Genomic DNA, 72,089 nt, shown 5'->3' with positions numbered 1-72,089 from the left:
AAAGAAAACACTCAGAGCCAAAATCCTTGGGTTGATCTTTTTAGAAAAATATTTGATCAAACAAAAAATAATCTATTTACATTTTTTCTAAAAAAATTGATTTAATTTGGTTTTTTTTAAAACTTTTTTACAAAATTCTTATCAAATAAAATACATACAAAACATATTTAATTTTATTTGTTTGGATATTGGGTAATGACTTTTAAATAGGTTAGAGCAAATACTCAACATTAGAGATTTATTTAAACTCGAATATGAACAACCGCTAAATCAATTTAAATTAGGACAAAATTTAGATACAATTTTTTTAGTGTGATTCTTATTATTTTTCAATGATAAATTAATTAGACTGATTTATCATGATAAATTCAGTTCTATCTGTCTTTCCCTTTTATAGCATGCAAGTTCTTGATTTAGTAGTGGTTGAAAATGAGTTTAATATAATTGATAGTGTTAACTTCGTTATTTTGCCTAACAGATATGAACTAATGAATTTTTTTTAAATTCAAAAAATCACAAAATATATCGGATTTTCCAAAAATTCGGTAGTGTTAACTTCGTGTTTTTTTATAGGCTTATCCAATATGAACTACCGGATTTTTAAATTTACTACCGGATTTTTTAAATTTTGCTACTTTATTTAGAGTAATTTTTTTGACCAAATATTAGTTTGAGATGCAATAAATAATGACAAGGGTGTTTTGGATATTATGAAAAGTCGAGGGTGTCAAATAAGAGTGGGGGATGCCAAGACAAAATCTCCAATATCATGAAATATATTGGGCCTTTAATCTTTAAAGCCCATTATATTCTTTTCAAATCGTTAGTAGAGTTCTTACATTGCTTGCAATATCATTGGAAATAATTAGGGATTTTTTCCTACCACCGATTAGTTATATCTGGCACCCCCTCTCTCTTATTTTTGTACTAACCAAATTATCATTCTCATTATTCATCTCTTATGGGCCTCTTTGTTTTGTTTTTTTTTTAAAAATCATTTTTAGTGTTATATAATTTTGTGAAAAAAAAATTTATAAAGAAAAGTTTCAAATGAAAATTTAGTTTAAATAGTTATTCTTAAAATGTTATTTTAGATATTTTATTTTTTTATTTAAATTTTTTTTAGATATCAAAATTTCAAAAATCACTTAATTTTGAAACTATTTCAAATAGATTTTTATAAAATCATTTTTCAAAATATCACTTTTTGAAAAAATTGTGATCTTGACTATGTTTTGGTTTTCAATAATGTTTATTTATGTTATAGGATGTAAAAAGTAATTTTTCAATTTAGAAAAAACGAATATAAAAAAACTGTAATATTTTAAAAAACGGTTTTGTAAAATCTATTTTAAAAAATACAAAAAAAATTATTTTTTTAAAACTGAAACAAACTACCCATAATTGATAAAAAAAATTCATCCTAAAAGAAGCTCACATATGTGAAATTACATTGCAACACTATCGAAAAACGTAAAGGTTAGTAAGTGAAATCAAATTTCTTTGTTTCACCTTGTACCATCTAATAAAACTTTTTGCAATTATTTTGGGAAAATACTCATCTCACCCACCCCTAAGGATGCACCCCACACCCAAAATAATACCAACCCTCATATTTTAGCCCGACACCTTGTTTTTGCTGCAATTATTTTCAATCTACTTTAAAAGTTCTTTTTAAAAATTTACATAAAAATGTATAGATTATCCAATTTATTTTATTTTTGTTTATAAAAATAATTTATATATAAATGCTTTTAATCTAAATGCAAACTTTACGCTATAATCATGCGGAATTTGGATTGGTGTACCAGGTTCGGATTGAAGATTTACGAATGGTGATGGTTCGAAGATCTTGCCAGATCTCATCTTCTGATGTGCAAATCTATTGAAGAAATATGTTTTATGTTTCATAGTAGAATTTCATATTGTATTTAATATGGATCTTCTCGTATCTTTGGCTTTCTTCTTGTATCTTTGGCTTTTTTATGTACTAAATATCAATTTTAACGTTTCATACATAATATACTAGTCAGTTATGTATGGGATGTTACAAATGGTATCAGAGCCAGACCTCTCCCAGTACGATGTGGTTCGAGGACGAACCATGTGGAAGCGGGTGTGCATGTAACACCCGAGGACAAAGAAGGCGATGGGTGGTTGCACCGCATGTAACACCTAAGGCAGAAGAGGGCAAGGGTGGTCGCCACATCAGAATGAGAGGGATCATGAGGCCATGCAGGTATGAGACTACATGATGGAAGGAAAACTTATAAGGATTGATGGGTACTACCTATACCAACAAGATGTATCTTCTTTTCGGTAGCCCGTTCCATAAAAACTTCATAGTTAAGCGTGCTTAACTTGGAGCAATATTGGGATGAGTGACTTTCTGGGAAGTTTTCCAAAAAGCGTGCGAGTGAGGTCAAAAGCATGCTGAAAAGACTCGTGTTGGTTTGTGGGGTTAGACGCTTTCCAGGAAACTTCCCATAACCACGAGTTAACACTTTTTAGAAATTTTTTAATTTATTCCCTTATAATTAACATTATACCTCTACAATTTTAAAAAAAATCAATTTTACCCTTTAATATTTTTAAACATTTTATCATTTGATTTTTTATTACTTATAAAAAAACTAAAAAATTGCACCACTACGCGTGCAAACCGAAACACTTTTGAAAAGTGTTCCGGTAAAGAAATTATCATATCGAAACACTTTCTGAAAATGCTCCGATAAAGAAATTATCATACCGAAACACTTTCTGAAAGTGCTCCGATATAAAATTATTTTTGAATTTTTGAAAAACAAATATTATCCAACCGGAACATTTTTTGAAGGTGTTCTTCTGATAAAGAAATTGTCATACCATAACACTTTTTGAAAGTGTTCCAGTACGAAGACGAATATTATTTAACCGAAACACATTTTGAAAGTGTTCTGTTAAAAAAATTGTCATACTGAAACACTTTAACACTTTCAAAAAATGTTCCAATATGACAATTTCTTTACCAAAATACTTTTTGAAAGTGTTTTGGTAAAGAAATTGTCATGCCAGAACATTTTAACACTTTTAAAAAGTGTTCCGGTATGAGAATTTCTTTATCGAAATACTTTTTGAAAGTATTCCGATAGGCATGTGTTGGAGGTACAATTTTCTGATTTTTTTATAATTTATAAAAAGTAAAATGGTAAAATCGTTAAAAATATTAAAAAATAAAATTGGTTTTTAAAAAAATTGTAGGCCTATAATGCTTATTGTAAAGGTACAAAGTAACATTATTTTCCAACACCTTCCTTTTCCACTCTAGTTTGTATAAAGAAATTTGACAGAGTCCATTTAATTCCTTATTCCACTCTAGTTTGTATAAAGAAATTTGACAGAGTCCATTTAATTCCTTATTCTTTCCTTAACTTCCTTTACTAACTAGCAATCTATTAGAAAGAAAATAAAAGAAACGAAATTGAAAATGAGCTAAATTAGTGTACTACTAGGCCAATAGCAATAACAAAAGAAGTACCAATATTTTAAACTCAAAGAAAACGAGGACTACTATTGGCACCCCATTTTTAAACACACTTCATATAGCCTTTCCATATTTTATTTTCACAAAATAAGTGTATCACTAGACCTAAAGCAATATTAAAAAATTCCATATTTTATTTTCACAAAATAAGTGTATCACTAGGCCTAAAGCAATATTAAAAAATTCCAATATTTTAAACTCAAAAAAAATGAGAGAAAAAGATGGTTACTATTGACACCCCATTTTTTCGAATACACTTCATATAGTCTTTCCATATTTTTTTCTCTCACAAAATATCCATATTCATAAGTTAATTTGTTGAGCTATTGACCAACATCATGACTCATGAGGTAGTTAGCTATTTGGAAGTTTTTCTTTTTTAAATTTAAATATTGGCCAAGCCCTATATTTATTGTTTAAATAAAATTTAGGGTTAAATATATTAAGCCCCCTGCTATTATAGCGAGTTTTGCTTTGGGTCCCCTGAAGTTTTTATTTTTTACTAAAAGTCTCTTATAAAATATAAATCTTGGATTTACCACACCATTTTATCCTATTTGCTGACTGGACTTTGACTTAATTGAATATTGGCAAAAGGAGACTTGATGACTGTATATGATAATGGGCTTTTACCCTTTTATCCCACCATCACCTCTCCAACTTCCATCTCCACCACCACCACCATTACCAACTTCAATCTCACCTTAGATACAGCACCAGGTTGAACCTTATTAGAACATTACAAATCATGATCCCACTCCTCAAACCAAAGCCTAAACTCTTCCTCAGAAGGCTCAGCTAGTAAATCTTTAGCTGCAACAACTCAAACCATTTTCCTCAACCACCCCGCCGCTTCATATCTTCTTAATGCTGCGTTTTAAACATTATTTTCTCAGCCTAAAAAAATTGATACAAAAATTCCATTGATCTCTTTCAATTTCCCAGAAAATAAAAAAAACAATAACGGGAAAATGTATTTCACGCAGGCGTTTGAATCTTGAAATAACAGACAACTTTTTCTAAGCAATCTCCCAATCATTTGCTTGCCGTAGAAAAAATGTTCGCAGCATACTAGTATGTAAGGTATCCAACAGACAATCGGTGTAAGAGTTCAAGGCTCATGTGCAAGGGTGCTTCCTCTCTCTGTAGGCTATCCACATAAAAATCAATCCCAGCTACACCAAACATTACTTTCCATCCATTTTCATTTCAGCTGGCGAGCATTATAATCTGGTCTTGGCCATCCATCCCTATGTTGGATTTGTGCTAATAGCAACAACAGTACAACACCATGTTTCGATTTCTAGTTGTTGTGGCTGTAATAACAATGTTGGTGAGTTAAACGGTTACACACAGAATGGAAAAAGCAGGTGAATACACACTTGAATCAGTGAGAGAGTCTTTGACTCGACAAGAAGATACGATCATATTTAGTTTGATTGAGAGAGCAAGGTTTCTTAATCTTCAACAATTTACTAAATGCCTTCAACAATTTCTTAATCTTCTCTTTTGTCTTCAACACAGGTTCTAGAATAATTTCTTAATCTTCAACAATTTGCTAAATGCCTTCAACACAGGTTCTAGAACAATTTCCTAAATGCCTTCAACAATTTCTTAATCTTTTATTTTGTCTTTTTTATTTTAGAGCAATTCTAGAACGATCAACAGCTCTCTCAGAGGAAAACAATTTCCTAAATGCCTTTAACACAGGTTCATCCTCAGAATTGGGAAACAACAAATGATCAGTAGCAGCTCCATCCAACAAGTCCTCAGCAGTAAAAAGTTCAAGTTTGAGCTTTCTTATCCATTGTTGAATATCTTCCTTTTCTTGATTTTTCTCGACCATCAAAGAACCCTTCATTCATGGATTCAATGTTAGACTTCATCTCTTTCAACTGGTTCTCAACACCATAAATCTTTCCAAAACCACATGAACTCAATGATTTCAACATACTCAGTAAGCTTGCGATTTCACAGTAAGGAATCGTCTCATAAGAAGCCATAACACATGTGATTAGAAAGGAAGTTGCAATTGTTCTTGCAACAGAAGTTTGTGTTTGTTTTGACAAAATGATAAGGGGACACACGAAGACAAAGAAGAACAATGGGACCTGCAAAAAAAATTCAGAAATGAAGAAAATTAGGGGACACATGAACCCTAGAATCATATATTGAAGAAATTATCCCAGTCAGCAAACAATTGCCATCGTGGCCAATACTTCAAAGCCCAGTCAGCAAATGTGGTAAAAGGGTTAGGTAAATTCAGGATTTATATTTTATAAGGGGCCTTTAATAAAAAAAAATTCAGGGGGCCTAAATTAAAACACGCCATATTGACAGGGGGCTTAATATATTTAACCCTAAAATTTATAAGACATGAAGAATTTTGATAAAATTCAATAAAAAAATAATCAAACAGAGTGAAAAGTAGAAGTATTCAAAGTAACCAAAGTGGAAAGGTATTCCTATATGGTTTTTCTATTCATATTTGTCATAAGTTTCATTTATGTGTAGAATATATGAACAAAATATGTCACAAAAATTCAAACATATCACCCAAAAGATTATTTTATTATAAAATTTCACATTTACACACACAATTAATTTAGCTCATGATGAGCAAAGTAAATACAATAGAGAATGGTTCTAAGGTAAAAATTTCTAAACTGGGATAAAAAATTCTTCTGACGTGATATAGTTCATCATTGCCCAAGTCACAAATGTGCACAACTCCTCCTTTTTCTCTTTCTAGCATATATCGTGTTTTCAACATTTATCAATAATTCAGAATCTTTTTAAATTCTAGATGTGAAATTCTACTAATAGTAAGTTAGATTGATTATTTAGTTGATTTTTTTATCAAAACAAGGCGGAATTTTATAGGTAGTGTATCGACTGATGGAGGTGTTTTAGAGGAAGTGGGTCATATTAAAGAGGAAGTGAGGAGGCATTTTGAGGAGAAGTTTTCGGAATCTAAGACGGTGCGCCCTACTCTCGAAGGTCCTCTTTTTAAGTCAATTTCTTTGGTAGACAAGAGTGTTTTGGAGGATCCTTTTTCGGAGGAGGAAATCAAAGAGGCGGTGTGGGGTTGCGAAGGGACGAGAAGCCCGGGTCCGGATGGATATAATTTTTTCTTCATTAGGAAGTGATAGAGCTTTATGAAGGAGGATTTCTCATTATTTTCCAATGATTTTTATGCAGATGGGATTTTATCAAAGGCAACTATTTCCTCATTTATTACGTTGATCCCTAAGAAGGAGTGTCCCAGTAGGCTCGACGATTTCAGGCCCATATGCTTGGTGGGATGTCTCTATAAAGCTTTATCCAAGCTGCTTGCAGCTAGGCTGAAGAAGGTTTTGAACTCGGTGATTTCGGAGGTGCAGAGTGCTTTTGTTCTTGGCAGGAACCTTTTGGACGGTGTTATGGTCGCTAACGAGATAATGGATTATGCTGTCAAGGAGAAGAAGGGTTGCTTGTTGTTTAGGGTCGATTTCGAAAAGGCATACGATAGTGTTAATTGGTTATTTCTCAATTGAATGTTGAAGAAGTTGGGGTTTGGAGATCGCTGGATTTCTTGGATTGAAGCGTTAGTGTGCACGAGCTGGATGTCGGTATTAGTAAACGGAAGCCCAACGAAAGACTTCAAGGTCGGGAGAGGACTTAGACAAGGAGACCCTCTGTCGCCTTTTTTGTTTTTTTAATCGACGAAGGATTGAGTGCAATGGTTAGAAAGGCTATAGCGGTTCAGGAACCGTCTGCTTTTGTTATTGAGGGCAGGTGCGAGGTGAGTATCCTGCAGTTTGCCGACGATACTCTGCTGATAGGAAACGGCGATTGGTAACAGGTTCAGGCCTTAAAGGCCTTGTTAAGAGGTTTCGAATTGATCTCGGGACTGGGAGTTAATTTTCATAAGAGTCGTCTTATCAGTATAAATTTGAACCACCATTTTGTTTGTGTTGCGGCTAACTTTCTGAACTGCAGGGTGCAATGTAAATCTTTCGAGTTTTTGGGTTTTCATCTGGGCTTGAATCATAGAACTGTCTCTTGGTGGGAGCCGATGCTGAAGAAACTGAAGGATCGGTTAGGCTTATGGAAGGGCAAGATTCTTTCTTTGGGAGGTCGTATTTCTTTGATTAAATCCGTGCTTTCTAGTCTTGCAATCTTCCAGCTCTCTTTCTTTAAAGCTCCTTGTAGTGTTATCAAAGAGATTGAGAGAATCCAAAATAACTTTTTATGGGGAAACAGTGCTGCCAAGAGGAAGATTGTTTGGAGCAAATGGGATTATCTGTGTCGGCAGAAGGAGAATGGCGGTCTTAGGTTCAAGAGTTTTAAGGAGTTCAATGCTGCCCTGCTTTTCAAATGGAAGTGGCGTTTGTTGCAAGGAGCTGATGCGCTGTGGGCCAAAGTTTTGGAAGCAAGGTACGGTAACGTAAAGCACGCGGTTTGCTCTGTAGGGAACTTAAGCAAGTATTATTCTAGATCACCTAGGTGGGCTGACCTGTTGAGTTTTGAATGCAAGTTTTCTAATTTGGTTCTGTCAAATAACTGTGTCTTTATTTTGGGCAATGGTGTCGATATTCCGTTTTGGAGCGCGAATTGGACGAACGAGGGGAGGCTGTCGGATTTATTTCCTATGTTGTATAAGGCTAGTTCTGTGAAAGGTGGTAGCGTGAATTCGATGGGGGGCTGGTTTAGCTCTGAATGGGTATGGGGCTGTTTCAAAATCATTGTGAGCAATCGGGTTTTGTCGCAGGAGGTGCAGCAGCTGCGTGACTTAATAGCTAGTGTGATTCCTTCGACTGCTGAAGCGGATCGTATTCAGTGGGTGAGAGACAAGGAGAAAGGTTACACTACGAATTCTGGTTATTCAGATTTGTTTAGTCTGCGAGGAGTTCAGCCGGTGGAGGATTCTGTGCGTCTGTGCTTATCGGCTTGCTGGAAGGCATCGGTGCCTCATAGAACAAAGGCGTATGGATGGAGATGTGTGATTGATAGGTTGCCGGTAAAGAATTTGTTGGTTAGAAGAGGCGTTAATGTTAATAGCAGGTGTGTTTTATGTCTTGCGGGTGACGAAGATGTTTGTCACCTATTTAAAGCTTGTGTTCTTTCTAAGCAAGTGTGGACTGATATTAGTACTTGGTTGGGTTTTGAAGTGGATCTTCATGGCTCTGTTTGTGAAGGCATGCTGGTTTGGGAAAGAGATTGTAGAAAGGTGGGAATTAGCAAGGACAATGCTCACGGTATTTGGATTACGGTGTTGTGGTGCGTTTGGAGGTATCGGAACGAGATCATTTTCAACGAAAAGAGCCCTTCTATATCTGATTTGGTTTGGAATATCAAAATTAAATTGTGGAAATGGTTGAATTTAGGTAATATTTCTTTATCCAAGTGTAACTTTTATGATTTTTGTAAAAATCTGATGGGAAATCTAGGATAAGTTTCAGTTGGTAGGAAATCTTCCTTTTTCGGATTTCGGTCCCGATTTTTGTAAGCGGGTTCAAGTACCCCTAATATTCGTTTAATATTGAATCTTGCTTATAAAAAAATTTGCATTTAAACTAAACACATAAAGCTTCATTCTTTATTAATCAAAAGACATTAGTAAAAAAAAACACAAACAATAAGGTGCAATAGCCCCAAAATTCAACAAGTCATCATTGTTTAAAAATGAAGGGACTAATGTTCTCAAAAAAAATGAAGGGTCTAATAAATAATATTAATCTTATTATTAAATTAATTTATAGAATCAAATCATTAAGAATTGTATAAAATTAAAAATGTGTCATTTAATCTAAAATAAAAAATAGTATTATAGAACACAGATTATTTTATAAAGGTACTCAGTATTAAGTAGGTCTTAACTTAAGCAACCTTCCCTATCCTTCCGCATGGCATGCCCACCATAGGAAGCTGACAAGCCGACACTCCAATTGAGTTTACAAAGTCAGATTTTCTAGAAATCAACACAAGGCAATAACTCTCTCTTGACAAGTACCTCTACATAGTACAACCGATTTAGTTGAATTATGCACTAATGATGCTCACTTTGTTGAGTTAAGATATTAAAATATTGTAAGTAAAACAATAAGATAAATATATCTATTTGTGTTTGTGCGAGAGACAACGATGTAAGTACTATATATCATTATGCTTTAACTAACTGGTGAGATTATTGTGAAGTTTGACTATTTCATTTTCAAACAATTGTCAAATGTGAATCCAATCTGTTCGGTGAGATGCTCCCTCTAACTTTTGAAATTTGATCAAACAAAGATAAAGTTGATACTATATCTAGCTAATCAATCCTTATTGAGTAGATGACTATTTTGATCCATCAAATTGAAATTGTACTGTTCATATATTGATCAACTTGTTGATATAACTACAGCGATCAAAATTGGCAACTCTAAATAGATCGGTCAATCATGTCCGAAAAATGATAGAGTTCTGCCATTCATTAGGGTTAGTTCATATGTATCGTAGATAGTCTATTAAGTCCACGTAATTATAAATTATAAAAAATATATATTAATATTTATATAGTGTTATTTTAAATTAATACATTAGTTTTTCTCACCTCACTAAATTTTATCTCTATTCTATTCTGTCTCTTTTTTTTATATATTATAAATTAATATAATCACCGTTCTTTCATCTTATTATATTAACTTTTCGCTTATGTTAAATACTCGAGCATTATTTTATATGATTTAGACACATATTATATTTAAAAACACATATTGTATTTAAAATAATATAATTTTTAATTTTATTTATAATAAATATTATTGAGTTTTTATTTTAATATTTTTAAATGAAAAACCTGTTTAGAACCGGGTAGCCAAAGCCCATCTAGAGCCAGATTCAAGAAGTAATTCTCGAGTCCATATTACACATGGTCTTTTTAGCCCAACCCTAACAAGTCTAGAGTCCACCAGGGCCGACCAGTTTAGGATCGACTAACCCATTTTAACAGCTCTACATATAGCAGGTCGTTTGATGGGCAAGATTTGATATATACATGATAAGATATAAATTAGTATAATGATATGATATGATATAGATAAGATATATATATATATATATATATATATATATATATATATATATATATATATATATATATATATATATATATATATATATATATATATATATATATATATAGGGGACGATTCAAGTGAAAACACTCGGTTATTATGAGAAATGAGAACAATGAATCACAACCATTAAATTTTGATTTTGTTGATTTTAATGGACTGGATTGGTTTCTCTTTTATGATCCTTAGTATTTATTTTAAATCAACATAGAAAGAGAAACCAATCAAGTCCATTAAAATCAACAAAATCAAAATTTAATGGTCGTGATTCATTGTTCTCATTTCTCATAATAACCAAGTGTTTTCACTTGAGTCGTCCCCATATATATATATATATATATATATATATATATATATATATATATATATATATATATATATATGAAAAATTTACCCTTATAAAATAATTTTATTTTTCTAAACTATTTCAAAATTTAGGAGATTAAATTTAATTATTTAAAGGTTTTTAAAGCTAAATCTACTAAGCATATAATATAGAAAACTCTAACTAACTAAGTCATAAATCTTTTCAAAATCAGCCTTAAGATAAGACAATCCCTTTTTAGATTTATTGGCTAGACAAACAATCGCTTCATAAAATATTTGTCTTTCTTTTAAGAAGGAAAACTAATTTTAGGAGATGTGTTTAGTCCATTACTGCCATCAGTGTGAGACCAAAACCAACGCATGTTGAGACTTGAGATCGAAGACAAATTTGAAAATGAAACATTTATATAATATTTAATTAAAATTATTATATTCTTGCTTAAATTTATTTTTCAATGCAAATTTTATAATTATTTATATTAATAATTGTTTTCATTTATTATCTATTGAAAGAATAATACAGCTAATTCATTTATTTATTTTTTGGAATTTATCTAAAAATTTCAACCCTTTTTTTTTTAGTTTTTAACTTTCCAATTCAAAATTTTAAGTTAACACTACTCTAAAACAAAAATAATAATAAGTGTGTCACACGAAACATAAAAAAGAAAAATATATAAATTAAGATTAAATGAAAAAATATTAAAACTAAAACTTAATTGATAAGTTATTATTGCTTTATCTCCTAAAATAAAACTGTTGATTGAAACAAAATCTTTAAATTAAAAATTAAAAAACAATATATTTTTAATATAACTAGGCTTTGTTTGTTAAGACAATTTTTTAGCTTATAGTTTATGTCTTATAACTTATAAACTTATATGACAATAAAAGACCTATTTAGTAACTGACTTTTTATCACGAGCTTATAGCCTATTTTACTGATTTATAATTTATTTTTTAGACGCTATTTCAAATAGCATTTTAGCTTATACCTTATATTTTTTCTTTCTATTTTGCCCTTATTATTTTAAATAAAATTCACAACCATCCTTTATAATTTAATTTAATTTAAAATAAAATAATTATATATTAAATATTTTTTTAGGTCATTTTAATTTATCAACTAATTAAACCGCAAATTTTACCAAACAGTTCAATTAGCTTATCAGCTATAAGTCATAAGTCATCAGCCATCAACTATAACCTATAAATTATTGGTCATCAGCCATCAGTCATAAGCAATAAACTATCAGCTAACTTATCAGCCGACAGGGGTGGAAAATAGGCTAGGTTAGGCTAGGCTTTATAAGGTTTGTGTCTGACCTACGATAAATTTAAAAAGCTTGTGACCTATAATAGATTCTCTTTTTTGGCTTGACCTGACCTTTTTAAAAGTCTGATCTAAACTGAAAGCCTATTTTAAAACCTTAGTTTTCATTATGGTTTTCAATTAATTCATATTATTTAAGAAATCTTATAAATCGTCTTTTATATATATATATATATATATATATATATATATATATATATATATATATATATATATATATATATATATATATATATATATATAGACGAAGCTAAGCCTTGGCTAGGCTGGGCCATTGCCCAGGGTCTGTTTCTAGAAAATTGTATAGCAAAAAATATAGTCATTAATATTTGGCAGCTATTATATTTCAACAATGGTAGCAGCTATTATATTTCAACAATAGTAGTTTATTAATTTTATAATATAGTCTTACTACGTAGGAATTTATGGATACAATAGAGTACGTATTCAAAAATCAAAATCACCATCCACTATTAATTTAATAAATAATTATAATTTTTAATATATACACTTTGATATTTTTGTTTTACATAAATGATTATAAGACTTTTTAAAATTTAACTATGATTCATTGTATAACTATTTGAATTTAAATGATTTAATTAGGCAATTTTTTTTGAAATTATGGCAATTTAGAATAATTAATTTATTATATTTATTAATTTATTAGTGAAAATAGGATACTAATTTGGACGATTTTATATAATAAAAAATTAAAAAATAATTAAATAGGATAAGGATTGCAAAACTCTCACTACCAATCTTATTTTAATTTAAAAAATCTACATTTACTAAAATTTATGCGTATAACACGTATTCAATACCATCTTTTACTACTAATTTAAAAATTAATTAAACGTTTGTCCATGTGATGCACGGATGAATTTTACTAAATTATGTTTGATAATTATTGATAAGTATTATAATTTAAATAAATAATTTAAAATATACGTAATGTTGACTTTTTTGATGATGACCGTGGAACAATAAGGGATCAACTTGAATGTTCTTCAAGTAAAATATATGTAATGCTATAAAGATGGTTCAAACTGAGAAATATTTGGTATTTTCATTGATTTACAAGTTTATGGAGTTAGCTTCGATATTGTCGGTGTCCACAACATCCCTTGGAAGAGCTTTTTCAGCAATGAAGATTATTAAGTCTAATTTGCACAATAAGATCAACGACTTGTGGTTCAATGACTTGATGATGTGTTACACCGAACGAGAGATATTCAAGTCATTGAACCACACGCTATTATAAGGTTATGTTTCATCCCTTTTATTTCAAACTATAAAAAGTCTGTTTTATTTTGCCTAGGCTTTACAATTTTTTTGGCTTCGCCACTGTATGTACTCCCTCCGTCCTAAATTATAAGAGAAAAAAAGACATTTTTCTTATCCCAAAATATAAGAGAAAAAAATTAACTTTCAACTTTTCAAGGTGGAATTAAATGTAAATTGCATTTAATTTATTTTCTCTCTCACTTTTTCTATAACCAACCACCAATTAGAATTGTTTTTACATCTTTCCAAGACAATTATTATAAGAAAACTACAAAAAAAACCATCATCCAAATTATTGCGTTTTTACTTTTTCTTAATAAGTGTGTTTTTTGTTTTTTCTCTTATATTTTGGGACGGAGGGAGTATATATAGGCCGACCTATTTAACCTTTGTTATATATATATATATATATATGCTTGCCTATTTAGCCTTTTTTTCTAATATACATGTAAATATAGGCCGGTCTATTTAGTCTATTTTTAATATTCATGAAAATATAGGTCGGCCTCTAAGGTTTCATAAACTTTTTTAATAGTTTAAGTCTGATCTATTTTATTAAATAAGCTTTAAAAAAAATTTAAGTCTGACATTTTTGTTAAATAAATCTAATTTGACCTGACTTTACATAGACTAGATCATACGCCCCTGTAAACCGGCATGACCTATTCTCACCCTTATCTGTCGACCGCTATTTTTAGCAAAGGAAAACTCAATAAACACAAAATAAAATACTACTTGCTATAAAAAGATATGTGAAACAGAGAAATACTTTATTATTTAAAAATATCTTGCAAAAAGTTAAGGTTGAATCCTTTAAAAAGTTGTAGAAGGAGAAAGCAGTACGACCTTAATTTTGTTTTACTAAAAAAAAAAGAATGAAACCTTATGTACTAAGAAAAACCGGACCCATATAAGTTGAATAGTCAACCTAATATAATTAAGAATATGTATAATTGTTAAAAAAAAAAAGAAAAAGTGTATGCGAAAACCCGAAAAGCGTGAACTAGCCATTGAATTAGATTTTCTTCGAAACTGAGTGTCGCACTATAAAACAAAAACGTCTCAAGCTAAATTTTTATGTCAATATATTATACACCAACAAAGTTTACTAATCTTAATAAATTTCTTATAAATATGTGTTATTTTTAATTATTTATTTTATAAATTAATATTATAAAGGGTTTATGAAATGTTGACTGATTGGCAAAAGTTTCAATTTATATGTTGAAGTTAATTGTGTTAGTTGTTATATTTAGTTATATAGGTAATTAACTTTGTTATAAATTAAAACTTATTAAACCTATTATTTTTATCTCATATATTAACTTTTTTATAAATCAAAATGAATCACGAGATTAACATATAAGACAAAAGAATGTATTAAATTTATTATTTTGGATCTCGTGTGTAATTTCATGGTTTATTTTGGTAGTTTAACTTTAAAAAGCACCATATTGATCCCTTAACTCTTCAAAATATATCATGTTATTCCTTTTTGTCTAATTAACAAAGGTAAAACTCAGAAATTGGTCGCTAAATTCGTTGCTAGTTAGACAAAAAGAACTAACATAGTACGTTTTGAAGAATTAATAGATCAATATGGTATTGTTTAAAGTTAAGAGACTAATGAACTCAAAGGTTAACATACAAAACGAAAAAAGGGTATTAAACCTAATTATAAAGAAAAGCTCCTAGCAAAAGAAGTGGAGAGGAAAAGAGGGCCAGGGTGCTTCAAAAATAAACGCCCCTCCAAAAGGAACTCCAAATATCATAGTGGTAACAAAGATCGAGACACCCACTGAGGCCTTCGAGCCATGTTTTCATTATACACACCCCTTAATATGTCAAAGGAAAATATTTTGTAAGAATGCACCAACACCAACTTTAAGGAGGCCAAGGTGAGGAATCCCTGTACCGCGAAGAAAGCGACACCCCCTCCCCCCGCTCTCCCAGAGGAAAGGCGTGTCATGTCCAGCCATTGGAGAAAGGAACGCGTTACATTGAAATTTTAATCTATCCTACGAGGAGGAAGGGGAAAAATATCTAAAATAACCCTGGGTATTATTTTGTAGGTGTGGGGAGCACCTGGGAGATTGAAGGATCGAAAGGTCGGTTATACAGAGGGAAAGTATTAGCACCCTAAGTATCCGTAATATTCTACGGGAGCCCTTTCTTATTTATGCTATGGGTTGTGTTACTTACTGTTTATTGGAAAAGTTTCTCCTTTGTGTAAGCTAGAGAGTGAGGATTGTTTGAAAAGACGCGGGACCTAAATAGATTTTTGGTTTCGTTTGCTTGCAAAGATTCTCGCAAATCTCATGCCTACATATCCCTAGAGGAAGTTAGAGCAACTGTAGTTTGGGGATCTAATAGGCAATGATTGAATTTTTGTGTCTTGTTCAAAGCTCAAGAATGGAGCTAAAATTGATTTCTAGTAAGAGAAAGAGAAAAGTTGTCATCTTAGCAGAGAGATATCTCGCCTATTTCACCACAAACATTTTTGAAAGTAACAGAAAGAATTCTTTTCATAATAAGAGAGAGACCTTACTTGAGTGTACAAGTATTCCATTTACGTTATCTTATATTAAAAGAAGAAATTTTCAACCATAAGGGAAGGACTACAACCTGGATTTTGAATCAACAGAGTGTGCCGTTTACATTACCTAAATGGGAAATGTTTGATAATGTTTGTATTTTTGAATGTGGTGTAATATAAGTAATGTCTCTTCCATAGAAATGACTCATGTCTCATTCCTGGGAAAAAGATTTGAATTTGAGTGTCTTGTACAAGGCCCAAGATTGAGGCTTTAAACAGAGTTGAAAACTGACTCTATTGAGGATTAATCCACTAGAATTTATTTTACCGGGGAGTTTTATCTATTCTATACTAAGCCCAGAATTGAGGCTAACTTTGGAAGGATTTTTTCTGAGTGTGATGGAATTGAGACTCAAACTGTTGAGCTATTATATTTTTGTCTCCTGCAAAGCCCGAGATTGAGGCTGGCTTAGTTAAGGATGAATTTGAGACTTTCTATATCTCTTATTCTTGGGGATTTGACTCACTGTTGGGGATTTGGAAAGAGTACTTGAATGATTGTGATTGTATGTCCTGAGAATTTGGATTCTCAAAGGGATGGGCTAAAGGTGACTAAAACCTGCCTTATGCTTTTAAGAAGCCTGAGGGTCCTTGTAATAAAAGCTCAAGAGGAAGCCGAGAAAACTTTTAAGAAGCTTGTGGGTCCTTGCATTCCGAGCCCAAGAGGAGGCTAATTGAGGGTCCTTGATTTAGCACAAGAGAAAGCTATGTGGGTTTTCCTGATTTGGCTCTAAGCAAAAAGGGTAATAGGTTTCACCGAGAAATAATCCTCTTCAGGTGGGTGTGCCCTATTGATTGATCAAAGGGGTTTAAGAGGTTTCACGGAGAATAATTCCTCTTTTAGGGATGAAATGCTATGATTGTCTAAGTAGGAGAGGCTTCATTAGGAAGTAATCCTCATCCTGGTTATATTCCTATAATATATATGTTTATGTTAAGATTTTCTCGGGGGGAAGATCTAAGCAGTATATATATATATACAGTTTATATTTGACAGGTGTATAACAAGTGTAACAGGTATAACATGTATATGATGATTGCAAAAAATATAACAAGTATATGATGATTGCAACAAGAATACAGTAAACTCAGGTGAATAGTAATTTAAATATGGATGAGTGAAATGAAACAAGTTTTGATATTTAATTGTGATTTTGAGTACGTCTATGAGTGAAGGAAGAAAAGATGTTGGGACTTATAACTCAGGGAGAGGCCCAATGATATTTAAAAGCAGATGGGGCTTACAGCTCAAAGAGATGCCCAAAAGTAATATATTTACAAAAGATGTTGAGACTTACAACTCAATGAGAAGCTCATAGATTATTGAAAGAAGATGTTGAGACTTGCAACTCAAGGAGAAGCCCATAGATTTATTAAAAAGGAAAATGTTGGGACTTACAACTCAAGGAGAAACCTAATGATTATTGAAAGAATGGGGCTTACTGCTCAAGGAGATGGCTAAAAGTTATTTATGTACAAAAGGTGTTGGGTCTTACACTCTAATAGAGGCCCATTTGTTTTTTTATTGAAAGAAAAGTTTTGATGATTTGATGGATGATTTAAGAAGGAAAAGGGATGAGACTTACACTCTATTAGAGGCCCACAAAATTTTAGAGGGTTTGATTGAAGGAAACCCTAATCGTCTGATTAGTCGAGAGTTTTAAAAACCAATTTAATTAAACAAATAAGTCAAGATAACATGTTATGTACATTAATCAAGACTTAAGACATGGTGTTTTATTTACATGAAGGTTTTAAATTGATTAGGTTAAAAGGAAATCAAAAGAAAAAAAAAATCATTTTTCAAAGTATAAAAATACTAAAAAAAAAGTACTACTTTCAACCTTTTAAAAATACATCAAATAAATATTATTTTTATGAGTTTTTTTGTATATTCATGAAATATATGTGTTAAATGAATAGTATGCAAAAAATAATTAAAAAATAATTAATTTTGCAATGTTAATAAATTGAGTGAAGTAGTAAAAGAAAAATGAAGAAAATTAGTGTTAAAAAAATTGGTTTTTGGCCCCCAAGGGGCTTGAACCCACGCCCTTCACGTTATTACCCAAAACATTCACCAACTGAACTACGCGTTTGGTTTGTTAAACATACGCACTCAATTAATTAAATATTAAAATAAATGTTTTTCCAGAATTTTGAAAATCTTCGCGCCACCATGTCCATTGTAATGCCCCAGACTGCTTTCGGGATTATCGACTGACCCCATAAACCAACACGAGTCTTTTCAGCATGCTTTGACCTCACTCGCACGCTTTCCAGGAAACTTCCCAGAAGGTCACCCATCCCAATACTACTCCAAGTCAAGCACGCTTAACTGTGGAGTTCTTATGGAATGAGCTACCGAAAAGAAGATGCATCTTGTTGGTATAGGTAGTACCTATCAATCCTTATAAGTTTTCCTTCAACCATGCAGTCCCATACCTGCACGGCCTCAGGATCCCTCTCATTCCGATGTGGCGACCACTCTTGCCCTCTTAGGCCTCAAGTGTTACATGCGGTGCAACCAACCCTCGCCTTCTTCGGCCTCGGGTGTTACATGCCCACCAACTTCCGCATGGTTCGTCCTCGAACCACATCGTACTGGGAGAGGTCTGGCTCTGATACCATTTGTAACGCCCCAGACTGCTTTCGGGATTATCGACTGACCCCACAAACCAACACGAGTCTTTTCAGCATGCTTTGACCTCACTCGCACGCTTTCCGGGAAACTTCCCAGAAGGTCACCCATCCCAATACTACTCCAAGTCAAGCACACTTAACTGTGGAGTTCTTATGGAATGAGCTATCGAAAAGAAGATGCATCTTGTTGGTATAGGTAGTACCTATCAATCCTTATAAGTTTTCCTTCAACCATGCAATCCCATACCTGCACGGCCTCAGGATCCCTCTCATTCCGATGTGGCGACCACTCTTACCCTCTTAGGCCTCAAGTGTTACATGCGGTGCAACCAACCCTCGCCTTCTTCGGCCTTGGGTGTTACATCCATCTTCTTCAAGCTTCAAACTTTAAATTCAAATTCTCTAACTTTCTTGTTTCTCAACCAATTGAGATAATTCAAACATGAAAATTGCTCATTTTTTAACAAGGAATCTAATGGTGGTTTTTAATTTCATTTATTTTTAGTGTAATTCAAGGTTGACCGTATGAACACTATGAACCCTAAAAATAAAAATTCAATATGAAAGTCTGAATATGCATGATTTTATTCAATTGATTGAGGGTAAATGATCTATATATGTGCATAAACATGATGGTAACTTGTTTGAACAGTTATGGTGCATGAATCATAGAGTTCAGAGAAGGGACACTAACCTTCAAAGTTGAAAATCGAAATCTTGATATGGATGTTCCAGTTGTAAGATGATGATCTAGGAAGCTCCTATGGTGATTATAGAAAGTGTCTGAATGCTTGAACTGACTAAGAACCTCCTGAATCTCTCATGAGATTATCTTGAGAGTGAATGAGATTGGAGAGCAAGTAACTCAGTGAGTAAGTTATAGAATATTCCATTTTTGCAATGATGAGTTTTTAGCTTAATTATTGCTTAGGTCCTCTAGTTCTTCATCATCCAATTTTGGAAGTTGATCCTAGACTTGATGAGTCACAATTTTAGCATTTGAACATATTTGTTGATGACTCACCAATTTCTCATAATTCCCATTTTGTAATGATTACTTTTTCACATGCAAGTGAAAAATATCATGTACTTGGAATCCTTTTGAAATGATTCATAAATATTCCACTTGATCTTGGTTGATGACAATGCATAAACATGTGCTAAATTGAAGAAGAACTTGTGAAAAATGGATGAAATGCAAAACTAGTTATGCTTGAAAACTAGTTTCATGAGCTTTATTAAAAAATCCATAACTTCTTGCTCAAGTAAAATCAAGGAGTGTTCTAGGACTTTTTGGATAGTTTGGATGATGTAATTCAACTTTCATGTTCATGGTTTGAATTGATTCATCTTGGATCATCATGAAAAGTGGACTTGAAGTTGGTAAGAAATTAGGTTAGAAATGACTTAGAAATTTTTTCCAAGTGTTGGAAGAATTTTCATGAGCTCATAACTTAAAAACCATTCACTTTTTGAGAAATTGTTCACCCTACAAAGTTTTAGATCTTGACTTTTTCTTCAAAATGAGCTTTGGTTGAAAACATTTGGCCAAGGGATGAAAAAGTTACGACCTTTCAAAGTTTGAGTGAAAAGTGTGTAATTCTTCACTAAAAAGTCAACCCTAAATGTTGACTTTTTGATTCTTAATTGATTTTCTTGATTTTTCTTGATCAAATGGATCTAATAACCATATGTTCATGATTTTGATCCTTAAAAGTCTATGGTTGACCAAATTCCTTAAAAGTCAAAGGTGATCCTGAACAATTGACTTTTTTTCAAATGAACTGCAATATTGTAAGCACTAATTAAATCAGACTCTTCAAACCAAATGAATGATGTGAGTGTATTATAATGAGGTATTAGAGGTCCTTGAATTGATTGTTTGAGCCATGGAGTCATGCCTTAACTAAAAGTCAACTTCCCATATGAATTAGGTCAAAACCCTAATTTGTGGACCAGATGAAGTTGAAAGTTGTTGACCTTAAAACTTGAGATTTTTTGTGGATGAATGAGACTCCTTGATCTTCATGATACATTTGATAATCATTTCAATCATTGATTGATCTTTTGCTTAAATTTCTTGAAGCCTGAAAACCTATTTTGAAGACTTGGTGAACAAGCAGCTCTCTGGGTATCTGCTTTGAGTTGATGATGTATATGAAATGATATATGATGTGAAATCTTAGGGGGGAGGGGTTAAAAATTTGGATATGACAATCCCCACCCTGTGAAAGAATTAGCTAAGACCTATAAGACAATATTCTATCGTTTTCACAAGAGTTATAGTCACAACACAAATGATTGAGTACACATAAAGGATGCTATTTAAGAACTAATAACGAGAGATGAAGAAACTCTAATAGGATAGACGGATCACCACAGAAGAAATGATGTCTTCGTCAAGAGAAGTTACCCCATAAGAAGACGACTGAAGTTGTGACCAAAGCCAAAGGACGAAAGGATAGTACTAACAATAAAAAGGAGATAAGTCGTGTAAGTAAAACATATCAAGTCGCTGGTGAAGAATTGAGTAAAATCTACTATAACACAATCCATCTTAGGTTCATTCGTGTTGAGCATTTTAACAACATATATAAGGCCACTTGCTTTTTGGGAGAAGGACAAGAAATTTGGTACGCCAAATTTTTTCAAAATATCCCGTGGAGACGAAATTAACATTTGATTTTTTAATATACTCAATATAAATGCACAATAAATTTTATAAATTGTAATAAAAATTTGGTACATAGCCCAACATTTCCATATTTATACGAGATATTTAATTATATCTGCCAAATAGTTTGTTGTTACATGACTTATATTGAAAGTAAATATATTTTTTTTTAAAAAACTGAAAAAAAATTGGAGATATAAGTTATGAGAAAGGTATTATTCTTAGGGTCGGTCTCGACTTTTTAGAGACTCAAAATAATAAAAAAATGGACTCCTAACAAAAAAACTGAATTTTTACTCGCCTCTAAAATGAAAAAGAATCACGAAAAACAAGATCAAACTACAAGGGTTACAATAAATAAGTATTAAAAATAAATTAAAATAGAAATATAAAGGTTACGCATTGAAATTAAAATTTGATTATTTTAAATATTTGAGAAATGTTGATTATCACAAACAACCTATGTAATTACTTGCAAAGTGGGGTTTCAATCCTGTGATATTAAGCTTCCAAACCAAAGTTTTAACGTAAGTGCATCTTCTATTTTTTAATAATAATAATAATAATAATAATAATAATAATAATAATAATAATAATAATAATAATAGTAATTATTATTATTATTATTATTATTATTATTATTATTATTATAATAATAATGATTATTATTATTAATATTATTATTTATTTTATTATTGCGATGAAAATTCTGATATTAGTGAAATCAGACAAGAATAGAAGTCTCATGCATATGCTTATCATAAAGCAACTAGTATATGATTGCCTTAGGGGCATTATTTAGCCAACAAAGGCAGAAAAGTAGTCGTTTAAAACTTGTGACAGCTTCATAGCATTCACAGTTTCACACCACAAGTAAACACGCGTTAAGACGTAACATGATAATAGTAGAGTGAAATTGCAGTATTTATTTTATCATGTTATGATTATTTGTATTAAGTTACTCTAATTCTGTTAAACTGAAGTCAGATTAATGATTGCTTTATTTATTTTTAGAAACTTTGATATATATGGAGTCAAACTTTGCTTTTTAGCTTTGTTTCGTTGTTTTGCAATTTTCAATATGTACATTGCATGAATAAAAGTGTGACTAGTTAAAGAGTTATGAAATGGGACCCTTTTGGAAGAATATGGATCACCTAACAATTGTTTATTTGTTAACACTTTGACAAAAACAGAGCAGGGAACAGAGTAGTTAGCATCGTAGAAAAAATGACCCTGCTTTAATTTTGCACTTTGGTATCTTTGAATTGATCATACAAATCACACACACCTTTAATTTCTCCATGCATACATAGTTGACTTGTCTATATTCTACGTGTTACAAATTTGACATAGACAAACCTTGCCATTGCTAAGAACCATTATAAATATGGAACTAACTCTATAATTTGATAAACCACACCCATCTTCTCAAGGAGAAACATAAACACTAGAGCTAGCTAGCTAAGTGAAACTTCTTTGTTAGTAGAGAATTTAGCTAATGGCTTCTTTAAATATTTCTAGATTAACCATGATCATGAGTATCACTTTCTTTGTTCTCATCATAGTAGGGAGTGCCAATGCACAACTTTCTACAAACTTTTACTCAAAATCTTGTCCTAAACTATCTGCCACCGTAAAATCCTCAATGCAATCCGCTATATCAAAAGAGACTCGAATTGGTGCTTCTGTCCTTCGTTTGTTCTTCCACGATTGTTTTGTCAATGTATGCTTTCTCAAATACACTTACAATTAATATTGTATTTTATCAACTTGCTTTATTGTACACTTCATGAAAAAATGAGTAAATTATATTTAATATGCATATTGCTATTGTAGGGATGTGATGGGTCTATTCTATTGGATGACACATCAAGCTTTACCGGGGAGAAGAACGCAATCCCTAATAAAAACTCTGCTCGTGGATTCGAAGTTATTGACAATATAAAGTCAGCCGTAGAGACTGCATGTCCCGGAGTTGTATCTTGTGCTGATATCCTTGCCATTGCTGCTGCAGACTCCGTCGCAATTGTAAGTATAGTCATAGATCAATGAATTAACTAACCAATCAAAATCTCTCTAGTAGCAGCACTGACTATGCTTTTTATTCTTAATCATAGCTTGGAGGCCCAACATGGAATGTAAAACTTGGAAGAAGAGATTCTAAAACAGCTAGTCAATCAGCTGCTAACGCAGGAATCCCAGCACCCACTTCCAACCTCAACCAACTAACATCAAGGTTCAGCGCTCTTGGCCTTTCCACCAAAGACTTAGTCGCATTGTCAGGCGCGCACACAATCGGACAAGCAAGGTGCACAAGCTTTAGGGCAAGAATCTACAACGAGACCAACATAGATACTTCATTTGCTAGCACGAGGCAATCGAACTGTCCAAAGACATCAGGGTCCGGAGACAACAATTTGGCACCCTTAGATCTTCAAACTCCAACTTCTTTCGATAACAACTACTTCAAGAACCTTGTTCAGAAGAAAGGTCTTCTTCATTCTGATCAACAACTTTTCAATGGTGGATCCACCAACTCCATAGTGAGTGGATATAGCACTAATCCAAGGTCTTTTTCCTCTGATTTTGTCGCTGGTATGATCAAAATGGGAGATATAAGTCCTCTCACTGGATCAAATGGGGAGATCAGGAAGAACTGTAGAAAAGCCAACTAATTATGTTGTCTTGATTTTAAGGGTCATAGCTATATAGGCATACAAAATTGTGTTTCAAATATATGTATGTGAGTGTGAGCAATAAGTTGTTAAACACTATGTCAAACGAAAAACTTTGTTGAACATGTTTTGATTATTTGTGTTTCTGACGATTGTATATCGTCTCATCTAATTTCAGGTTGTTTTTGTTTCTCCTTTTATATAGAAAAAGCATTTATGGTTAGTCTCATGAAGCAATATTATTTTACAGTTTTTGTGATTTTCATTTATACAACACTTTAGATTTTCTGTTTGTTTCTTAGTTATGTTTGCTTATCATCCTTATTCAAAATTTTATTGTATCCTTATTATATACAATAAATTTTAGAAAAATTTCAACTAATTAAATATATAAATAAATAGACGGGAATGTTAATTTGGTCCAAAACTTTATATATATATATATATATATATATATATATATATATATATATATATATATATATATATATATATATATATATATATATATATATATATATATATATATATATATATATATATATATATATATATATAGGAGACGACTCAAGTGAGAACATTTGGTTATTATGAGAAATGAGAACAATTAATCACGACCATTAAAATTTAATTTGTTGATTTTAATAGACTGAATTGGTTTCTCTGTCTATGATCCTTAATATATATATATATTTTTAATATACAACACTTTAGATTTTCTGTTTGTTTCTTAGTTATGTTTGCTTATCATCCTTATTCAAAATTTTATTGTATCCTTATTATATACAATAAATTTTAGAAAAATTTCAACTAATTAAATATATAAATAAATAGACGGGAATGTTAATTTGGTCCAAAACTTTATATATATATATATATATATATATATATATATATATATATATATATATATATATATATATATATATATATAGGAGACGACTCAAGTGAGAACATTTGGTTATTATGAGAAATGAGAACAATTAATCACGACCATTAAAATTTAATTTGTTGATTTTAATAGACTGAATTGGTTTCTCTGTCTATGATCCTTAATATATATATATATATATATATATATATATATATATATATATATATATATATATATATATATATATATATATATATATATATATATATATATTTATTTATTTATTTATTTATTTTTGTTTACCCTATGACCCTATCCCTTTATATCTAAAGTGACTAATTCAACAATGTATGTCTACTTCTTTTCACCATATTGGTTGATAATTAAATGATCTTTTGATTTAATAATTTGTTATATAATTTTAAAAGGGTTAAATGAAAGAATAAATATATGATAATAAATCACATGAATCAAATTATCCCAACAAAATATTCGTAACATTCAAAAGAATATTTTTCAATCAAACTTCACATTATCATAGAATAAGGATTTTGATCAAATTTGTTGAAGAATTTTCAAGTCTCATCAAGTAGAAGATTCAAGGTTCTAGTAAAGTGTTTATATGATCGACATATCTGATAAAGGGACTTGAAAGCTTCAGATTTGTGAAAGCTTGTCTAATCGTGTATGTTTGAGTAATCAGAGTCTTGTAAGAGTAGGAGTGTAACTCCTAAGATACTAAGGAAACTCACACACCTAAAATACGCTAAAGACCTCTCTTTACTTGACAAAATCACCTAAAATATTTTCAAGGCCTAACTAGTTGATTAGGGGGTTGTCTACTTGATAAAGACAATTTTTTCAACTATCTAATTGATTAAATTCTAAACCTAAACGATTAGATGATGGTTAATCAAGTATATAATCAACTGTGATTGTTTTTTAATGATTGATAACGACTCTATATCAAATTCTCATTTTGGGCCACAATAATCGATTATTTGAAGTGCTTAATTGATTAGACCCAATACCTAATCAATTAGGGGAGCTAATTGACCCATGTATCGTTTTCTTTTTTAGTCAATTCTTTTCATATATAAAGATGGCGCCTCCTTTCTTCATTTCGCATCAGAATTTTGAATTTATCTAACTCTTTGCAATTATCCATCTTCTCTCTCTCTCTCTCTCTCTAAATATTTTTTCACCAAAATTGTCTTAGTGCCTTGTGAGGGAAAATTGCTTGCGAGAAAAAAATTGTATTGGTGTGGTGCCATTGTTGATACTTTCAAGAGTGCGATACTCTTAAAGAATAAAGTTTGATTCTTGAGATTAACCAATCTTAAAATTTTTGTTTGTTTCTACAACTTAGCTGGGAAAAAGTTATGTTAGATTATTGAGATTAGTCTGCAAAATCTCTAATCGGCGCGTTAGCTCAATCCGTGGAAAAACTTGTCTTTTTGGTTGGAGATAAGCCAGCAAAAATTTCTATATCTGCGTGTATAAAAAGTTTGTGGGCATAACCTGTAAAAGCTCAATATTATAGTCAAATATCAAGAAGATCTCTTGGAAACAAAAATATGTCAATGTTCATCCGAATTTAGATAATTCTCTAGTGTCATCTTTCTACCCTTATCTTTTATTTTTTATTATTTACTTTACTGGTTTTACTTTCAACTACTTTTTGTTGTGATAAAAAAAACTAACATAACTTGTTTCTTAAGTAACAAAAAAATTTAAAATTAATTGTAAAATTTGAATACTACAATTGACACCCTCTCTTATGTTTTTAGTGATTTTTTATTTATTATGCTTTTCAAAAATATTTCTGATTAGGTTTTGTTTAATTTTAAGTTTATTATCACACGGCAAATTATCAAATAATCTTATGATTGTAATTAAGAATTGCAATAAATTTACCTGACCTACATTTGTGGGTGATATCTTGTAAGTTTAAGACCTTTTACGTTCAATCTTATTAATATATTAAAAATAGTATATAAAATAATAACTAAATGACACAATCGAAAAAAATAGTAAACGTTGCTACACTGAAAAGTAAAATTGATGAATTATTTTAAAATAAATTTTATTTGTTAAAATGATAGTTATTTTAAAATAGAGGAAGTATTTGACATGACTTATTATCAATATGACATTGAAAATAAGTTTACGGTTGATTATGAAATTAAAAGATTGTTAATTAATGGTGCGTTTGATATCATATTGGAGTTTTTTTATTTACAACTAAACTAAATATTAAAAATTTATTATTTATGAATATTATCTCATAATGTTTGGTCATTGAAAAAAATATAACTAAATATTAATATTTTTGTTTAAATATTTAATATTATTGGTGCATTTGATATTTTGGTAAATAAGTTATACTATTATGTTAAACTGAAGTCAATTACACGTGATTAAGGCCCTCGTTGAATATTATCATTATTAATATTATTATTATTATGTTAAATCGAAGTCAATTACACATGATTAGGCAAACTTTAGATAAACAATTTATTAAGAGTTTATAGCACGAGTCTTGGTCATAATAAATATTTATTGATGAATTTTTATAAATTATTTTTATAATAAAATATAAAATAAAATAAATACTTCGTATATACTATTAACTGTTTTTATAATTTTTTTTTTAATCAAAGGGAATTGTATTAATTCAAAAACAGTAAAGTACATGGTGATCGCTTGGATCCAACCAGACAAATAACAAATATAGGATAAACTACATCGGTAAAGTAGCTATATGCTTTTTCAGCTTATTTGTATACCAGCCCCTATAAACTATAATTTCCTTTATAGTATCAACTATATTTCTATGAACATTCTGACGAAATACGACTTCATTCCTAAAGGACCATATTTCATATAGTATTTCTGTGTAGGCCATTTTGAGAAGCATAGCCTTCCAACCTTTCCTGTCAGTATTATGAATCAACCAAAGGACTTCCGCATCCCAATTTGTTGGATTATGGTGAATATTAAGCCATTCAAAAACCTGAATCCAAACCTGTTTTGTGACCACACATTGAAAGAAAAGGTGATCAAGAGTTTCATTACTTGTCTCACACAGACTGCATTTCGATTCTTGGATAAATCCAAATCTTATTAATCTATCCTTCGTGGGCAAACGACCATGACAGATCAGCCAAAGATTCATCACTGCCCTTGGCCTTGCTCGATTACGCTGAAGCAGATTACACCACGGGACGGTACCTGTATCCTCCAAACTATTCAAATACATTTTCTTCTTCACAAACTTTCTCTCTTGCATTTGTTTTTCCCAATCATGATGAAAATGATAAGCAAGCTCACGATATTCCAGAATAGTTTTAATCAACCAGGACCAATGGGATCTAATGTCAACAAGGAATGGATCTCTGTTTTTTATAAATTATCTTGAAAATTTTGAGAAAATAAATTTAATTTTTTAATGAAAAATACCATAAATTGTTTTCATTAATTCAATCAAACAAATTAATAAAAACTTATCCTAATAAATAAACTTATTGTTCTAGTAAGATTATGCTTGCTAAAGTAAACTGAAGTCAAGTTTTGGTTTTCTTGTATGGATATCACATGGAAGAAATTATCTATTAAACGGTTATTTGATAGGGACTTCATAAAGGAACTGTAAACACTTTGATAAAGCAGAGAAGGGAACAGAGTAGTTAGGCTTGTAGAAAAATTGACTCTGCTTTAATTTGCACTTGGTTATCTTGGAGTTGATCAAATCAAATCATACACCTACAAACCATTTCCGTCTTAATCATAAAATACATAAAATATATACTGAATAGTTAAGATGCGTGAATAGATTTTCCAATATATTTTAACCAAAAATAATAATAATATTTTGAAGTAATCATAATATATGGTCACTTATAATTAGGGATGAAATCAGAGTGGTTTGACCCGATTTTAGTAAAAAAAAAATTGAACCGATAATATCTCCACCAATTTGGCTTGTTTCGATGTTTAACATTTTTATGAAATGGAACTAAATCAAACTAACTAATTTGATTCGGTTGATCGGTTTACAATGTTTTTTTTCAAACATTTATTCATCTAGATATTCTTTACTATCGTGTTTTTCGGTGTATGTTAAGTTATTATTTTTTAAAATAATACATTTAAGGTAATTTATTTGATTCTTTATTTTTTCAAATAAATTATAAGTTGCTCTTAATTCATACGAAACATTAACATGATTTTCATTGCATTATAAAATAAGTTCACTATCAAATTTAAAAGATAACACTTGGCATCAAAATGTTGGAAAGAGATTTAAAAGATTAACAAATAGAACACAATAAAATACACATCAATTAATATGTCTCACACCTCAAACACATATCAAAATTATTTTGTAACAAGATTAGAAGGAATTTTGTTGAAGAAAAAGAAAAAAAATGTAAAAAAAAAAAAGAAAATTAACGAAGAGAACTTGAACACGAAGAAGGCGACCCTTATATATCAGAATGACGGTAGTGACAGCAACAATGGTGGCGGGCAGCGAGAGCAACAATTCCAATAAAGTAAATTTTTTGTAACTTATGATTTCTACTTTTTATGTTTTGGAGTTTGGTTCTAGATGTGCGTTTTACTGAAAGGAACAAAGTGTAAACAAAGATGGAGAATTATTGGACCGAAGCAAAATTTGGGCTTAATGATGGGTGAAATAAAAGATTTAGAACGTAACTATTTCTATTGGTTTGGTTCATCAGTTTGGCGGTTCCTAAAAACTAAAATCGAGAATCGAACCAATTCACATAGGTTTTTATTGGTTTGGTTCAGTTTTAGAATTGAACCAGAAACAATCAGTTTTATTTTGGTTTGATTTGGATCGGATCATCAGTTTAATTGGATTTTTCTGATCCGCTTACACCTCTACTTGCAATTTACTAGATGACACATCAAACATTACTGAGAGAAACATGCAAAACCCAACAACAACAATCTCCTCGTGAATTCGAACTAATTCTAATGTATGTTGCAATTGCAAGTGTGATCATATGTCGATGAATTAATTAGCCAATCAAAAATTAACTAGTGCACTAACAATTATGTTAAGAGTTTTTACTAAGTGTTGTAACCAGTTACGGGCATAAAAGTAAGTCAAATAAGCTGAAAAAGTATTTTTGAAGTTGGTGTAATCGATAACGTATTCGCAGTAACCGTTTATCATTGTTAGTTATTTTTTGGTATTAGCAGCTGTAACTGGTTACAGGTTTTGTGTAACCAACTACATGTCTAAGTTTTTTATTTTTCTCTTATTTGACTTGATGTTTTGTATTCTAATAACTTGTATATATATACCTTAGAGGTATGTTTGTAAAAGTTAAATGCAATAGAAAAATCCTCACCCTCTCTCTCTATATATATCACACTTCACATTCAAACACTCAATTGTTCACCAAAGAGTGATTTTAAGTTCTAACATTTGACATCAGTTGTCTGGTTCAATCCACCAAACACCTAGTGTGCAACATGAATTTTATCTCCAATGATAAAGTCCCTACAAAACTACCCCTCCTTGATGCGAAGAACTACGACAAATGCTGCACGAAAATGAAGGTGTTGTTTGGATACCAAGATGTTCTTGAAGTGATCAAGAACAGGGTGAATCTCGTTGTCGAAGGTGCAACAGATGCACAACGAGGAACATATAAGGAATAGAAGAAGAAAGATTACAAAGCGTTGTTTTTATCCATCAATGTGTGGATTGTGACAACTTTGAGAAAGATGGTGATTGTGAATCGTCAAAGCAAGCGTGAAAGATCTTGAAAAATTCATATGTAGGGGCTGACAAGGCGAAGGTGGTAAGATTACAAACGTCAACTTGAATTGATTCAAATGGAGGAAAATGAGACAATCAACAATTACATGACAAGAATTAATCGATTGGTGAACCAAATTAAGTCATTTGGAGAAACTGTTACTGAGGAGAATATTGAATCGAAAATCACGCGTTCTTTGACGGCAAAATTTGACAACGTTGTGGTGGCGATTGAGGAATCGTAGGATCTTGTGACGTTAAGCAAAGAGGGGCTTTAATGATATCTTGGAGTTCATGAGCAAAGTATGGAGGAGAGAAATAACGACAAAGCTAAGACGGAGATCGCTTTGCAAGCTCGGTTCAATGAGAAGAACAAGAAGTCGAAAGAAAAATGTCTCATGAAGAGTAAAGGAAATTTTCATAATTTTGATGGAAGAGAGTCTCAAAATTATGATATCCGTTTTGGTAGGTAGCACGCAACTTGACAAATCATCATGGTCGCGTACCCGTGATGTAAAACATCATACATACAACCACCCCTTATCTCATAATAGTTTAAGTCGTTATGATATTTTTTTACAATTGTGATGGTAGCCCTTTTCGTTAGTAGTGAATAAAAAAGATGATAGACTAAAATGCACTTTTATTTAAAATCATTTTTTAATCATTAATGTTTAAAACAAGACTTTCAGGTCTTTTATCATATACAACTTGTGGGATTTTCTCCCCTTCCATTTTATTTGGCGTGGCATGATCTTTAAAAACACGGCACAAGTGAGTTGGATCAAATTTTGTCCATGTCAAATTGTGGTAATTAATTTTCTCTGTCTTCGAGTTCATTCCCAGGTCCAGTTTAACATTCATTTTCTTGTGACCTCAAAGTTCTCATCTTCATCCTTCAAATTTGTGTGTGTATGGTGATGATGAAGAGAAAATGAGATTTAAAGTCAAAGTTTTAGCACACAATAGTCTTACATACCCTTGAATCTCAAAAAAGTTGTACAATGTTATTTCAAGGTACAAAGGTTTTTTTTTTTTTTTGAAGTCATAGAACTCTTTGGTGCAATAAAACATTTTAATGAGTTAATGTATTGTTTTGAAGAAATTTAAAATAATTTGTACAAGATTTATTGTTTGGATATAAAAATGAAGAATTGTTAAAATGATGAAAATTTATGGAATATTTTATGTAAGTTAAATTTAATCATTTTGAAATGAGACCAAAAATCAAAAAATTTTAAATTCCTCTCATACTTCATAGAATGTATTTGTTATTATTATTTCTTCAAATTTTACAAATTGGTCCTTATATTTTCCAAAACTACAAATTTGACCCCAAAAATTTTCAAAAAATTACAAATTAGTCCTTAATAATTTTTAAATTTTACAATTTGGTCCTTCAAATTTTTAAAAATTGCACATTGATTCCTACTTTTCAATTTTTTATTTGATCCGAAAAATTTAAATTTTATAAAAAATAACCCCAAAATTCTAACAATAAATTATCTTAATACTTCATCCAAACAAAATAATTTAAAAATAAATGGATTTCAATTGAATCATTTAAATTGCTTTGAATTTTAAATTCCTTTAAAATTTCTAATTACCTCATGCAAACACACTCTGAGAGTGTGTTTGGATGAAGCATCTATAATATAAGAAATTAATGATTGTGGAAAAGTCTACAATACTCTTATTTGATTTTTTTGCCACCACATTAAAATTGTTATTATTTGGTCTTTGGCTCTTTGCACAATAAAGTTCTTAATTTTATTATTAAAATAATGCAATCCTTATATTTTATCAAATTTACCAAATCTCTCTTCATTCTTTATTTTTTTTCTCTTCATTACTTTCTCACTTCTTTCTTGCACAAAAATATCTATTATTGGTATATATATTTTTATATACGAAAAATGATATTTATAATCGAAATATTTTTTAGCCAAAAAAGGTATACGGGAAAAATTTATTCAAAAAATCTATTATTGATCTAAATATTTTTATATACAAAAATTTAATATTGATCCAATTAATTTTGTAAATGATACCTAAACAAAAACGAAGTCTGTATATGGGAAAAAATCTAAATTGATCTAAATATTTTTATATACGAAAAATGTTATTTATGATCCAAATATTTTTTATTCAAATATGACATAGGCCAAAAAATCTATTATTGATCTAAATATTTTTATGTACGAAAATTTAATATTGATCCAAATATTTTTTTAAATGATACCTAAATAAAAATAATATTTGTTTACAGAAAAAAATCTATTATTTATGAAAAATGGTATTTATGATCCAAATATTTCTATTCAAAATTGGTATACGGGAAAAAATCTATTATTGATCTAAATAATTTTATATATAAAATTTACTATTGGTCCAAATATTTTTGTAAATGATACCTGCACAAAAATGAAGTATGTATACGGGAAAAAACTCTATTATTGATCTAAATATTTTGATATACGGGAAATGGTACTTATGATCAAATATTTTTGATCCAAAATGGTATACGGGAAAAAAACTATTATTGATTGAAATATTTTTATATACGAAAATTTAATATTGATCCAGATATTTTTGTAAATGATACCTAAATAAAAATAATATTTGTATATGAAAAAAATTATTATTTACAAAAAATGGTATTTATGATACAAACATTTTTTATTCAAAATGATATACGGGAAAAAATCAACTATTGATCTAAATATTTTTATATACGAAATTTACTATTTATCCAAATGTTTTTGTAAATAATACCTAAGCAAAAATGAAGTCTGTATACAGGAAAAAATATATTATTGATCTAAATATTTTTATATACGAAAAATGTTATTTATGATCCAAATAATTTTTATTCAAAAATGGCATAGGCCAAAAAATTTATTATTGTTTTAATATTTTTATATTAAAAAATTTAATATTGATCTAAATATTTTTGTAAATGATACCTAAACAAAATAATATTTATATACGGAAAAAAATTTATTATTTATAGAAAATGGTATTTATGATCCAAATATTTTTATTCAAAAATAGTATACGGGACAAAAATCTACTGTTGATCTAAATATTTTTATATACGAAATTTACTATTGATCCAAATATTTTTGTAAATGATACCTGCACAAAAATGAAGTCTGTATACGGGGAAAAAATCTATTAAGGCTAATCTGTGGGTCAGGTGGATTAGCAGCTATTATATGAAAGGTCGTACGATTTATCAGATGGAGGAAAAAGTGGATCACTCTTGGATATTTAAGGCCATACTTAGATAAATAGTTGCTGTTGCAGATATTCATGATTGGGATCAAATGCAGCATTTCAGAACCAGAAGCATTTATAAACAGTTGCGAGCAGCAGAGCCTATGGTGCCTTGGTACAGGATTTTCTGTGGTAATACTGCAAGTCCTAGAGCCCTCTTCATCTTGTGGTTAGCTTGTCACAGGAGGTTGGCAACGAGGAGTAGGCTAAAGCGTTTTGGCTTCAAGGATTATGATACTTGTTGCTACTGTGATCATGAGGAGACAATTGAACATTTACTCTTTGAATGTCATGAAACTAATGCTATATGGAAATAGGTTTTGGAGTGGGCTGGTATCTGGCATAGGCCCAAAGCGTGGAATGAAGAATTGAAGTGGTTGGTTAAGAACTACAAGGGTAAATCCCAAAGATCGGATCTCCTCAAACTGGCGGCTGCTGACATGGTTGTCAAACTCGCGGGTAGATTCGTAAACTCGTACGAGTTTACGAGTCTAGAAAGCATAAACGAGTAGACCCACGCATAGAATCGTCTTTTGATAAACTCGAGTAGACACTTGTAGACTCGCACAAACACGTATGGACTCGCGAGTCTATCAAGAGTTTACGAGTCTATCAGTATTTTTTTATTTTGTTTTTTAACCAAAAAAGGACCAAATTCCTCAAAAGATTTTCTTTTACTTTTTAGAATACCCGTATTTTATTTTGCTTGTACGAGAATTAGAAAGTCTCTCTCCTAGTATCTTATACGGTATTTCCATGGAGATATGACTCCAAAATTAAAGAGGTTTGCAATTCGGGTTTAAAGCTTAACTTGTAGCTCATATGGTTGTGAAAGAAATTGGAGTTTCTTTAAAATGATAATGAATTATTATTTGTTTGTTTATAGATTTGATTTTTATTTTTTTAGAAATATTGAGTTGAATTCTTATTTTCTTTGTAAGTTCATTCCAAGAGAAGAAATATGTTGCATAAAAAAATAATTTAGTTTATTTCATGGGCAATTAGAAATTGAAAAGTAGAAAAGGAAAAGTGAAGAGTGTTATTCTTTCATTTGAAGATATCATTTAGATTATGAATGGATAACTGAAGATCCTAATAAAAAAAATATGCAAATTAAATTTAATGTTGATCAAGATGATGATGTTGTTGTTACTAATGTTGTGAAGTAGTGGTGGTGGAAATGTTGAATTAGGTGGAAGTGGAACTTCAAGAAAACTAACATTGGCTAATGATTAAGAAGATGTTTCATTTGGGGCAGAGTTTGATGATGATACTCAAGATATTGATGAAGAAGACGACGATGGTGATTTTACTAGAGCTTTCTATGTTTGAAGCCATTAACATGTGTTGTTTTTTTTTTCTATATGTAGTAGCCAATTGACAAGATACTTTAAGTCTTCAACTACATACTTTATTTTTTTTATGTTATTGTTATTTTTTTTTTGCTAACAAATTTGTTATGAAGTATGACATTTAAGTTTTAATGTTAATAGGTGTTCTATTATACATATTTGTGTCATATATGAGGAATTTACAAGTTTAAAAATATAGGAGTGTGACATATATGTGTCACTTACATGTTTTTTTTAATTAATTTTAATTTTTCATAGGCTCGTACGAGTTTACGAGTCGAGTTTACGAGTCGAGTCTGCGAGTCGAGTCTACGGACCCTTTACGAGTCTGAGTAGACTCGCGAGTTTGATAACCTTGGCTGCTGAAATAGTTTATGGAGTCTGGCAGTACAGGAATTGCTCATCGTTTGGTAGGGTGATTGATAGCTCTAAGATTGGGTATACCGTTATTGATAGGATTCTTTATCGTGGATGGAATAAGGTGAAGCTACGTAGTTACTTATCTCCCTTATTAATGTAGGTGTTTCTTAGTCCCTTTGGTTAGCTGGACCTACGGGTCGCGATTGTATTAACTGTTTTTTTATATAATATATCTTCCTATTATTTCAAAAAAAAATCTATTATTGATCTAAATATTTTTAAATACGATAAATGGTATTTAGGATCAAATATTTTTGATCCAAAAATGGTATACGGGAATAAATCTATTATTGATTTAAATATTTTATATACGAGAAATAGTATTTATGATGAAATATTTTTGATCCAAAAATTGTATACGGGAAAAAATCTATTGTTGATCTAAATATTTTTATATACGAAAATTTAATATTGATCCAAATATTTTTGTAAATGATACATAAACAAAAATAATATTTATATACGGAAAAAAATATTGTATTTACGAAAAATGGTATTTATGATCGAAATATTTTTTATTCAAAAATGGTATACGGAAAAAATCTTCTATTAATCTAAATATTTTTATATACGAAATTTACTATTGATCCAAATATTTTTGTAAATGGTACCTAAAAAAAATGAAGTATGTATACGGAAAAATAATATTATTGATATAAATATTTTTATATACAAGAAATGGTATTTATGATCAAATATTTTTGATCCAAAAATGGTATACGGGAAAAAATCTATTATTGATCTAAATATTTTTATATACGAAATAATCAATTATTTATCTAAATATTTTTTCTTTTTTAACTTTTTATTTAAAATAAATGATGTATTTAAATGCGCGTAACAGAACAGAACCCGTGTGTATGCACAGGTTTGTTACTAGTTTTAATGTGGTAATGTAATGTTTTGAGGGAATTTAAAATAATTTGCACAAAATTTATTGTTTGGATTAAAAAATGAAGAATTGTTAAAATGATAAAAATATATGGAGTATTTTATCTAAGTTAAATTTAATTATTTTTAAATGACACCAAAAACCAAAGAATTTGAAAATATATGGAGTTTTTTTATTTAAATTTTTTATGAAGGGGTTTTGATTTGTTGATGCAGTGGTATCATCAAGTATGTGTTTGGTTTGCAATTTTAAAGTCAATAATGTAATAGTGCATGATGGAGATGAAGATATTTTGGATGATGATGCAATGAACATGACAAAAATTTTGATGACGATGATGACAGAGTTCCAATTTCAATTATCAAAAATAGGAAATTGGAAGTGGATTTAAGGGGGGAAAATTGAGAACAACACAAATAAAATAAAAACAAAGTGATTATATTGTTTTCTTTTAATTTTGTATTTAGAATTGCGCTAGACTTTTCCAAATGTATATTAAGTTGTTAACCTCAATGAGTTGAGGGTATAATGGTATAATTAAGCCAATTGGGACCCTCTCTTATTTTTTTTTTTTTTATGGTTTTATACCACCGGTTTAGTCCGGTTCGGGGACGAGTTCTGACATCAAGTGGTTTCATCCCCCTATCAAGTGGTCCCATCCCCCTATCAATTCCCCTCTCGATCGCAGTTTCGGGGGATTGAACTGTGATTCGATTTTACCAAGTCCAGCACCTATCACCACTGGACCAAACTTATGAAGCTTATGATGTAACTCAAGAAGTTGTTAATGTTAAACTCATAAAAGTGTTTATGTGTCAGTTTTGTAGTCATTAAATCAACTTTTACATAATTATAAATTTAACATAAATTCATTAATGATAATTTGTATTTTCACATCTACTCCGGTGTTCCTTTCACATTAAATTGTTGATTATCAATTTCTTTCACCTCATTTATGTGATACGTGCTTCTTCCTCGATTTGTCGGTACGTGCACACATCAAGTCATCATCTCTAAAACAAACTACTAACATGATTTATTTATTTATTGTATGAAATTATTGCGTGAACTTTTTAACATTTATATTTCATCAAACCATATCATATTGTTATTTTTATTAACTAACTTTAAAAATATTTTAATAAATTAATATATTAGTGATTTGATTGCTTGTATGTGTAAAAAAGTTAAAGTGTTATATTTGTGAAATACCTAAATAGGAGCGATGTCAAGGGGCCTACTTAGAATAGTATCGCTAGGCGATGTCCTCGTAGAAAGAAGGGGCTCGCCCTTGGGGCAATGTATGAGTCTCCTATTTATGATAGTCTATTAATAAGCATCCTCAGCAGTTGTGCCATCAAATATGACGGACGCGTGTTAAAAGCTACAATTTATGCCTTCTGAAAGGCTCCCACAACGTCATTCTTCAAAACTACTAACATCCATTATCTCACATTCATAACTGCTCAAAACCACTAACTCGTTCTCAAGATTATCTGGTTCAGTAGCTATCGAGATGCCTCTTTTTCGGCTTTCTCTTAAAACCTCTAAAAATATTTTAAGTCTCAAATGGTTAGTGACTTTGTCGACCATTATTTAGTCAAAATAGAATACAGCTGAAGCCCTTTTTGAAATTCTGGACATGGTTAGAGGAAAAAATGATTATAATCTTATGGATTTGTTCTTGAGATTCTTTCAAACCGCAACCACTATGTTAGTTGACGCTGCTCAGTCGTCTGCACTATTTTTGTTGAGGCATGTTTAATAAATGTTAATTAATGCTTTCAACACTTGGCATTTCTTCATGCCAAGTTCCTCATTTACATACATTATACAGATAGAACATTTCTCAGTCATCGTGATTCACTTTTTACCAAACTGTCACGTCAGAACATGCAAACGGCTAATCATGATCATCCCCTATTTTCTAGGGTACTAATTACCCATTAAGGAATCAAATTAAAAAAGCATTTTAATTTCATCATTTTCTTCATTTTCCCATGTCTCACCACCATTCTTCGACTCATAACATGACACTTGTTAACATTTTAGGATGGAAAACATTTCTCCTTCTTCCTTTGCTTATTTAAACTCTTTCTTCTTCCAATTTCTTCTTCTTCTTACACTTCCTCTACTGAAAAGAGTAACACAGCAAAAGAAGCCACAAAATATTCTTCTTCTTCAGCACATCTTCCCCATTTCTTTTAAAACAAGCTTCCACCCTTGGTTGCTCGCATTGTTGAACCACTCTTAATCAACGATCACACTTACATTCATGAACCTCCCATGGATGCTGAAGAGAGACTTGTTTGGTATTCTGACTTGATGATCCCCTATTATATTGCAGGTAATACCTTTTCCTTCATGGGTTATATTCCCCAAACACGTTTGAAAGATCCTAAGTTCTAAAAGAATTCTTTCCAAGCCTACTAGGGTGGGAACCCTTAGTTTTCTATGATTAAGATTTTGATTTCCATTTTTTAAAGAATACGATGTTTAGTTCCATTACTCCCATTGATGATGTTGGTTTCTCTTACATCAAATGGTTGAACAGAGTTTAACAAAAGAAGAAATTCATATGGAAGGATCAAGGCATTTAGAACCTAATAAAGCATTCAAGGGTTGTCCCCAGGTACAATCCTAGTATAATTCTAGCTGCTCTATACTTTTGGGATGCTATCACAAACACATTCCATCTTCCTTGTGGGATGCTGACACTCACGCTCTTTGATGTTGCTGCTATTACTAGTTTTCGACCAACTAGTTAGATTTTGAACCTTTAAAACTTACTAAAACCAAGCATGATTTTGAGTTTAAGATAGCTGCTTATGATATCTTTATTGAGGACCATTGTCGCTTGACTTAAGTCTTCAAAGATCATGGACACATTGTGTTCTTGACTTACAGGATCTCTCACTATATCTTCTATTATCAATTTATCCAGCTAGTGAAAATGGTTGTGTCTTTGGCTACTCAACTGCACGAGAAAGGAACACCTGCCTCAGCAAACTCATCCTTTACGGATTGTATGAGTCTTTGACCTTAGTATCCAGTGACCTCACATGTCGAGAAAAACTTGATAGTCTCTCAATCTGTGGTCCTATTTGGCTCCTGCAATTGTGGATAAATTCCACATTTGGACTCGCTTTAACAAACTATGTCTCACCCAACACAGGAGAATGAGGTGAATGTATGAGGCTTGCCTAAATCCCACTTAATGAGGGAAAAACTATGTCAAAGGATGATTTCAATAAGTATTTTAACATGTTTTACAGTTATGAAACATTTGTTGCGACCATGGTTTAGAGAACCATTTCCACATCCTATAGTAAATGGGGAAAGGGAGATCCATGGCATCTTACTGGAGTATTCGTGTCACAATGAGAACATGTGGATCTATGTACTTACAAGTATAATGAACTTAACAATCAGTAGACCTATTTGGTTTTGATGATGATAACACTTTGTAGTGAAGTCTTCATATAAGGTTATGATTAAGTTTTCATGCTTGTGTGATCAAGATATTAAAGCCAATATGTGTAGGATAACTCCTAATGTAAAGTGGTGTTCGATGGAATCCATGAAGATCTCACTCATGAAATCTCTCTAATGATGGCATTTATCAAGAAGACTTATTAAATCTCATCAAATAAAATAGAAGTCAAGTCCAACATAAAGTTTTGAATCATTAATGTATCAAGAAATGGATGTTGTGTCTTCAGAGTTGTGAAAAAGAGGAAGTGTGAAAGCTCATTATTCGTGTTGAGTGGTGTGTGATTGTAAAGGTATAAGATACACTCTTGAATTACTAAGGCAAATCAAACACACACTTTCAAATGATAGGAAAGCCTCCCTGACTTTGTTAAAATTATCATAAAACCTTTTTGTGCTTAGGTAATGGATTATGGAATCATTAAAATCATTTAAGAGGGTTTTTACATGGAATAATTGATTATCCCCTTAGGGTTAATAATTTATTCCTTTTGTAACTCTCTTTGCCGATTAGAGGAAGTCTTTATGGATTAGTGCTTTTGCAATTTAAAAACATTCATTTTTTAGCTTAGCTAATCAATTAGACCTCGAAGTTAATTGATTAGAAGCATTAAAAATACCATGGATTATTTTTATTTTTGAGCCACACTTTGTCATGGAAATAGAGAGATCGTTTCTCATTTTATTCACATTATAAAACATATTTTGAATACTCTTTTTCACTCCCCACTCTTTTTATTTCTTCTTCACTTTTGCCTTTGTGTTATGAGAGTGAAATTTACACGTGAGGTGTTTGGTTATGATGTTGAGGCATTTTTGTGATATCTCTTATGAGATTTTGTTGTTTGGTTACGAGCTAAACCAAGTTAAAAAGCTCCTTTTTTGGTTTGTGAGGTTGCCTATAAAAATCTCACATTTAGTTTGTGAGCTTTGCATTGTATAAAAGCTCTTAGTGGGTTTGTGAGATTGTGCATCAAAATCTCAATTTTGTTCGTATATTTTTCTAGTATAAAATCTCTCATTTGGTACAGGATTATCCATGTACAAAATCCGGTGTCTGGTTTGGAGGATAGCTAGTGTAAATCTCCAAGTTTGATTGTAAGAAGGTTCATGGGCATAACCTAGGAAAAACTCACACATATAGTGGAACTCTCAAGAATAAATTATTGGGGAGACAAAGTAGGCCAAGTGGTTAGGCAGAATCTTTATAAATCTCTGGTGCAATCTTCTTATCCCTTATCTCTTTATATTTTCACTGTTTTCCATTGTGCTTAAATTTGTTTTAAACTCTAATTTTATTCTCTTTATTTATTCTGCTGCATACTCTTTTCAAATTTGTTTTAAACAATTGTTTTTAAAAACTATTTTTCAAATCAAAATTGTTATTGGAAGCTACATAATTCAACACATCTTGTATTTTGAGTCACTTGTCCAACATAAAAATCATTACAATCTTAACATCCTGTAAAATTGGATAGATATATCATCGTTGAGTCTCATTGCCCTCTAAATCAATTCTCCAAATTGTATAGACGGGAAATATCATAAACATAAATAAGACTACATAATATTTATCATAGGTAGGTCACAAAAGCAATCATATAAAATTATATATAATCACATGCCCAAGGTTAAATTCTTTATAGGGAACCTAATCTAAAGAGACTAGTGACTAGTCCTTAAGAGATTCATCATTTTTGTAACTAGAAGAAAATAGTAAGACTTACAATGATGAAGAGTCAACTCTCACTAATGGACTTCGTTCTCACTTTCTTATAACACAAAAAACCACCTTAGACAATATAAAATTGGACCCCTAATTCCAAAACATGTTTATTTGTTAATAATAAAAATAAAAACCCTCAAAATTACATCGTAATTTGCCCTAAATTCGCCTGGATATGCCCAGATGCTTCACACTATTCCTTAGACACATCCAATTATGCCCTAGATGTTTTATACTATGACCTAGACGCAACACACTTCTTTATATAAAATACAATGCTATCTTGGCAGGAAGTTGAGATCGCGTCATTATGCCTGTGACTCGTTGCTTTCCCTTTTTGATGTTGAATAACACAACTTTAGTATACATGTTTGCTGTAATTTGTTTTATTTTTAATTCTTCTCTGATTTTCCTTCGATCTTTGTGCTTCACCCCTCTCCTTGATTCTTCATCATAACTGTTGCAGTAAAATACTATACAATTTTTCTAGTTAGGATAATTTTCACATAATTTGGTCTTGTTTCTTCAACAAGGAAGCTTCTTCTTGGAACTATGAGGTCCTGATTATTTTTAAGAGTTTTCTCTTTCTCATACATTAGTCGTCTTGTAAAAGACGAGGGGGTACATACACACATTCTAACACCCATGTCAGTGGTCGTCAAAGATAAGAGGCGTAAAGGTGTTAATCGAATTTTTGTGTGTACCTGATTTGACATCTATTCTCAAATTTATACGAAATACCCTACGATTTCTACTAACCTTTGTCCTTTAGATTCCATAGAGACTGTTCCTTTAGTTACTTATTAATTTTTCTCTCTCCACATTTAATTACTTATTAATTTTAACCATTAGATTGAAAAGAATCAATGGTTATGACGAAGAGTAAGTCTTGATAACTTACTCTTGGAGTAAGAATATTCCTCCTTATATATATATATATTATATATATATATATATATATATATATATATATATATATATATATATATATATATATATATATATATATATATATATATATATATATATATATATATATATATATATATATAACAATTGAAGCCAACTAATCCAACTAATACATAAATTGTACCATAAGCGAGGTTTCAGGGGTTCGATTCCCACATATGTTCATTTTTTTAGATGTTTTAATTAGTTTAAAGATTATATGTGTACTTAAACAACACTCTTTGTTTATTTAAGGGCATTGCATAATGTACTACTTAAGGCAACACTTTTATTTAATAGTAAGCACTACCTATTGTGCTACTTAAGACAACGCTAAGTGTTGCCTAATGTTGATTTTTTTCAAAAAATTTAATGAGTTAAATTTTAGAATTTATGTGTATATTAGACAACGGTTTTTGTTTATTTAGGGGCGCTGCTTAAAGTACTAAGTAAGGCAGCACTTTTATTTACTAATAAGCACTTCCTAATATACTATTTAAGGCTGTGCTTTTATTTATTAATAAGTGTTGCCTAATGTACTACTAAAGGCAACTCTTTTATTTATTAATAAGCGCTGCCTTATGTTGAATTTTAAAGAAATTTTAATTAGTTAAAATTTTAAAAATTATATGTATACATTAGATAATGTATTTTGTTTATACAGTGGAAAAACCTAATGTACTACTTAAAACAGTGGTTTTATTTATTAATAAACGTTGTCTAATGTACCACTTAAGGCAGCGCTTTTATTTATAAATCAGCGCTGTCTAATGTATTACTTAAGGCAGTAATTTTATTTATTAATAAGCGTTGTCTAAAGTTGAAGTGTTGTTTAATATACATTTTTTAAATTATTATTTTTTATTTAATATACAGCAACACTTGTATTACAAAGCGCTGCCTATGTAGATACCTTATGCCAATTCTTATTACGTAAACGCATTGTCTAATGTCCTCTTTTACTTTTTAGCAATGTTTTTATAAAAAAAGCGCTGGTAAAGAGGATGTTGCCTAAACTTTTCTTGGCATAGTGTTAACACACCACCTCACGCGGAAGACTAGACAACTGGAGCGTGGAAATTAATGGTGGGCGGTTCGATAGCAGAAACTTAATTGGAGGTGGTCCACTGGATCTTAAACCAGACTCTAATACCATGTTAAAAAATGTCATTAAACCTAACTCAATCCTACAAAACCGGCTCGTAGGTTGAAGATTTCTCCCAATTATAAACACATGGTCATATATAATCCAATATAAGACTCTTAACAGAACTGAACTACAGTCAAGAGCCTTATCTTCCTCCTTATCTCTAGTTTTCTTATAAAGAACCTCCACTTCAACTGAGTTTTCTCTATAAATTTTTTTTATTCTCTCACCTTTTAGTATTTACACTTCATCCTCGTACTAGTCTCATAAAATATAACATATCTATTAATGGTGAATTTTAATCCTTAGGTTCCACCTTCTCTAATCATTCTCACTTTTTGAGATCAATGCAAAGTGATAAAATCTCTTCCCTCCTCTTATAACTTGTAACTTTTTCCACTTTCTTCCCTCTTCTCTTATTATAACTTGTAACCTTTCCCATTTTCTCGATGAGTATTAAAAACACTACCTTGATTATTTTTAAATAAAAGATTTTTTTATAAATAATTTACATGTTAATATTTTCTCATGGTAAGATCGAACATTGGACTTATTATTGGATTCGAACTTTGGACTCATAATTTATTAACTTTTTTTTTTCTTTATCTCAAGCAAGTGAGCTACCATCTCCATTTCAAGTTAAAGTTTATGAAAATAAAAGACATAAAAACAAAAACATGTTGTAAAGGAATTTATCACGTTTGACCATTCCTTCTCGTAATTACAATCAATTCAAGTGATGTTGTGCAAACAAATGCATCAAAATTAAGTGAATTTCAATTACACAAATTATATTATTATACTTAAAAATATTCAAATACTATTCAAAATTAAGTGTCAAATTTTACTTCTTTTTTTCCCCCTGTTTCGTCGTTATCCAACTTGTATGGATATCACATGTTATATATGACTCAATAAAGGGTTATTTGATAGGAACTTATTGAAGGAATAGTAAGCACTTTGACAAAATTGAAGCTGCCTTAATTTGCGCTTCGTTATCTTTGAGTTGATCGACTCAAATCATACAACTACTAACCATATTGTTATAATCCACCATAATCATAAATTCATTAGGAGAGATGTATCTATGGAATGTTATGAGAACCAAATAATTCCAAATAAATAGTATTTTGTTTTCATTATAATAGAGCACTACTTTTTTGAAAAATATCACAAATAATTATATGACCACATTAATTTTCCCGGCCCATGCATAAATGATTTGTCTATTTTCTACGTGTTACATATTGACTCAAACAAACCTTGCCATTGCAAAGAACCATTATAAATATGACACTAATTCTATAATTTGATAAACCACACCCCTCTTCTCAAGAAGAAACATAAACACTAGAGCTTAGTTTAGTGAAACTTCTTTGTTAGTAGAGGATTTAATTAATGGCTACTTTAAATGGCTCTAGATTAACCATGATCAGTTTGGTTCTATTTGTTCTAATAATAGGGAGTACCAATGCACAACTTTCTATAAATTTTTATTCGAGTTCTTGTCCCAAACTCTTACCTACGGTGAAATCCACTATGCAATCGGCCATATCAAAGGAGGCTCGAATTGGTGCTTCCATCCTACGTTTATTCTTCCATGATTGTTTTGTCAACGTAAGTCTTGTTATGTTTGATTGAACTGCGTGAAAAAACTTTTGTGTATTTTTCTTAATTTAATATGTATTCGCATAATTGTTCTAACAAAAATATATTTTTAACACACTTTCTTTAATGATATCTAATATTAAAAAACTATTATTAATTAAAGTGATATCGTTTTACTATTGAGTTTTAGAAAATTCGAATTTCATTTGTTGAGATATAAATTCAAACTAAAATATATGAGCTATTATAGGGTTGTGATGGATCAATTCTGCTAGATGACACAGCAACCTTTACCGGAGAGCAACACGCGCCACAGAACAATAACTCTGCTCGTGGATTTGAAGTAATTGATAACATAAAATCTGCCGTAGAGAATGTGTGTCCCGGAGTTGTATCATGTGCTGATATTCTTGCCATTGCAGCTGCAGATTCCGTCGCAATTGTAAGTGTGAACATATAACAATGATTTAGTTAAAAAAAGTTAATTAATATTTTTATTCTTGTGTTATTTTTATTTTACATGGTAGCTTGGAGGCCCAACCTGGAATGTAAAACTTGGAAGAAGAGACGCAAGGAATGCCAGTCAATCTGCCGCAACTACATCCATTCCGTTAGCAACTTCTGACCTCAAAGTACTTGCCAAAATGTTTAGTAATAACGGTCTTTCCATCAAGGACTTAGTCGCATTATCAGGTATAGTTGTTGTGATTTAGTGAAATATATGAAAAAAATTTACTTATATAAAAAGGAACAAATAATTTTTAAGTGCTTAATTTGAGGTCTTAATTAATTGACCAGGTGGTCACACAATTGGACAAGCAAGGTGCACAACCTTTAGGACAAGAATCTACAATGAGACCAACATAGATACTTCTTTTGCTAAGACGAGACAATCAAACTGTCCAAGTACATCAGGGTCAGGGGATAGCAATTTGGCTCCTCTTGATCTTCAGACACCGATTTCTTTTGATAACAACTACTTCAAGAATCTTATTCAAAAGAAAGGTCTTCTCCATTCAGACCAACAGCTTTTCAATGGCGGGTCCGCCGATTCTATAGTGAGTGGCTATAGTACTAATCCAAAATCCTTTTCATCTGATTTTGTTGTTGCTATGATCAAGATGGGAGATATTAAACCTCTCACTGGATCAAAGGGAGAGATCAGAAAGAATTGTGGGAAAATAAACTAATGTCAAAGTTTTAATTAATTAATGGTTTTATGTTATTCATATACAATTTTCTATTATGTATTTTTTTAGTATGAGGGTTAAGTATCATGTTAGTTTTATGTAATGGTTTTATGTAATACATATAAAAATTTGTGTCACACTCGTGTGTGCAATAAATTGTCAATTAAATTTTTGTTTTCGGGTTGTGTATTATCTTAGTTTTAAATTTTCAATATGATTTTTCTATTTATTTATAAAATTGTAAAAAGAAAATTATTCATACATACTATTATAAATAAGTGATTGTACAACAATGAAAAATGGATTTTATCACGGTTTGTTGGGTAAGATAAATAAGGGTGTCATGAAAAGTAAGTTATTTTTCTTCTCGGTTGCATGTTTCCTTGTCTAGTTGGATAGTAAATAGGAATTAAGGCTCATGTTTCTTTGCCTGAGTCTGATCATTTAGGACTATTTAATCGACTTTAAATGTGTTTCCTACGTATATAAAGGGTGTTGATTAGAAACGTTGACTCTAGGGGTATACAAGGATTGGGTTAACTATGTCAATGTCATATGATCACAGTCTATAAATGCTTGTCTGTCGGGGTGGCATGCTATCTCGTTGAACCCTATACTTGGACAACTTTAACATTGACTTGGGACTTAGATCGACGATCAACAAGATGATAATTTCTCGTGATGTACACATCCCCCCTAGCGTGAGGCTCATAAGGGGCGAGAAACTTAACAAGAAAATCACCTTGACAATACGACTTGTATATTCAAGGAAATAATTATTTGGAGTTCATTCATAAACATTGGTCAGGTTGCCCGAGTGATTTTTTCTTCAAGCATCTCACCCCTCTTAGCCTAACGCTTTCAAGTCTGTGCATTTAAAGCACACAAAAGATGCCACAAGATACTTTGTGCTTTCAAGGACATATAATAAAACATTGATGCCGTTATTGTAATTAAGATGAAATTGACTAACATGCCCACTTTAGTAAAGTTAAGGAATCAATATGTATATTTTTTTAGAAAATGGATCAATATAAATTCCAAGGTAATGATAAGGGACCAAAAGTGTGTTATAATTTTAAATTTATTGCATCTTGTTTAAAAAAACAAATTGAAATCCAAACTTGAATGGACTCAATTATGTAATTATGTTAAATCAAAAATCAACACAACTCTAAAATTTTCATGAACATTTAATCAAGAAATATTATAAGTTAGTTTGAGAATTTGGTTGAAGTATATACATAGTTTATGTTTGTTAAAAAATAATGATAGCAGATAACCAAATTGGTAATAGATAATTGAAAGTTGATAAAATTTGTATTGTTTGGTAACGTTAACTCATTGCCTAGCATATATATATATATATATATATATATATATATATATATATATATATATATATATATATATATATATATATATATATATATATATATATATATATATATATATATATATATATATATATATATATATATATATATATATATAATGAAAACGATGTCCAGAATAGAGTATAATAGGGAACACAATGGGAAGCAAGAAGAACATCAAGGATTGGTTATAACTGTTATTCTTTACTTTCTCTTTGAAACAAGATTACAAGTGTTACAAGAATAACAAATAACCCTCTCAGCCTAAATTAAGATTTTTAGTATGCAATGATGAGAGACTAGTATGTATTTATAATAAATTTAACAAACTAAACTAATGGGCTTTTTCGCAAATACCCATTACAAGCTAACTTAAACAATTGGACATTATAAACAGGCCCAATTCATAATACTAACAATCCTAGCATTTCAACACCCACATACTAGAACACACTTCGACTATAGTATGTAGGTCTTTGACACATTCTCTGTCGAAATATGAAGCTAATCTTCGACCCACTAGAGTTCGATCCAATTCTCATAAATCTCCACCTTGAACCAAACTCTATAACATCAAAGAACAAATTAGTTTTCTTCATGCATCTTTATCAACTGCATACAGTGGGAAAACTTATAATTGGGCAATGTCGGTGATCATATCAGCCGTATTATGATATGTCGAAACCTTTAGCACTTGGACTTCTCCATGCTCGATTACTCATCTTATGAAATGCAAACTCACATCGATGAGCTTAGTTCGCTCATGATATTATCATTTCTTTGACAGGTGTATAACACTTTGACTATCGCATTTAACAGTGATACCTCGACCTTGAAGTTTCAGCTTCTTCGCAAAGCCTTCAAGCCACAATGCTTCTTTCACAGCTTTAGTGAGGGAAATATATTCCGCTTCAGTGGTTGATAAAGCAACAACCTTTTGAAGTGTTTCTTTCCAACTAATTGGTATGCCAAACATAGTGAAAACATATCTAGAAATAGATTTTCTGAAATCCATACAACCTACATAATCACAGTCGACATATTCTTCAATTATTGCTTTACTACCTTCACCCAAGGCTCCACCATAAATTAAGACTTTATTTAGAGACCCATTTATGTATCTTAGAATCCACTTTAATGCTTGCCATTAAGCCCTTCTAGAATTCGCCATGTACCTGCTTACAAGACGTACTGCATATGCTATATGGGTCTTGTGCAGACCATATCATACATCAAAGAACATACTATATTAGCATATGGAATTCTATTCATATAAGCTCTTTCGACATTAGAATTGGAATAGTGATCAATACTCAGCTTGAATTGAGGGTTTATCAGAGTCATAATAACCTTTGAATTCGACATACCAAACTTGTCGAGAATCTTCCATAGGTATGCCTCTTAAGATAAGCATAACTTCGACTGCTTTTTATCTCTTTTGACGTCAATCCTAAGAATCTTGGATGCTGCTCCTAAATCCTTCATAAAAACTCCTTATTGAGTTCATCCTTTACCCTCATTAAATATTTGACCTTCATGCTTGCTATGAGAATATCATCCACATAAAGCAAAAAATAACAAATGAATTACCAGGTAGAAATCGGAAGTAAACACAGTGGTCGAACTGACTTCTAATGAAACTTATGTGTGTCAGGAACTTGTCGAATCTCCTATTCCACTATCAAGGAGATTGTTTCAGTCCATATAAAGATCTTTTTAGCTTGCACACATAATCTTCCTTCCCCTTTTCGACATACCCTTCAGGTTGCCTCATGAGGATCGTTTCATCTAGATCATCATACAACAACGTAGTCTTCACATCCATCTATTCTAGTTCAAGATCGAACTGTGCCACCCTGGCAAGCAACATTCGAATGGACCTATGCTTCACAATAAGAGAAAACACATCACTGAAGTCGACACATTCTTTTTGAGTGAAACCCCTTGCAACCAATCTTGCTTTGTATCTTTTCGATGTCACTCCTTAGATTCCTTCCTTAACTTTGAAAATCCATTTACAACTGACTAACCTTGCTCCAGCAGGTTTCTTGATTAGTTCTCAGGTGTGATTATCATGAAGAAATTTCATCTCATTATTCATGGCCTTCAGCCATTCAGTATTATTTCGACTCCTCATAACTTCCTTATAGTCTCTAGGTTCTTCGTCTAAAACCCCACTTGCAGAGATTAAGGAATAAGCTTTAAGATCTCCATACCCAAGTCTTTGAGGTGGCTTGATGACTCTTCTCGACATATCTCTTGACAATAGGTAGTCATTGACGATGTCCTCAACTTCCTCAACATCTTCTGCTTCTTCTTCGACTTCATCTGGAATATGCAATTCAGCATCAATATGCTCCACCCGTTCCAGCTTTTTGTCAGATATTTCTGCACTTCGACCAACATCATCATTTTCTTAAAAGCCATTTCAGCTTCATTGAAAATTGTATCTCGAGTGGTGATACTCTTCTTGTGACCTGGCTCTAGGCACCATAGCCTATAAGCTTTGACTCCTTCAGGGTATCCTATGAACATGCATTTCAGAGCTCTAGGTTCGACCTTGTCTTGCCTAATATGAGCATAGGCTACACAGCCAAATACTCTCAGTTTGTTGAGATCTGGTGGATGTCCTGAACATACTTCTTCAAGTCTCTTCTTATCTAACACAGTCGAAGGACATCTGTTTATCATATATGTTGTTGTCAAAATAGCCTCAGCCCAAAACACCTTCTTTAACCCAACACTAGTCAACATGCATCTAACACTCTCCAAAGTAGTTCGATAAAGCCTTTCAGCCAGACCATTTTGTTGTGGAGTACTGCAGTAGTTCTACGCCTTGCAATACCAGAGGCAACACAAAAGTTGTCGAACGCCGCGTTGCAAAATTCAAGGCCATTATCGGTTCAGAACCTCCTGACCTTTCTGCCAGTATGATTTTCGACCAGAGTCTTCCAACTTTTGAAATTCTTAAAAGTTTCATCCTTAGTCTTCTGGATGAATGCCTATAATTTTTGCAATAATCATATAATATGGATAGAAAATACCTCGCTCCTGAATGTGATGAACACCTTGTAAGCCCCCAAACATCAGCATGGATGTAATCAAGGGATCCATGTGTTCTTTGTTTGCCTTTGTTGAACTTCACTCTGCAGGATTTTCCAAGTACACATGGTTCATAAAACTTTAGCTTTTCGAATTTGTCTCCACCAAGCAGATTTTGTTTTCCCAATTCGACCATACCCCTTTCACTATCATGGACCAATCTCATGTGCCAAATTTCTATCTTCGTCAAAGGTTTCGTAGATGCAATATTTGTCGAACCACTTACAACTTTAGCCTCAAGGGTATACAAGCCTTGTTTCTTCATGCCTCTCAAGAATTCCTTCGACCCCTTCATGACTTTGTTTGGATAGTGTTCTTGTTGTTTCATGTTCGCAGGATTTGCTACGGAAAAAATCGTAGCAGGGTTTGCAGCAAGCTCACAGCAGATTCGTAGCTAATTGAATGTGGAAGACGATGAATAGTGGGGTGGAATTTTGACTCATACGTGTGGCGCTTTCAAGCATTATTATTGGCTAGTCAACAATTCAATTTATCTCTCCGCGTGCTATTGGTTCGATCGTGACACAAGGGGTCCCACGTTGAGTGTTTTTCTGACTTTGCCCATTATCATATTTTTTAATTTAATTGTGTGTTTCTATTCCAATTACAACACAACAAGCCAGCACAGTTGGTGGAAGGTTTTGCTGCTGAACCCAAGGACCAGGGTTCAAACCCCCTTGGCCACAAATCCTAATTTTTGGCATTTTCTTAACCTTTTTTAATTATTTTCACCAATTTATTTTACACACATAAAAAGCCCTAAAAATGTTTTTATTTTAGATTTAGGTTTCAAAAACCTTTATTTAATTTTTGACACAAAAATATTTATTTCTCCTTGCATTTTAATTATTTTCTTAATTAAATTCTAATTAACTTAGAATTAGGGTTTTCTTTATTAAAACCGTTTTCTAAAAAACTCAAAAAATATTTTCTTTAGTAATTAGGTTTGAACATTCTCCTAACCCTTAAAATGCTTATTTATGTATTATTGCTTTATTCTTATTTAAAATTCTAGAAATCGATGTATAGGTCGCAAAGATATTTTTGTAATAGCGTAGGTTCTACTTTCCGCACCTTTACCTTCCCGTAAATTTTTTTACTGGTTATGTACCCCCCATCCTGAAGCCTTGTAATAGATAGGATTTTAATTTCTGCTTTACTTTCTGTACCTTATATTAACTGCTTAGATGAATGTCTTAGGATTGTATGGAAAGATAAAATCAACTGTTAGCTTACTAACTTCAAGATAAATATCTGAATACAACACACTTCTCACACACTCACCTTTAGGGTATCCTCTCTTGTTGCCTTCGATTATATGGCGAGGTCCCTCGAACGTAGGGATGTCTTAGCAAAGGTTGCCTCCGATTAAAATCATCATAGTCCCTTCGATATAAAGATCATAGTCCCTTCAAGTTGTCTATGATAAGATGATCTCGTCCCTCGATGACGCTACGATAAAATGATGATAGTCCCTTCAAATTGCTAAGGTATCCTTACATTTTGCCTTCTATGACCATTTGATGACCCTTCGATGTCCTTTCACATCAAATAGATAAGACTACCTACCCACAAATGGTATGGATGGTACTCTCTCTCAAGGAAAGCCTTAAGTATAGGAAAGACCCTACAAATTAGGGGTAAGTAACTCTTAAATGCTTGCTCATAACAAATCAAATCTTCAAATGTTTTTCACACCTCGTTTTTTTAAAACATCTTTCAAGATAGCACTTTGTATACATTCGCACAAGGATCATTACAAAGTTAAATTCTTTTACAAACAATTTTTCTAAACACACACTACACTTTCAAACATTTCAAACAAACAAAAGTGAGCTAAGAAATTAAGAGCCCATGGATAACCATGGATACAAAGGGTGCTTACACCTTCCTTTTGTATAACCTACCCCCCGAACTCAAAATCTTTAAAAAGGTCTTTCATGTTCTTTTTGTCTTTTCTAATTGGATAAAATAAAAGTCGGCGGCGACTCTTGCTAACCACAACATGTTTTGCGAAATAACAAAACAAAAAGCCAGTTCTTCCACCGTATTATAGATATAGAATAAATAATTTTATCACGTGGAAGAGACTTTTATCACTTTGTGTAACCTTTAAGTCACAATCATATGGGATAGGATGCTCTCCATTTTCTTTCTCCATTTCCTCTCTCCTTTACTATAGTTTTCAAATATTTTGAAGTGTATAATAAATCATTAAATCCATCTAATGTCACACTATTATATTTATATTTCTCAAACTATGGTAATTGAAGAAATGAAGATATGAGAAATGGAGAAGATCTTGATTCCACAATCAAAGCATAACAACCAAGGTCAGCAGCACACATGTATGTTTGAGGTTGAACAATTTTCCTTCTTACCCTATCGTGAATTAAATGACAACCAGAATAAATTGTAGATTTACCCTCACTAGAACCATAGTCAAGAGCCTTAACCTCCTCCTTATCTCTAGTTTATTTATAAAGAATCTCCACGTAAAACTGAATTTTCTCCACCAAATTTTTTTATTCTCTCACCTTTTAGGGTTTACACTTCATCCTCGTACTAGTCTCATAAAAAAATAACATATCTATCAATGATAAATTTTAATTCTTAAGTTTCACCTTCTATAACTTGTAACCATTCTCACTTTTAGAGACCTATGCAAAGTCATTAAAGTTTCTTCCCTCTTTTCTTATAACTTGTAACTTTTCCTACTCTCTTATTATAACTTGTAACCTTTTCCACTTTCTCGGTGAGTATTAAAAACACTACCTTAATTATTTTTAAATAAAAGGTTTTTTTTTAAATAATTTCTACGTTAATATTTTCTCTTGATAATTTAGATGGAACTGTAAACTTCTAATTGGATTCGAACTCTGGACTTCTAATTTTTAAAATTTTTGGTTTCTTTATCTCAAGCAAGTGAGCTGCAGCCATCTCCATTTCAAGTTAAAGTTTATGGAAATAAAAGATATAAAAACAAAAACATGTTGTAAAGGAATTTATCACGTTTGACCATTCCTTCTATTAAAGATATATCCAACTTGTATGGATATCACATGTAAGATATGATCTATTAAAGGGTTATTTGATGGGAACTTATTATAGAAATAGTAAGCATTTTGAAAAAATTGACACTGCTTTAATTTGCACTTCGTTATCTTTGAGTTGATCGACTCAAATCATACAACTACTAACCATATTGTTATAATCCACCATAATCATAAATTCATTACGAGAGATGTATAAAGTTATGAGAACAAAATAATTCCAAATCAATAGTATTTTTTATTTATAATAGAGCACTATTTTTTTGAAAATGATCACAAATAATTATAGGGTTTAATGGATATGCACTGACAGTTTTACACTGTCATTCAATAGAAAACAAACAATTTGCCATGTCAATAAAATTTTTTAAAGATAAAAGTATGATGGAACTGAATACATGGTTGTGATTGGTTGACAGTAAAACTATTGCATCACCTCTTTTCTCATAATTATATAGCCACATTAATTTTCCCGGCCCATGCATAAATGATTTGTCTATTTTCTTCGTGTTACACATTGACTCAGACAAACCTTGCTATTACAAAGAACCATTATAAATATGACACTAATTCTATAATTTGATAAACCACATCCCTCTCCTCAAGAACAAACAGAAACACTAGAAGAGGATATAGTTAATGGCTGCTTTAAATGGCTCTAGATTAACCATGATTGGTTTAGTTCTATTTGTTCTAATAATAGGGAGTGACAATGCAAAACTTTCTACAGATTTTTATTCGTGTTCTTGTCCCAAACTCTTTCCTACGGTGAAATCCACCATGCAATCTGCCATATCAAAGGAGGCTCGAATTGGTGCTTCCATCCTCCGTTTATTCTTTCATGATTGTTTTGTCAACGTAAGTTTTTTCATGTTGACTGAACTGCATGAACAAAATTTCGTGTGTTTTTCTCTACTCTTAATTATATGTTTTACACACTTTTTTTTATTGATATCTTACATTAAAAAATTATTATTAATTAAAGTGATATCGTTTTTCTATTGATTTTTGGAAATTTCAAACTTCATTCAATATATGGGGCATTATAGGGTTGTGATGGATCAATTCTACTCGATGACACAGCAACATTTACCGGAGAGCAACACGCGCCCCCGAACAATAACTCTGCTCGTGGATTCGAAGTAATTGACAAAATAAAGACCGCTGTAGAGAATGTGTGTCCCGGAGTTGTATCATGTGCTGATATTCTTGCCATTGCAGCTGCAGATTCCGTTGCAATTGTATGTGTAATCATATACCTATGATTTAACCTACAAAAATCTAGATACAACTCTAACCATAAACACTTGTATTCTTGGGTTGGCTTTATTTTACTTGGTAGCTTGGAGGCCCAACATGGAAGGTAAAACTTGGAAGAAGAGACGCAACGAAAGCCAGTCAATCTGCAGCAACTATCTCCATTCCGAAACCAACTTCTGACCTCAAAGTACTTGCAAACATGTTTAAGAATAACGGTCTTTCCCTCAAAGACTTAGTCGCATTATCAGGTATAGCTGCTGTGATTTAGTGAAATACATGAAATATTTTTACTTATAATTAATTTGGGGTCTTAATAAATTGACCAGGTGGTCACACTATTGGACAAGCAAGGTGCACAAGCTTTAGGATAAGAATCTACAACGAGACAAACATAGATACTTCTTTTGCTAGCACGAGACAATCAAACTGTCCAAGTACATCAGGGTCAGGGGATAATAATTTGGCTCCCCTTGATCTTCAGACCCCCATTTCTTTTGATAACAACTACTTCAAGAATCTTGTTCAAAAGAAAGGTCTTCTCCATTCAGACCAACAACTTTTCAATGGCGGGTGCGCGGATTCTATAGTGAGTGGCTATAGTACTAATCCAAAATCCTTTTCATCTGATTTTGTTGCTGCTATGATCAAGATGGGAGATATTAAACCTCTCACTGGATCAAATGGAGAGATCAGAAAGAATTGTGGAAAAATAAACTAATGTTTAAGTTTTAATTAATTAACGGTTTTACGTAATATATATATATATATATATATATATATATATATATTTTATTATATATTTTTTAGTATGAGGGATGTGTATTATCTTAGTTTTATGTAATGGTTTTATGTAATACATATAAAAATTTGTGTGTCGCACTCATGTGTGCAATAAATTGTAAAATATATTTTTATTTTCTTTATTATGAGGGTTGTGTATTATCTTAGTTTAAAATTTTTAATATGAATTTTATCTTTATTTATAAAATTGTATAAAGATAATTATTCATACAGACTACTATAAATAAGTGATTTTACAACAATGAAAAAGGGGTTTATCACGGTTTGTTGTGCAAGATAAAGAAACGTGTCATATTCCCTCATCAAGCAGGATAGTAAATGGGAAGTAAGGCTCATGTCTCTTTGCCTGAGTATGGTCATTTAGGACTATTTAATCAAGTTTAAATGTGTTTCCTTCAAATATAAAGGACATTAATTAGATATGTTGACTCTAGAGATATATAAGGACTGGGTTGACTATGCCGATGGCATATGATCACAGTCCATAAATATTTGTCTGTCGGAGTGGCATACTGTCTTGTTAAACTCGATACTTGGACAACCTTAACATTGACTAGGGACTTAGACCAGCGACCAACAAGATGATAATTTCGCGTGATGTACAAGGAAATAAATATTTGGAGTTCAGTCTTGAACATTAGTCAAGTTGTCCGAGTGATTTTCTCTTTAATTGTCTCACCCCTCTTAGCCTCATGCTTTAGGGTCTGTGTATATCCCAAAATATTACCACCTCGCATGTCACAGGTCTAAGGTCGTAGTCGATGTTAAGGTCGCCTAAGTAAGGGGTTCGGCAAGATAACATGCCACCCCGGTAGACAAGCATGTATATACTATGATCATATGAGCGTAGTCAACTGATCCACATATACCTCTGGGGTCAACGTATATAATCAATTCCCTTTATAAATACAAATAAGACATTTAAAGCCGATTAAAAAGTCCTAAATGACATGTCTCATGCAAAGATACATGAGCATTAATTTCCATATATTATCCAGCTAGACAAAGGAACATGTATCGTATTGACCAATAAGTTGGTCATAAAGGGCTTAGAAGGGAGGAAACCTTGTATATAACTAGTAATCACCGAACACAATAGGAGATTGATACACAATTATGAAATAGAAGGTCCTCATTGGCTTTTGCCGATGAGGTCAAACTTTAGCCTTGCTGGTCTTATACCATTAGAGGTATGAAATATATATATATATATATATATATATATATATATATATATATATATATATATATATATATATATATATATATATATAGGACGTATCATATGAGAATGACATTTTTATATGAGAACATGAGAATGAATCTGAATCATTGGATTCTAAAATAAATGGTAGAGATTATGTGTGAATCTTTTTTTCTCTCTCCTCCATAATTAAAATAAATTATGGAGGAGAGAGAAAAAAACAATGACACATAATCTCAACCATTTATTTTAAAATCTGACGGTTCAAATTCATTCTCACATTCTCATAAGATATGCCTTTATATATATATATATATATATATATATATATATATAAATTGTGACGAACTTATACACACATGTTTTCAAAAAGGCAATATACCGAAAGCATCTTTTTTTCAAAAATACATTGTTAACAACAAATTCAAAATGACACATACATTTACATCACACTAATCTAGGTTACAAGGAAACAATGCAAAAGAAATTAGTGTATATCATAAGAATTTTGGAAGCATCCGGCCCAACGTTAACAGATGTCGTATGTATCTTCTCGTGTGAACGGTGTCAGGTCGTTAAACACCAATAATTTGAACAAAATTTAAATTAGATTAACATAACAACATTTAACTTTCAATCTCCAACAACAATAACAACATAAACATTTTATTGGCTATCAACAGCAACAATAACTTATTAACTAACATAAATAAATTACATGCATATGAATAAAGTGATTATCTTAGTCCATGAATCCCTAATCCCTCTAGATACAATACCCAATATTTATTTCATAATATAATATCCACATGTATATATGTCTGGTTGTTTCCATGCCTAGAAATAATTTTTATATAGTGGTTAATACACACAAAGTACAAGTAATACATTAGTAAAAATTTAAAGAATGTCACGAGTACTACCACTTACGGTTAGGAAAATGAATTTTGGCTTTTTCTTTCTTATACTACGACACATAAGATTTTATTCCTCCATAGCTCTACATTTTGAAAAAAATTAGACATAAATAAAAATTATTCAAAAATAAATGTAACATTTTAGTATTACAAATAATACAACTTACGCTCTAGCATTTTGTTTCATCCTTGAATCAATATTATAGTGTAACGAGCATAACGTAATTATGCTATTTTACTTGCGATAAATAATTATTAGTTGCCAATGACCACTTCATGTACATCCAGAATAATTAATAATGGGTAAAAAATTGAATATTAAATAAGAGAAAACACAAATTTATATATACTTACGAATTAATAAAAGATCTTATGTAACTGTCTTTTTTCTCTTGAGTTAATTCATTAGGTATGTACATTTGGATATCATTTCATAAATGTTGGGTTGATGGAATATTGAATGGGTTCAATAAACCATTTAGTAAATGTATTTGTGCACAAAATTATTGCATATACCTAAATGATGTTAACACAAAAATGGACGGTAAAAGTATTTGAGAACAATGAATATAAATTGAAATTACCATAAAAGTTGTGCTAACATGCACCTTAATTGTCGCGTTAGCAAAAAAGTAAGTTTTACAATTATCGTATCCACGTAGACAAGTGGTTTTAAGATAGAGTAACAGTGATTTATTATTCTAAACAAGAAAAGGGTTTTATCTTTGTTGTAATGTGAAAAAGTAAATGACAGAAAATAAAGTGGGAGATTTTGGTATTAACAGTAAGACTGCTTTATGGGGGTAGATTTCATCATTACATATCTATCAAGTACATCAATAGGTCAATAATATGCTCAAATATTTGACGTATAGTACTACCACATGTTACCCTCATTCATATCTCCTTTTGATTCTAATGCTGTGAGATAATTGTGTTACCCAATAGAATGATATACGTTACTATTAACCAACAAAAAGCATTAAGATCCAACAATTGTAAAATAATGATATTCCATGTCGATCCTGCTACAGTACATGTGGATATTGAGCTTATACCTATGTCAAGTCTTAGTACTCAATAGGTGATTATCTTGGATCTAGCAATGTTAAACACATTTCAATGTTAGGTCATGCCATGAAAACAGGTTTAGGTTGCAAAGTTAAAACAAACATTAAGATTAAAGAGTCGCCAATATTACAACATGAGTTTACAAAGAATTACATGACTTATTTAGTACATGACTACATCTAACCCTAACAATAGAAATTTTGGCTACCATTACACATGGTTAATGCAACAATTGTCCTTTCTAGAGAAGTTGACTTCGGAACCGGGATTTTCCCTATCACCATAGTTGCGCTTCCGCCATCATACTTCCTTTCTTATCGCCTGGTTGTAGACCTGAGAAAACCTACTCCTATTATGTATTTCTCCAATCCACCGAAAACCTTTTTGCATTAAACTGAAAACTTATATTTATAGGAAAAATTCAGAGTCTCTCGCTTGGTGCACCGTTCTTGAGACTTTGACTATAAACTTTGAGTTTTTATAGGTTATGCCCATTAACCTTAATACAATCAGATCTTGATATTTTAAAGGCTTATCATCAACAAAAATGAGAGCTTTTACCTAGGCTAAGCTAATGAACTGTCTAGATATTTTCAAGGCTTATCCCAATAACCAAACATAACTTTTTCCAGCAAAGTTCCAAAAACCAAAACATAGATTGTGACTGGTTTATCTCACGAACCAAACTTAATTTCCCAAGAGTATTGCACTCTCGAGAATTAAAACAATTGTAGAACCTTATTTTGCATGTAATATACGTTTTACATGTAATATAACTTTAACCAAGGCATCACCATTTGATGATGACAATTGTAAATGTACCTATAAGATCAATCATAAACGTCAACCATATAGACAACTAGATAAGTCAAGTAAAAGCGACATAAGCAGTTAGAGATACAAACCCACAAAAATTGGTTTGATGAACTTATCTATTCAAAGAAGGCAAACAAAGTCCATTATCTAAAACCTTAAATGATCTCAAAATAGTGTTAACTTAAACGATAATATCTGGAAAAGGGTTCGTAGAAGGAGTTTAATATCCTAGGTTAGTAAGTGAGTGGCCTCTATAAAAGCGAAGGAATTTTTCGTAAAAGTATATGGCTATAAGCATACGCACACACCAAAACCTTTTTCAAATGCCTTAATGTTTACCCTTGATTCTCGTAAACAAGCGCTAGTCCTCCTAATTAAATACTTCGGTTACTCATAAGATCGACTAGATTGATCCTAGGACGTATGTGTTTAGTGTTTATGTGTTTATTTAGGTTTTCTAGACGATATATGTAAAGACAATCTTAAAGATAAAGAAATATAATTGTAAAAGGTTTGCTTTTAAAGCTAAATGGCAAAGGAAAGTAAATTGGGCAGAAATATAAAGGCTTTAAAAAGAAAGTAAAGGAAATGTAAATGGATTAGAATATAAATAAACTATTTTATAATTGTAAAAAGGGTGTTCCAAACTTATATTTCTCAGAGAGACTCGTTTCTCAATACGTTAGATACTTTAAGTATTTTTTGAGCATAGTACAATGTTGAACACATAGAAAATCTATTTACTAAGACTCCTGTATATACTAATTCGACTACAATAGCCTTCTACTCTGAAGATGACACATTTTCGTCGGCATGCGCTTTGCCTCTTGCAAGCCTCCACGCGTCCTTCTCAAGGGACATATAAGGCCAAAAACCCCGCCACTAGCCTATTTCAAAATTATATTCATCGAACTCCAAGTTTGAATGACTTAAAATATTTCTAAGTCTCAAATAAAATAATCAGCCTATTAGTGTGACTAGCTTCTCGCCAGGTAACTTGTCGAAGATATCTTCAGCCTCGTCGAAGCCAATCTTTCTTCAGAACATTCAATCCTTTGTCTCCTGAATATCTTTCTTTTTGTGAGCGTCAAATTTCCATCTAACAAACACTTAACGAAAAGAAAACATTTTCAAGAGTGTCTAAAAATTGTGCAAGATGACTTAGGAGCAGTGGAAATAGCTAGAGGAAATAATTGACCAATATAATCAACTAGGTCCTTTTGCTAATCAATTAGATCAGTTCAAACTTAAATCCCAAGCTATTCAAACAATGCCTCAATGATGTACAATGACTATATATATATATATATATATATATATATATATATATATATATATATATATATATATATATATATATATATATATATATCTTCTTTCCATTTTGGAAAACCACCAACGACTATTTTTCATAATCTAATCGATTAGACTAAAGTGCTAATCGATAAGTCAACAATAAATATTATTAAATGAGTCTTCCATTTTGGGCATTCCTCTTGCCTATAAATAGAGGTCTCATTTCTCATTTCAAATCATCCAAAAACTGAGTTTTGACACTTCCCTCTCTCTCTCTCTCTCTCTCTCTCTCTCTCTATCTATCTATCTCCCTCTCTCTCTCTCTTAAGTTTTATTTAAATTTTTCTCATAAGATGTCATAGCCAAATCCTTTTGTGAGAAAATTCCTTTGTGAATGAGGATAATGTTATATTTTTGGAAGGGTATAATTGTAAAAAATCACCAAGAAAATATCTTATGAACACCTTGGTTGAATACTATCAAAATAGGGATTATATGTGTGGTTAGAATCTAAACCCGACAAAAGCTTTGGTTGGGGATTATGTGGTCAGTTCCTTTTTAGGTTGAAGATTAGCCAATATTAAAATATTTTTTGTTTGAGATTAGCTTGGCTAAAATCTCAGAGGTTATTTGGTTATCCAGAGAATGGGTTAGAGCATTACAAAAGGTATCAGAGCATACCTCTTCCGACATGATGTGGTTTGGGGACGAACCAAGAAGAAGTTTGTGGGCATGTAAAACCTGAGGTCGGCGATGGCGGGAGTGGTCGTCGGTGCACAAGCCTTGACAATGAGAGGCTACTGGAAGCTTCTAAACAAAAATCAAACTCACATCATAAAAAGAGATATTTTGAGGTTGTGCAGGCATGTGAATCCATAGTTGAAGGAAGGCTTGTAATGATTGATTGGTACTACCTATATCAACAAAATGCATCTTCTTTTCGGTAGCCTAACAAATAAGAACTCTAAAGTTAAGCGTGCTTAACATGGAATAGTCTTTGGATGGGTGAACTTCTAGAAAGCTTCTCAGGAAGCGTGTGAGAGAGGACAAATCATACTACAAAGACTCCTATTGGTTTTTGGGGTTAGTCGGTAATCTTGAAAATAGTTTAGGGTGTTAAAATATTTTCCTTTGGAGAGATATATTTATTGCATGTTATTGAGCCTCTATTGTCTATTCTTTAATTGGTGGTAGAGATTCGGGCTTTTAGACTTCCTCCTCTTGGTGGAAAGGAATTTCTCATCCTGGCTATAAAAAGAAGACCCTTATGACTACTTTTTCGATGTCATTAATAGGAAGGTAAGTGTTAGAATAATATTTGGTTCTGCAATATATCTCTGAGTTTTAATGATAACAATGAGTATGTTTGTATGAATAATTTTGGTACTCTAATGTTTGTTGCTTTGAGTTTTTAACAAACAGGTTCTGAATCTAATGAAAGACGTGGCTAATACATCAGAAGATACCAAGTTCTGCATTTGCGCTACAAGTTCTGATGAACAGTAGAAAAACTCTTCAAAAGCCTCTGAAGTTGTCACTCTGATACGAAGTTTGAAGAAACCAATCTGAAGACTAAGTGTTGAAAGACTCTGAAGACGCGGTTCTGAAAACTCTGAAGACTTAAAGCTCTAAAGACTCATGTTTCTGAAGACAAAGGGTATTGAAGACCAAGTGCTGAAGACGTGGTTCTGAAGACTCTGAAGACTTGAAGTTCTGAAGACCCAAATGCTTATTTTCTTTCTTCCAACTCATGTTGCCAGCCTTGAAGTTCAAGAAGAATAGAAGACAATGTTATGTAGTACGAGGTACAAGGTACAAACGAATGTTTCGTTCCACTAATGTGAAAGGACGGACGTTGCGTACTATCTTGTCTCCCACTACGATCAAGCCACCAAACTTCTGGAAATTCCAGAACTTCCCTCCAACGGATATATTATATTGGCTATATAAAGGCTTGAAGACTCAGAGAAAGCTTGTAATTCACGATCATATCCATTCTTGAAAGATTGTTCATAGCTTTATTCTCTTAAGTCTAGAATCTGAAATATCGTTTACATTCAGCTTGTGTAGAAGCATTTATCTGTAAACAAACTCTTATTCAAACGGTTGTTTGATTGTTCCTCAAGAGACCGGTTGGTCGGAAGTCTTGAGAAGTTTAAGACTAGAGAGTCTTAAAGATTTTTAGTCACTTGCGGTTGCTTATGCATTGTTGTCAGTCACTTGCGGTTGCTTGTGCATTGTTGTTAGTCACCTGCAGGTAGCTTGTGCTTTGTATTGTTAGTCATGTGCGGGTAGCTTGTGCAGTGTTATTCATCGGCGGCTGCCCATACAATTGTAATCAGTTTGGTTATAGTGGATTAAGACCTTGATTGAGATAGGCGAAATCACCTTGGCGGGTGGACTAGACTAGCTTGAGGGTTTCTCAAGTGAACTAGTATAAACATACATTGTTATTTCCTTCTTGCACTTTATAGTTATTATCAAGAGTAAAGAGTCTATTGTTTGAAGAGGGGAGTTATTTTTATCAAAGTTTTGTTTGTTAAAATCCCTCAAACCCCCCTTTCTAGTGTTTTTCACACCTTCAGTAGGATCAGAGCTTCAAACGTCATAATTTGGGTTGACCCTTGGGTTGGGAGTATACCTCTTAAGGATAGGTTCCCAAAGTTTACGATCATTGATCATCCTGAGGAGTGTGGAAAGGTAGGTAGGTGGGTAGATGAGACTCTAATTTGAGACTTTAGGTGAAAGAAGCCATTCTTCATTCATGACAAATCTATTGTTATTGAATTCCTTTCGGTTATTCAAGGGAACTTTTTTTCCTTGGACAACGATAAGTGGATATGGAAAGTTACATGGGATGATACTTTCTCGGTGTCATCTGCATATCATTCTTTTTTGGCTTCTTCTAATTTTCCAAACTAACCCTCCTCCACTTGCAATGTTTCTCTCCCTTATATTTTGGATAGTTTGACGCCTTTTAAGGTAATTATTTTCTCTTGAAAGCTTCTCCTTGATAGGTTCCCTTCTAGAAATTGTTTATTCAAAAGAAAGGTGATTGTGGATCTCGGACTTATCACGTGTCTTTTTTGTGGATCTCGGACTTATCATGTAAAATAGTTTTACATTGTCAACCAATGACGATCATGAATCAGGACAAGTCAGACTGAAAATTAAAAAAAAAAACTTGTATGACATGGCAGAACGTTATATTATAATTGGATGATAGTGAAACTTTTTTACACTGTCGGTGCATAACCATTAAACTATTATTATTATTATTATTATTATTATTATTATTATTATTATTATTATTATTATTATTATTATGATTATTATTATTCCTTAAAAAAACTAACATACCTCGTTAGAATGATAAAACTAGTGAGATCGCAAATATTATTTTTATTATGATTATTTTGATTTACTAAACTTGCAAAGTAACTTATTTAAGTCTTAACAAAAATATATTATAGTTTTAGAATAATTGTTATGCACTTTTAATATAAAATATTTAATATAAAATTAAAGAAAAAAAATCATCTGTTAAAAATTTAACAGTTATAATTTCTTAAAAGTATAAAACTTCTTTACCGTCGGTTATTTAAATTTATTTTTTATAATTAATTGAGCTGTCCTTGTATTTTTTATAATTAATTAAGCTGTCCTTGTAGTATTATTCGTTAATCTGAAGTCTTTTATTCGACAAATGTTAATCTGAAGTCAGTTACGTATGACTAATATTGTTTAATTGGTTCTTGTAATCATTAATCTACGCAGTCAAATTGTTGTTACTTATAAAGTTGTAATATAAAGAGATATTTAAAAACAACAAAAAAAATTAACGAATATATTGCGATGAATTTTGGGTAAAACTATTCAAATCAAAATTAAGTCAAACCTTGTAAATATAATTTAGTAAATGATTTATAATTAATATGATATATTCCATTAATTACTTATTTATTGAACCATTTTTAAAATATTACTAATTTGATTTAAAAAATAATAAAAATATCCGGTTGCAAAGCGATACCTAGGGTGCGTTTGATTTGCAAAAGGATGTGTACTTGACAGAACAGTACTGGACATATGACTAAGTTACCGGACAACTTTTTGTATTGTATTGTGTTTGATTACTACTGCACAGGTGTTAGCTGAAGATTTCGTTTAAGAAGTTGATCTTCGAAGGTTTTAAGTTCGAAGAATGATGGTTACTGATGATCATCTTCGAAGATTTAAAAAATGGCTACTGATGGCCATGCTTCAAGAAAAAGTCTAAGTTGAAACGAAGGAGAGAAGTATCGAAGCTAACACGGAAGATATCTTTGCCAAGACTAAACCACGACACTACAGATTTTCATCTCTTCAATACTGCGATTGTTCAAACTACGATAAGGTAACTCAAAATACCTTCGAACATTCGCATTTCAAAACAACTTCAAAACAAATTCAAATACATTCAATTCAACTCTAAGGCGTACAATCCTGTGCCCGAACTACGTAGACTCTGATCCTCCATAAGGAGGTACGTAGGCACTTGGCAACAAGGCGAGTCCCCCTCTTCCAAACTCTAATCATGTTCAAATAATTAGCCTTTAACTCTTACTACTCTCTGTCACCTTTCTTTATAAACCTTGCCATAAATCTTTATCTTTGAATGTTAGCCTTTAGGAAAGGGTTGAGGGTGCCTAACACCTTCCCTCGACCTGAATATAGTATCTTACCCCGATCTCTCAACTACGTAAGGTTTCCTATTCGCCTTGGAAGAATAGGTGGCGACTCTAAAAGCTCAATTTTAAGGCAGGTTGCTACAGAAGGGACCAGCAAAAAGGAGAGATCCTGTTGTGTAAGTCTTTACAAGATCTACAGCTTCACCAAGGTTTTCGTAAAGAAATCCTAGAATCAGTTGGCTCAGGTTCAGTTTCTTGCCATCATGTAACTGATTAGCCATGCAAAGATATCTTTTCGCTACTTGTATGGACCTGGAGCAGAAAACACACCTCGAAAGCCATAATGCCAGGAAAGCAATATGTTCTACGTCAGAGACTGCAGCATTTGCCTGATCATGATATTGCTCGATGAAAGCAGTATAAGTGACTGTAGCTTCGTTGAAGTTGATGGTGTCAACATCCAAGACATTAGGAACAAAGGTTTCGCCAGTCGGTCGGAGCCCTGTGATGGCAGCTACGTCGAAAAGGGTTGGAGTAATCATTCCACATGGAAGGTGAAAGGTATTGTGAGAAGCGTCCCAGAAATGGACTGACGCTACTAACATAGTTTGGTTATACTCTAAACCAGTCTTGGACAATTGAATTAGGTCATAAATCCCTAACTCTTGCCAGAAAGAAGCCTTCTGTTTTTCCACTTTGGCTAACCAAGAATAGTACAGTTCGGGATCTTTTGCTAAAGGGAGTGACCTAAAAACCTTCACAATATTGGTTACATAATCTAACCTAATTTTCTCTAAGGCTACGGGAGGCGCAGTCGAAGCCCCTTCTGTAGGGTTAGAATCCTCTAAGATTGGATTACCTTCATCGTCTATTTTAATCTTGCTAACCAGAGGCCTAGTCTTATAATACGCAGGAAAGAATTTATTTGGTGAACTATTTTCTCCTGGTAACGGGCCCATGAAAGCATAAGTTTTTCCAGAAAGTTCAAAAGAGATGGTTACCTGAGAAGCGTAAATGGCGCGTTCCTCCGCAGTATTCGGATTTGGTATGTATTCTTGGTTCCCCATTTGCATAGGTTTCTGAAGCTTCAGAACTGGTTGGAGAGCATTTGAAGAAGACGCCATTGAAAGATGTTTGATTTGAGGAAGAAGTTTGGAGGCAACTAAGTACGGTCTTTTTTGAAAAGAGTTTGAAGGAATAGAACTGAAAGGGAAAAGAGAGGAAAAGACTAAGTATTTAAAGGTTTAACGGAAACCCTTTCAAATCTTTTGGGTAAAGACTAAAGGACACGCGGAAAGTATTGATTTAATCCAACGGCGGTCGAATAGTCACCAGCTCTATTCCTAGGATATAGGAGTATTGATCATAAAGTAAGGTCAAGACGTGGGAATGTAACTGTTGAGGAGACGTTTTTGAAAGCGACGAGACGTTTTGGAAATAGAGTCATAATTGATTATGACGTCAATTATTAGTCTCGGGACTCTAAGAAAGCAAAACGAAATCCCATCATGGCAAGAAACGCCCATTTCTCTCGTTTGTCGAAACAGGCATTTAAGTTCGAAGAATGATGGTTACTGATGACCATCTTCGAAGATTTAAAAAATGGCTACTGATGGCCATGCTTCAAGAAAAGTCTAAGTTGAAACGAAGGAGAGAAGTATCGAAGCTAACACGGAAGATATCTTTGCCAAGACTTAGACATTTCGCGGAAAATTACATAAAGTACTGAAGCTTAATGTATTTCCGTAACATTTTCGAATATAACTATATGGCCACATGTCGAAAAGGACTTGAGCGGGAAGATTTGAATTGCGAAACGGTTTATGTAACTGCACATAGACAGATGGCATCCCCAGAGTTCTCGTGGATAACGTGGCATTAGATTATTGTATGACCGTTAGGGTCAAATTTAGTATAAATAGGAGTCTTAATGATAGGATTTCGTGTGTTCATTTTGTACAAATCACTCACATATCGCTCAAGTATCAAGTGTTAAGAGAAAGAGTTCGCTGAGAAATGTACGTATGACACCACCAATTTGAATACATGTGTATTTACTTTTATCGAATATCTTTTCGTTTTCTTTACTTTCCTTGTTTAAACTTTTACTTTCGAAGTCATTTAGTTTCATGCACATTACTTTCCTGCAATTTATATTCTTGCGACTTACATTCTTGCATGTTAATTTTCTTGCAATTTACATTCTCGCAATTTACATGTTTTCTTATTACGATTTATGCGTCGAAGTTACACTAACTCATATAACCAGCGTTATCTCGAATGATTAGTCATTTGAACATAAATTTCTCGAAATCAAAACAAACAGGTATGAACCAAATCACATCAATAAACCTTTCGTTTGACCATGTCCTAGGATCAATCTAGTCGATCCTGCGAGTAACCAAATCATATTTATTATAGTTTGGAGGACTAGCGGTTGTTTACCGGAAATCACCGTAAACAAATTGGCACGCCCAGTGGGACCATGTCAAACTAAGTGTTATTAATTGATTGTTTTGTTTTGTCTAGAAATTGTCAAGACCTTGTATGAGCCTTAGGAACGGTAAATTAACCAACAGTGCAAATCCAGTTCCTAAACGAAGGTACAACAAGAAAATGGTCGTAGCGGCCAGTGCAGGGGGCGAAGAAGATCCCCCACAAGGATCAGGAACAGTAGCGCCAAACGCGACGAATGTTTCGACTTCCACTCAAGGAGCGCAGGCCATACCGGTTTCGACAAGATCTGAACCAGCGGGTAGTTCGCAAGCCATGATTGAAAATACTTCCACATCAACTGGGACTATCCCAATTTCAGTATCGACCACCGCTCCTCCGTTTGCAAGCACAAGCGAGATACCGCCCGTATCGACGAACGCTGCAAATTATTTATCTACCCCAGGACCATCATTCGCTGTAGATGGTTGGAGACAAAATATGCCATACGGGATGCCATATTCATACATGGCAGGACTACGAGGAACAGGGCCTACATACACTACAGCCAACCCAACGGCGTTTTCACCAAACATGGGTTCAGTAGGTCGAAGTGCACACAATACTGGTTTGTCGACTCAGATTCCCCCTATGACCACTAGTACTCAAGCAGCATTTCGACAAGAAATGGATGCAAGTAACCAGGATATGGTAGGACTCCTTGCTAGAGAGTTAGGAACAATCTTTAATCCAATAGCAGCAAGCATTACTAGGTCTAGCCAGGATAGCGCAGAAACATACCAAAGGTTATCATCGCAATTGGGACGAATGGCGGATTTCTTAGGAGTCCCACAAAATAGACGAAGGAATAACCAGTCAACCTACCAAGAAGAGGATCCAATTGTCGAACAAATCCGAAACATAGTACCCCCACCAAGGCCAAATCCAGTCGCACAGAATCCAGCGGTCGAATTGGGAACTCAAATCGAAACGACGAAGACTGGCAAACAAGCTATTCCCCGACAACAGCCCAGACTAGTTATGGTAGGGAGAGATGAACATCCTGACGAAGTTGTCCACAGAGTCAGGAGAAATGATTTGGCAACAGAAAATAATCTTACTGCCATGATAGAAAGAATAATGGCTAATAACGGCTTTAATACTGGATTTCGACGTCCAAATTACACATCTCCCATACCTTAATACATCATGCAAAGTGAATTGCCAAGAGGTATTAAGGTACCCAAGTTTACCAAATTTGCAGGGGATACTAGTGAATCGACGGTGGAACATATAGCCAGATATTTAATAGAGGCAGGAACGTTAGCAGGGAACGAAGATCTAAGGATCAAGTATTTTCCTAGTTCATTAACGAAGAATGCTTTCATTTGGTTTACTACTTTACCCCCAAACTCCATAGATACATGGACACAATTGGAAAGATTGTTCCACGAACAATTTTACATGGGTCAAACAAAGATAAGTTTGAAGAAATTGGCTAGCATTAAAATGAAATTCACAGAGCCTATTGATGATTACCTAAACAGGTTCCGTTTGTTGAAATCAAGACGTTTCACAGTCGTCCCAGAGCACGAATTAGTCGAAATAGCCGCTGGTGGTTTAGACTATTCGATTAGAAAGAAATTAGATACCCAATATCTAAGAGACATGGCCCAATTGGCAGATAGGGTTCGACAGGTCGAACGGCTAAAAGCAGAAAAGGCTAAAGCGAACAAGAGTTACAAGAAAGAAAGAATATCCTATGTGGAAGTCAAAGACACTGATAGCGAAACCTTCGATGACTCATATAGCATAGAGGAGGTCGAAATAGATCTAGCTGAATTAAAAGAAGCACCGCCTCATGCTTGCAAATTACTTACCCCTGCCAATGGGAAAAATCCAGTAGAGAATGATAAAAGCGATAGATTTCCTAAGAAAACCTATACATTCGATGTCACCAAATGTGACGAAATATTCGATTTACTAGTAAAAGATGGCCAAATGATAGTGCCTCCTAACTCTAAATTTCCTCCGTTAGAACAACGGAAGAAGCGAGGCTTTTGTAAATATCATGGTTTTTTAGGCCATAAAACCTCACAATGTTTTCTTTTCAGGGATCTAATTCAGAATGCTATCAAGGATGGTCGTTTGAAATTCACTAACAAGACCAAAAGTCATATGAAGGTCGATACCAACCCCCTGAACATTGCTGACACCAACCTGTGTGAGCCATGTGACATCAACATGGTGGAAGTGTCTGAAGTCGAATTTGCTGAACCAGAAATGATGTCAAAGGGAAAGCAGGCTACTGAAAGCCTAAATGATGACGCGGTCTTCAATACTGATGTTGAAGGATCCCTCGACCCAGAAATGACCGACAATCTGGAAGAAAAACTAGTGAGGCCACTGAAGACCTCAGGATGAAACTTCAGCAGATACAAATTTCTGAAGCCCCTCCAGCAGTTGTCAACATGGTAAATGCTAGACGACCTTTGTCTGAAATAGAAGAGCTGGAGAAATGGCTGACAAGGCAACAGGGAAATGTGGATATTTCACCAAAGGGCGAAACTTTGAAAGATTACCTTTGGAATTGCCACGAGAAGAATGGAGGAAAAATGCCGATGTGCCCAAGATGCTCTATAATGCTGAATCGAAGAATCCAAGCTAACTTCGAGAGGACCCTGAGAGAGAGATTGGAGCAGCCTTGGAGAGGCGGAAACCTACTGCTAAAGATATACCCAAGAACTGCGGAAAGTTTGGTGAGTTTCTTGGTCAGATGCCACAAAGCAAATACGGAAGTGGTGTTATGTCCCAGGTGTGGAGCAGTGTATGATGAACTCCTAGCACGTTCCCTCGAAAGGAGTTATTTTATCATGAATCGAGAAACCCAAGGTCTCCGTCCTAATATATATACGTTCGACAATCGAACTTCATATAAGAGGCCTGACAGTCCTCACCCTAAGGCACGAAGGGTCACATTCAAAGTCCCTGCAGATACACCTAGGGACAGATGGGTGCAAGCTGGCGCAAGAACCAATAAGTGGAGAAGTTGGGACCAAGGAGGAAGAACTGCGATGGCCTATAGGAAGCAATTCCAGACCTCAAATCGAGAGATGCATAGGCTTGAGAATTACAAAGGTAGAAATCCTATGTCCAGATCCCAATGGAGACGGCACCAGAGAATGAAGAAGGCCCAAAGAGAAT

General features: G+C 32.3%; 3 protein-coding genes across 3 annotated transcripts; all 3 read left to right on the top strand.

Annotated features, from left to right (window-relative positions):
• The first annotated feature begins 22,888 nt into the window (after window positions 1-22,888).
• LOC131661179 (peroxidase P7-like) lies at window positions 22,889-24,394 on the top strand. The gene is made up of 3 exons (XM_058930620.1): window positions 22,889-23,209; window positions 23,323-23,514; window positions 23,604-24,394. Exons 1-3 carry the CDS (start codon window positions 22,985-22,987, stop codon window positions 24,159-24,161), a joined length of 975 nt encoding a protein of 324 aa, XP_058786603.1. The 5' UTR covers window positions 22,889-22,984; the 3' UTR covers window positions 24,162-24,394.
• Window positions 24,395-45,395: 21,001 nt separating this feature from the next.
• LOC131655553 (peroxidase P7-like) lies at window positions 45,396-47,064 on the top strand. Its single transcript, XM_058925399.1, has 4 exons — window positions 45,396-45,705; window positions 45,947-46,138; window positions 46,224-46,389; window positions 46,495-47,064. The coding sequence occupies exons 1-4, from the start codon at window positions 45,487-45,489 to the stop codon at window positions 46,884-46,886; spliced, it is 969 nt and encodes a 322-aa protein (XP_058781382.1). The 5' UTR covers window positions 45,396-45,486; the 3' UTR covers window positions 46,887-47,064.
• Window positions 47,065-55,015: 7,951 nt separating this feature from the next.
• LOC131655552 (peroxidase P7-like) lies at window positions 55,016-56,603 on the top strand. Its single transcript, XM_058925398.1, has 4 exons — window positions 55,016-55,275; window positions 55,467-55,658; window positions 55,760-55,925; window positions 56,004-56,603. The coding sequence occupies exons 1-4, from the start codon at window positions 55,057-55,059 to the stop codon at window positions 56,393-56,395; spliced, it is 969 nt and encodes a 322-aa protein (XP_058781381.1). The 5' UTR covers window positions 55,016-55,056; the 3' UTR covers window positions 56,396-56,603.
• Window positions 56,604-72,089: the final 15,486 nt, after the last annotated feature.

The sequence above is a fragment of the Vicia villosa genome, linkage group LG3 (genome assembly GCF_029867415.1).
Source record: "Vicia villosa cultivar HV-30 ecotype Madison, WI linkage group LG3, Vvil1.0, whole genome shotgun sequence".
NCBI lineage: Eukaryota > Viridiplantae > Streptophyta > Magnoliopsida > Fabales > Fabaceae > Vicia > Vicia villosa.
This window is presented reverse-complemented; position numbering and strand designations above follow the sequence as displayed.

Bases quoted from the DNA above. Each gene is read 5' to 3' on its own strand.
- LOC131661179 (XM_058930620.1), top strand. From the start codon at position 22,985: ATGGCTTCTTTAAATATTTCTAGATTAACCATGATCATGAGTATCACT. The intron at 23,210-23,322 runs GTATGCTTTCTC...TTGCTATTGTAG, and splicing joins TCCACGATTGTTTTGTCAAT to GGATGTGATGGGTCTATTCT. The intron at 23,515-23,603 runs GTAAGTATAGTC...TCTTAATCATAG, and splicing joins CTGCAGACTCCGTCGCAATT to CTTGGAGGCCCAACATGGAA.
- LOC131655553 (XM_058925399.1), top strand. From the start codon at position 45,487: ATGGCTACTTTAAATGGCTCTAGATTAACCATGATCAGTTTGGTTCTA. The intron at 46,139-46,223 runs GTAAGTGTGAAC...TTTACATGGTAG, and splicing joins CTGCAGATTCCGTCGCAATT to CTTGGAGGCCCAACCTGGAA. The intron at 46,390-46,494 runs GTATAGTTGTTG...TTAATTGACCAG, and splicing joins GGACTTAGTCGCATTATCAG to GTGGTCACACAATTGGACAA.
- LOC131655552 (XM_058925398.1), top strand. From the start codon at position 55,057: ATGGCTGCTTTAAATGGCTCTAGATTAACCATGATTGGTTTAGTTCTA. The intron at 55,659-55,759 runs GTATGTGTAATC...TTTACTTGGTAG, and splicing joins CTGCAGATTCCGTTGCAATT to CTTGGAGGCCCAACATGGAA. The intron at 55,926-56,003 runs GTATAGCTGCTG...TAAATTGACCAG, and splicing joins AGACTTAGTCGCATTATCAG to GTGGTCACACTATTGGACAA.